The 72,089-nt window shown below is 37.8% G+C and overlaps 1 protein-coding gene across 1 annotated transcript; it reads left to right on the top strand.

Moving 5' to 3' along the window:
- The first annotated feature begins 16,606 nt into the window (after positions 1-16,606).
- Positions 16,607-66,545, top strand: CPNE3 (copine 3). The gene is made up of 16 exons (XM_082750784.1): positions 16,607-16,759; positions 30,166-30,303; positions 30,579-30,758; positions 32,738-32,812; positions 35,126-35,197; positions 40,676-40,759; positions 42,847-42,936; positions 47,167-47,265; positions 49,649-49,735; positions 51,121-51,180; positions 51,658-51,791; positions 57,733-57,787; positions 57,867-57,918; positions 60,321-60,454; positions 61,569-61,805; positions 63,356-66,545. Exons 2-16 carry the CDS (start codon positions 30,172-30,174, stop codon positions 63,464-63,466), a joined length of 1,602 nt encoding a protein of 533 aa, XP_082606910.1. The 5' UTR covers positions 16,607-16,759; positions 30,166-30,171; the 3' UTR covers positions 63,467-66,545.
- The last annotated feature ends 5,544 nt before the right edge of the window (positions 66,546-72,089 follow it).

The raw sequence follows: 72,089 nt of genomic DNA, 5'->3' as shown, positions 1-72,089 counted from the left end.
GGATAGGAATGAGGAAACCAACATAATCCAATTTGCTGAGTGCGTTACTTTCTTGCGTATGAATATTCAAGATATTACACACAACTGTATTCAAAACAAATCAACAGCAAATAGGAAAACTGAATTTGACATAATCACAATTTTAACATTTAATTTTTTGAGTTTATTCATATTTACCAAAGAGAAGCAAGATGGGTTTAGGAGCAGAGGGTTTGGGGATGTGGATCTATGGTGTTGGTACATAAAAGAAAAAGACTAAAGATATCATCAGTAAGTTTCCTGATTCCCTACTTTTTTTAAAGATTTTATTTATTTATTTGACAGAGGGAGAGCGATCACAAGTAGGCAGAGCAGCAGAGAGAGAGAGGAGGAAGCAGGCTCCCTGCTGAGCAGAGAAGATGAGGGCTTAATCCCAAGACCTTGAGATCCCATGACCCGGGCTGAAGGCAGAGGCTTAACCCACTGAGCCACCCAGATGCCCCTGGTTCCCTATTTTTATGGCAGGTATATCACATGTATGAAAAGTTTACGTAGACTATTATAGCTTGAGAAAACTACACATTCATGGTGTTCAACTCCCTTGCTGGTATCATGCTCAACAATATTGTGGCTTTCTCAGAGTGGAGAAAATTCACTGTTGGGCAGCTGACATTTGTATTTCTTACTGTAAATTAATAAAGTGACAGTTTTCCAGTGGAGCTCTGACTAATTTAGTTATGTAAAGCAGCTTTCTGCTCATCTGTGAGAAAATAGATAAAGATCATGTTTCGGAACTAAAAAACCAATTAAAATAATCAGGATTCAGTGACCCCTGAAGATACTAACAACTTGTGAAACTGTCTGAGACAGCTTGAATGTGCCATTTTACTTTGTACCTTCAATACCTGACAATGCCTTTCACATAAAAATTCTCAAAAAATATTTGTTAAACCAAAGAGGCTATCTCTTAGATAAGACTTTTCTTCAACACCAATTATACTAAGTTCAAGTTAGAAGGAATTCCAAGATACAAACTCATCACTAGATGAAAAGGAATGTGTCCCTACCATCTCCCAGTTTTCCTCCTAATTTCTTTCAGCTCCTCTTTCTCTTAAATATTGGAATTCTTCCATGGTAGGTACTTGGCCTTCTTCTAGTCTTACTATAAAGTACTTTTAACATCTACCATGTTCTCATTAACAATCATATGTTAATGTCCCCTGAATCTGGATCTCCAGCTCAGACCTCAGAAGGTAAACACCAGACTTATCCAACTACTATCTATGCTACATGTCAACTTAGTTATCTTGTCGGTCACTATAACTAGACCAAAACATAGCCCAAAACATCTCATCTCCCTCTTTGCCACCCCACCCCAACTGCTTCTATAGACCTATTCCAGTAAAGAGCATCACCATCCATCCTACTGCTCTAGCCAGAAACTTGAGATCTTCCTTGACTCTTTCCTTTGAACTCCCACATCAAAGCTATTTTTTAGGTCCACTAAGCTTACATCTTTAATGTACTTTGCATCCACTTATTTCCATTTCCATGATAACCATTAAAGTTCAAAACACCAGATTTCTCACTATACTATATTAATCATCGCTTATCTGGTCTATAACATCCACTCTAACCCATCCATTCTTGACCCTAGACAAAGTTATTTTTTAACATCATTTTGATCAATTGATTTCCCTGTTTAAAACTTTTTCGTGGTTTCCTGTAACCTTTAGAATAGAAATCAGAAATACTTAACATTGTTTATAAGGTTTTCTGAATCTGGTTCAAGTAAGCAGACTTTAAAATGGCCCGTAATGGGTTTGGTTCAAGACGGCAATGTAGGAGGATCCTGAACATCCATCCTCTCATGGAGACACCAAATTACAGCTACATGCCAAACAATTTCCTCTGAAAGAAACCCCCCAAAAGACAAGCCAAAACATGCATCTTTTTGGAACACACACACACATACACACAAAATCTGGAAAAGAGTACGAATACATGAAGGTTAAATAATGTGCTACTGAACAATGAATGAGTCAACCAGGGAATCAAAGAAGAAATAAAAAAATACATGGGGACAAATGAAAATGAAAACACAACAGTTCAAAATCTTTGGGATGCAGCAAAAGCAATTCTAAGAGGGAAGTTTATAGCAATACAGACCTACCTCAAAAAACAAGAAAAATCTCAAGTAAACAACCTAATCTTACAACTAAAAGAGCTAAAAAAACAAGAAACAACAAAACCCAAATCCAGCAGAAGGAAGGAAATAGTAAACATTAAAGCAGAAATAAATTATGTAGAAACTAAAAAAACAATTGAACAGATCAATGAAACCAGGAGCTGGTTCTCTGAAAGATCAACAAAACTGATAAACTTGTAGATTTGTTGAGAGAGAGCAGGGAGTCAAATAAAATCAGAAACTAAAGAGGAGAAATAACAACTGACATCTCAGAAATACAAAGGGTTATAAGAGAGTATTATGAAAAATCATGCCAACAAACTGGACAACCCAGAAGAAATGCATATAATCTCCCAAAACTGATTGGGATGAAACAGAAAGTCTGAAGACGGATTACCAGCAATGGAACTGAATCACTAATCAAAAAACTCCCCAAATAAGAAGTCCAAGACCAGATGCTTCATTGGTGAATTCTAATCAACATTTAGAAGCATTAATACCTATTCTTCTCTCAAACTTTTCCAAAAAAACGGAAGAGAAAGGAAAGCTTCTAATTCATTCTATGAAGCCAGCATTATTCCCCTGATACCAAACCAGATAAAGACACTACCAAAGAGTACTCCAGGGTAATACCTTTTTAACATAGATGCAAAAATCCTCAACAAAATATTAGCAATCCAGGGGTGCGTGGGTGGCTCAGTCGTTGGGCGTCTGCCTTTGTCTCAGATCATGATCACAGGGTCCTGGGATCGAGCCCCACATTGGGCTCCCTACTGCAGAAGCCTGCTTCTGCTTCTCCCTCTCCCTCTCCCATTCCCCCTGCTTGTGTTCCCTCTCTCATTGTCTCTCTCTGTCAAATAAATAAATAAATTCTTTAAAAAAAAATTTTTTTAATTAGCAATCTAAATCCAAAATACTTTAAAAATAATCATTCACCACAATCAAGTGAAATTCATGCAGGGATGCAAAGGTGATTCAATATTCACAAATCAACCAACATGATAATCACATCAATAAGAGGAAGGATAAAAACTATGATCATTTCAACAGGATGCAGAAAAAAAGCATCTGACAAGTATAACATTCATTCATGATAAAAGCCCTCAACAAAGTAGGTATAGAGGGAACATACCTCAACATAATAAAGGCCATATATTGCACAGCTAATATCATTACTCAATGGAGCAAAATTGAGAGCTTGTCCACTAAGATCAGAAACAAGAAAAGGATGTCCACTCTTACCACATTTATTCAGTATAGTACTGGAAGTCCTAGCCACACCGATCAGAAAAAAGAAAGGAATAAAAGACATCCAAATCAACAAGGAAGAAGTAAAACTTACTCATTGCAAGTAACAGACTACTATATGTAGCAAACCCTAAAGCTGCCAACAAAAAAGCTACCAGAAGTGATATGTGAATTCAGTAAAGTCACAAGATAGAAAATCAATATATAGAAATCTGTTGCTCTTTTACACACTAAAAATGAAGCAGCAGAGAGAGAAAGGAAGAAAACACTCCCATTTACAATTGCACCAAAAATAAATACCTAGAAATAAATTTAACCAATAAGGTAAAAGACCTGTACTCTGAAAAACATAAAACACTGATGAAAGAAACTGAAGAAAACACAAACAAATGGAAAGACATTCCATGCTCATGGACTGAAAGATATATTGTTAAAATGCCCATACTACCACAAGCAAGCTATAGATTTAATGCAATCCCTAACAAAAATATCAATAGTATTCTTCCCAGAACTAGAAAAAAAATCCTAAATTTTTTTTAAGACTTTATTTATTTATCAGAGAGAGAGAGAGCACAAGCAGCGAAAGTAGAAGAGGGAGAAGCAGACTCTCCACTGAGCAGGAAGCCTGGTGTGGGACTTGATCCCAGGGCCTTCAGATCATAACCTGAGCAGAAGGCATTCACTTAACTGACTGAGACACCCATGCGCCCCAAAACAATCCTAAAATTTGAATAGAACCACAAAAGACCCCAGATAGCCAAAGCAATCTTGAAAACAAAATAAAACTGGAGGTATCACAATTCAAGATTTCAAAATTTGTGACAAAGTTGTAGTAAATAAAAGACTATGGTACTGGCAGAAAAAGAGACACATATGTCAATGGAACAGAATAAAGAACCCAAAAATAACCAATACCACAATTACATGGTTAATTAATCTATGACAAAGGAGGCAAGAATAAGCAATGGGAAAAAGACAGTCATCTTCAACAAAATGATACTGGGAAAACTGGAAAGCTACATGCAAAAGAATGAAACCCGACCATTCTTTTACACCATACCGGAAACAAACAAACAAACAAAAAAACCCCAAAAAACAAACAAACAAAAAAAAAACAAAAACAAAAACAAAAAAACCTCAAAATGGACTGAGGACCTAATGTGAGACCTGAAACCATAAAAATCTTAGAGGACAGCACAGGCAGTGATTTCTCTGACATTGGTTGTAACAATGTTTTTCTTGATATGTCTCCTGAAGCAAGGGAAACAAAAGCAAAAATAAACTGTTCGCACTACATCAAAAGAAAAACTTTTGCACAGCAAAGGAAACCACTGACAAAACTAAAAAACAACCTATTGAATGGGAGAAGATATTTTCCAATGACACATCTGATAAAGGATTAGTATCCAAAATATATGAACAAGTTATATAACTCAACACCCAAAAAACAAATAATTCAATTTAAAAACGGACATAAGACATGAAGACACTCCTCCTAAGAAAACATACAAGATGGCCAACATGAAAAGATGCTCAACATCACACAGCATCAGGAAAATGCAAATCAAAAACATAATGAGATACCACTGCACATCTATCAGAATGGCTAAAATAAAAAACACAAGCAGCAACAGGTCTTGGCAAGGATGTGGAGAAAAAGGAACTCTCATGCACTCTTGGTGGGAATGTAAACTGGCACAACCACTGTGAAAAACAGTATGGGTTCCCCCCCCCCATAAATTATTTTTTAGATTTTATTTATTTATTTGTCACAAAGAGAGCACAAGCAGGGGAAGTGGCAGGCAGAGGAAGAGGGAGAAGCAGGCTCCCTGGAGAGCAGGGAGCCAGATGCGGGACTCGATCACAGCATCCTGAGATCATGACTTGAACCGAAGGCAGATGCTTAACCAACTGAACCACCCAAGCGCCCCCCCTCAAAAATTTTTAAATGGAATTACCCTAGGATCCAGCTATGACATTACTGGGTACTTAGCCAAAGAATATGAAAACACTAATTCAAAAGAATAAATGCACATGTATGTTTACTGCAGCATTATTTACAATAGCCAAAATAAGGAAGCAACCCAAGAGCCCATTCATAGACAAACAAATAACGAAGATGCGGTATATAGACACAATGTAGTATTATTTAGCCATAAAAAATATTGAAGTCTTGAAATTTAAAACAACATGAATGGATCTAGAGAGTATAATGGTAAAGCAAAATAAGTCAAAGAAACACAAATACCATATGATTCCACTCATACATGGAATTTAAGAAACAATACAAATGAACAACAACAAAAAAACAGATGGTTTTCCTCAACAGAGGAGAGGTGGCTGGAGGGATGGGTGAAATAGGTGAAGGGGATTAAGGGTACACTTAATCTCGCTAAGCACTTAGTAATACACGAAATTGCTGAATCACTGTATTGTACACCTGAAATGAATATAACACTATATGTTAACTACACTAGAATTAAATTTTTTAAGAATCCACTGAGGGGTGCCTGGGTGGCTCAGCTGTTAAGTGTCTGCCTTCAGCTCAGGTCATGATCCCTGGGTCCTGCGATGGAGCCCCACATCGGGCTCCCTGCCACATGGGAAGCCTGTTTCTTCTACTCCCCCTGCTTGTGTTCCCTCTCACTGTGTCTCTGTCAAATACACAGATAAAATCTTAAAAAAAAAAAAAATCCATTAAAAATACCATACATCACAATCAAGTAGGATTTATTCAAAGGTTCTGCGAGGATGATTCAAAAATCTGCAAGCCAATCAAGGTGACACAAGAAAATGAAGGCCCCAAATCACATGACCATCTCAATAGATACAGAAAAAAAACACCTGACAAAAATTCAATATCTATTCATGATAAAATTCTCAATAAAGTGGATACAGAGGGAACATATCTCAACAAAATAGGGGATAAGCCCTGTATCCTGCATATGGCTCCTGGCTTAGTGGGGAGCCTGTTTCTCTCTCTCCCTCTGCCTGCCACTACTCCCTGCTTATGTGTGCACTCTGTCTAAAGAATAAATAAAAACTTTTTTTAAAAATATGTGGGTATCTCTTTTAAGATTTTATTTATTTATTTAACAGAGAGAGAGACAGAGTGAGAGAGAACACAGGAGCAGGGGGAGTGTGGGAAGCAGGCTTCCTGCTAAGTGGGGAGCCCAATGCGGGGCTGGATCCCAGGATCTTGGGATCATGACCTGAGCTGAAGGCAGATACTTAATGACTGAGCCACCCAGACACCCCAGGAATAAATAAAATCTTTAAATAAATAAATAAGGCAATACATGACAAGTCCACAGGCAGTATCATACTCAGTGGTGAAAAGCAAAAAGTTTTCCTCTAAGGGGTGCCTGGGTGGCTCAGTGGGTTAAAGCCTCTGCCTTCCGCTCAGGTCATGATCCCAGTGTCCTGGGATCGAGTTCCACATCGGGCTCCTTGCTCAGCAGGGAGCCTGCTTCTCCCTCTGCCTCTGCCTGCCTCTCTGTCTGCCTGTGCTCACTCGCTTGCTCTCTGTCTCTGGCAAATAAATAAATAAAATCTTTAAAAAAAAAAAACAAAACAGTCCAATTAAAAAATGGGCAGAGTACCAGAAGAGACATTTTTCCAGAGACATAGAGATAGCCAACAGGTACATGAAAAGGTTCTCATTAGGTAAATGCAAATCAAAACCACAATGAGATGTATCACCTCACACTTGTCAAAAAGACAAGAAATAAAAAGTGTTGGTGAGAATGTAGAAAAGATAAACTCATGTTCACTGTGGGTAAGAATGTAAACTGGTGCAGCCACTATAGAAAACAGCATGGAGGTTAATCAAAAAGCAAAAAAAGAACTACCGTATGGCCCAGTAATTCAACTGGGTGTTTATCCAAAGGAAACAAAAACACTAACTCAAAAAGATATATGCACCCCCACGTTCACTGCAGCATTATTTATAGTTGCCAAGGCATGGAAGCAAAATAAGTGTCCATCTAGGAATGCATAAAACAAATATGAGATATATAGATACACACACACACACACACACAGAGGAATATTTTTCAGCCATAAAAAGAATGAAATCGGGTGCCTGCGTGGCTCAGTGGGTTAAACCTCTGCCTTCGACTCAAGTCATGGTCTCAGGGTCCTGGTATCGAGTTCGGCTCTCTGCTTAGCAGGGGGCCTGCTTCTGTTTCTCTCTCTCTCTGCCTACTTGTGATCTCTCTCTGTCAAGTAAATTAATAAAATAAAATAAAATTTAAAAAAAGAATGAAATCTTGCAATCTGTGACAACATGAAAGGACCCTGAGGGCATTACGCTAAGTGAAATATGTCAGACAAGAAAGACAAATGCAGGGACGCCTGGGTGGCTCAGTTGGTCAAACAGCTGCCTTCGGCTCAGGTCATGATCCCAGCGTCCTGGGATCGAGTCCCACATCGGGCTACTTGCTCAGCAGGGAGCCTGCTTCTCCCTCTGACTCTGCCTTCCACTCTGTCTGCCTGTGCTCTCACTCTCTCTCTCTCTTACAAATAAATAAATAAAATCTTAAAAAAAAAAAAAAAAAAAAAAAAAAAAGAAAGACAAATGCAGTATGAGCTTATGGTGGAATCTAAAACAAAATCCAAACTTATAAACAAAGAACAGATTGATGGCTGCCAGAAGGGGGAGTATAGAAGGGGGCTGGTTAAATGGGTTAAGGTGACCAAGAAGTTTAAACTTCCAGTTATAAAATAAATCCTAGGATGTAATGTATAGGATGGTAAATACAGTTAATAATACTATATGTATTTTTGGAATTTGCTAAGAGAGTAAATCTTTTTTTTTTTTTTTTAAGATTTAATTATTTATTTGACAGAGAGAGATCACAAGTAAGCAGAGAGGCAGGCAGAGAGAGGAGGAAGCAGGCTCCTGAGCAGAGCAGAGAGCCTGATGCGGGGCCCGATCCCAGGACCCTGGGATCATGACTGAGCCGAAGGCAGAGGCATTAACCCACTGAGCCACCCAGGCGCCCCTAGAGAGTAAATCTTAAGTTTTCTTCAAGAGAAAAAAACTTGCAGAGACAGATGTTAACTTTACTTACTGTGGGGATCATCTGGCAATCTGTACAAATGTTGTATCATTGTGTCATACATCTGAAACTTAATGTTACATGTCAATTATATCTCAATTTAAAAATATACAGAAATATTAATTAAAATGGCCCCAAAAGATTCCTGCCTTTTGTCAGGGCCCAGGGTAGGCTACCCCAAAATGTACCACAATGGTATACTGATTATTCCTAATTGAAGCTAGTTGGGAAACTGCTGGTCCAAGGACACTGAGACCGTCCTCTGATCCCCTGAAAAAGGAAATAAATCTCCCATATGAAAAATACCTTCCTGGTACTAAGAAGTAAAAAGTCACCCTTATCATCAGAGATAGGTACATTAAAACCTAGAAAGCAGGGGCGCCTGGGTGGCTCAGTGGGTTAAAGCCTCTGCCTTGGGCTCGGGTCATGATCCCAGGGTCCTGGGATGGAGCCCCGCATCGGGCTCTCTGCTTGGCAGGGAGCCTGCTTCCTCTTCTCTCTCTCTGCCTACTTGTGATCTCTGTCTGTCAAATAAATAAATAAAGTCTTCAAAAAAAAAAAAAAAAACAAAAAAAACCTAGAAAGCAGTAGAAACAAGCCATGTTACAAATCTACTACCTCAACCTAAATTCTGCTTAAAATTCCTTACTGATTAAAGCTCCCAAACATCTGTTTTCTTTATTCTGCCAATTACTCACAAATTTATTAAGTCTAAGATGTATAAACACTGCCTGCCTTGGTCATTTCTTTGGGTCTCAATTTCACTACTGGACCTCCATAATAAAACTTTGGTTTTTGTTCTTTTTGATCCACATCAATGTAATTCCGAAACCAGCTGGAAGAATCCTGGGAAGAAAGATTTCTCCCTTCTGTACTTCTAATATTCACTCCTTTCTGTAATTCCCTTCCCTTAAATGTAGGCTGGACTTACTGGCTCTCTTTAAAGAAACAGAATATGCAAAGTGAGGGGATATTACTTCAAGATTAGGTTATAAAAAAACTGCAACTTCCATCTTTGACACTCATTCTCTCCTGTTTTCTTTGATTGCTTGCCTGCGTGGGGGAAGCTTCTGTGTCTTAAGGCAGCCCTTTCGAGAAGCCTTCCAAGTGAGTACAAAGGCATGCCTACAACTACATGAGTGAGGTTACAGGCATAACTTTCCCTCTACCTCTAAATTGAGCCCTCAAATGAAACCTCAGCAGCTGAACACTGATTCAATCCTTCACTGAGAAACCTTCCGCCAGAGGCACCCAGCTAAGCCTCACCTGGATTTGATAACAAAAGAAACCGTGAGATTATGTTTGCTGTTTTAAACCATTAAGCTGTGCAATAATTTGCTATGCAGTAAAGATAACTAATAAACTGGCACTCGCCTGACTTTTCAGCCTCGGTTTTTATCTGTTTATTCTCCTATTTCAGGTTCCAGTCCTAATTTCTGGTCCTCAAAAATACCACTTTTTCTTACCTCAGGGCCTATATCACGCTACTCTCTCCACTGGAATATTCTTTTCTCCTCATCTTCCATTACTCATTAATCTCCAATCATTCTTTAGAGCTCATCTCTAATTGTTCACACTTTCCCCCTCCCTCCCTTCAAGATCAGGTTAAATATAACTTTGCTTCTCTTTTCCAAACACTTTGCACTAATTACATTTACTCAACTACCTTTCCTTCTAACCTGTAAGATCAATGAGGAAAGGTGTTTCTGTTTTTCATGTTCACTGTATCTCCAGAGCTTAGAACAGAGCCTTATTCATAGTAAGCACTCAGTCAAGTCTGCTGAAAAATAAACGTTCAGAGAAGTGTTTTGTAATACAGATCACATACAGAAAAGGACAGAAAAATTAAATCTCAGCGACTCAGCATTACCTCCCAATCTCAACAAAGTCCTGGAACATATCTCCAACTCAACTTATTAACATTATGCTGAGAGAAAGATTTAGGAAAAAGAAAAAACAAATGAAAAGAGCTCCAAAAACTCACGAAAAACTAGAAAGCTGTAATATGAGTTTCAACTCCCCCAAAGTTCAATTTATTTAGGGAAGAATGGTTTTTGTTTGTTTGTTTTTTAGATTTTATTTATTTATTTGACAGACAGAGATCACAAGTAGGCAGAGAGGGAGGAGGAAGCAGGCTCCCTGCTGAGCAGAGAGCCCCGATGCGGACTGGATCCCTGGGATCAGGACCCCAGCGGGAATGCAGAGGCTTTAACCCACTGAGCCACCCTGGTGCCCCATGGAAGAATGTTTTTTATTGCCTTTGGCTTAGAGTGGAGTTTTATTACTTAAAAATTTTTCTAATATCTCTTGATTTTTTTCTATCCTTTTCTGTCTTCTCTAGTTGTTGTTTTTTTTTTTTTTTAGCACAGTGACTATATGCAATACATGTAGATATCTTACCAGCCATCAAATCCAAGATATTTCTAGCTGTTTGACTTGGATACATCATTTAACCTGACTTCAGTTTCCTCTTCTAAAAAGTGGTTAAAATAACACTTCTCACTGACAGGATGACAATAACCCGACATCCTTTCCATAACATTATGCAGATAAAACAAAAGACTCAAACGAAAAATTTTAAACCTAAATTGTACAAAATCTCTTCTTCTAAGTCGTAGTAATTTTCAAAATCACACCACAAACTTTTCAAAGTCTGGGAGACTAAGAGCCTTAGGCGCTGTAGAGCATCGCCAAAAGTAAACATTTTCACGGCGGTCAAGTTCCACCCCCGCCCCCCGCCAAGTTCTCTGTTTTCACTCAGGCAAGACCAGCAGGATTCCCGGACTGTCGGGGAAGAAGGGGCTGGGGGCCTCATTCCTCCTCCGACCCCAGTTTTCAGAGAAGTAGCCTTGCGAAAGGGAGAGGACCTGTCCGTCGCAGTCACCTGGGGAGCTCCAGGAACACCTGGCCCTGAGTACTACCTTCCTCAGCTCACCACATTCCCCATGGCGATACGGCGCAGCCAGGCTGAACAAGAGAGTGCCGGAGCCCAGCCAGTAGCGAGGGGAGCGGGAGGGCGGCGGGGATACCTCAGAGCCGCGGAGTCGCCTAGTACAGCACAGCCCGCGGCTGCCAGCAACACCCCTCGAGAGCCAAGGTCCTGGAAAGACGCGACGTCCCCAAGGCAGAAAGCGCCAGAGGCGAGCGGCCAGCGCCATGACCTACAACTCGCGGACTGACCCTTCAACCCTTCCGGCCGCTGTGGAGCGCAGCGGAGAGTAATTCTCCCCAGTCCTCCCAGAGAAAACGCGACTTCCCCTTTCCAGGCCGCCTCTTCCGCTAAACGATTTCCGGTCCACAGGTTCACGGGGAGGGGAATACCGGATTGGGTGGGACTTTGTCGCCCTTTCGCGCCTGCGCCCTGAGGACCGTTCCCTTTTACATGCTATCGGGTTTCTGCCCATACTCTGTGGGGCTTGTCATGGCTTTGGAATAGGATTAACACCAGAAGAGAATTGAAAATTCTCTGGTAGACCCGATAATTTAAGTATGCAAGGAAAAAAAAACGATCTATTATTTATAATTTTCTGCTGCCTTCAAAGATAGAGTAATAGGCGGTCCTTTTTGGAAATAAATTCTTGGAAGAATTAAACTGTTCCACATAACGAAGGCGAAGAAGAGATTGACAGTTAGGAGGAGGAGTTCTTGAGGAGATAGAGAAGCCAGAGAAGATAAAGAATGTGAAGCCCAAGCTGGTCTTAGTAGAAAACGATGTGGAGAACAGAGGGAAAAGAAAAAAAAATTAAATGTTCATACAACTTACAGCCCATTGGCAAGTACCTCCCTCAAGGAGCTTAGCTACCTCAGGCGACCTTTGACATTAGCCTAACCTCTAAGACACTATAAAAATCCCTTTGGAAACTTTCTTTATCTATACCTTCCTCCTCCCCCAAGATAAATGTATATATGTTAGCAATCATCCTCAAAACATGGAGCACACTAATATACATCTGAAGGGTCTCATGACTAAGGTTTTATTAGTCAGTATTAAATGACCTTTTCCTAACAGCTAGCCCTTCAAGGTCCTGGAAAATTTGCTTCCAAATTCCTTGGAGACTTACCCTATCCCTAAACACCCCCCAACTTGAAAGTATGTAATCCAGCCTCTCCTTACAACCCCAGAGAGCTTTGTCTGCCCATAGGTCCTGTCCATGTGCTTTAGTAAAACCACCCTTTTTGCACTGAAGTCGTCTCAATAATTCTTTCTTGACTGCTCCCAAACCACAACATTTCACATCAGAAAAGACTAGGGAGAGGAGGCCTCTTGAGAGAAAGTTGATGACCTTGTTTGCTGTGGGATGTGTGGTGCAACCCCTTGGTTTCTCCTCAAAATATTTAGCAAGATTAATACGTCTCGGGCGCCTGGGTGACTCAGTGGATTGGGCCTCTGCCTGCTTCCCCCCCCTCTCTCTGCCTGCTTCTCTGCCTACTTGTGATCTCTCTCTCTCTCTCTGTGTGTCAAATAAATAAATAAATAAATATCTTTAAAAAAAAGATTAATATCTCTCACCAGGGTGGAATATTTTGGGAAGGATCAAAGAGTTTTGAATCTTACTTCAAGACTGATGTGGGTGAAAACATGAGCTGCAAATGGAGTACATACTATCCGGATTACGTGTTTTTTTTTTTTTTTTTATGGGCAATAAGGGAAGATAATCATAGTTTCTTTAGAATTAGATTACATTTATGTATTACCTATGTAGTATTACATAGTACAATAACACATACTTATTTCATTTGTCCTTTCCAACTACCTTGTTAAATAATGGGTATGTCAAATTAATTAACAAAAGAACTATAGCTCAAATAAATTAACCAAGGATACATAGGTAATAGATGTTGTTGGAAGACTAGAAGACTATAATCCATGTCTTTGAACTCCAGGTCCAATGCTTTTATATGATTGCTGCCTCCATGTCTTCCCATTAAATCTCCCACATTTCTTTATGATTGCATTAGTGATATCCTCATTTTCTTTGTTTTTAAAGTATATTTTAAAAAAACATATAGAGTCTCTTCTTAACTTTTTTCTGAACCTTAGTCTTTTTATCCAGAGGGAACCATTTTTACATATTTCTACCGATAGTTACCTCAATATTCCTAAATAATATGTTCATATAACTGGATGCCATGAGAATCCTGAAATTGAGTTTCTGCTATCTTAGCCAGAGTAAATTTTTTCAAATATTTTATTTTTAAGTAATCTCTACACCTAACATGGGGCTCAAACATAAAACCCTGAGATCAAGAGTCACATGCTCTACCTACTGTGCCAGCCAGCCATCCCAACAGAGTGAAATGTTGATGAAATTTTCTATTTTGAAAAAAAAAAATTAGATCCTTAGGAAAATCGCACGAACTCACATTTCTTCACCTAGATTCAGCCATTGTTAACATTTTGTCAAATTTTATTTATCTTCCTTTATATATATTACATGTAACATTTATATTATGTTCCAATTATTATTTTTTGTTGCTGAATCTTTTGAGAGTAGATTATAGATATCATGGTGCTTTGTGCCTAGAAACAAAGATATTCTCTTATTTAGTCCCAGTACAACTATCAAATTCAGGAAATTGAAATTGACCGAATACTATTATTTAATAAATACATTTTGTTTATTGCCCCCAAGCAGTCCTCGATAGCAATCACTTTTTCCCCAAATAAGATCAAATCCTGATTATATGTTTATGTGCTGCATTTAATTGTCATGTTTCTTTAGTTTCTGTAAGTCTGTGATATTTCTCTCTTGACTCCAGGCATACTATTTTTTCTTTTCTACAATGAGCTTCAGACCTCCCTACATGATATTCTCTCTGTCAGGATTCCTTCCCATTACACTGGTCACCCCCCCCCCTTGTTCCCATTCACTCTACTCTTTCTTACTTCGTTAATTTTTATTCATCTTTCTTTTCTTTATTTTATTTTTTCAATGATTTTATTTATTCATTTATTTGAGAAAGAGAGTGTGTGAGAATGGAGGGAGGGGCAAAGGGAGATGGAGAAGGAGACTCCCCACTGAGCAAAGAGCCCCAACATGGGACTCCATCTCAAGACCCTGAGATCATGACCTGAGCTGAAGCCATAGTGAGTACTAAAACTATAAAAATATAAAAAAATGTAAAACCACTCTTATCTCTACTTCTTTCCCTATTTTAGTAGAGCCAAAAGTCAGGAAGTTTAGGTATGGATATGGATATGTATTTTTGAAATTTTGAAACTTTCACCTAAATTTCACCTAAAAATCTGAGGACTTTCACTTAAATGTAAAATCGGAACCAAAAGTAAAACAAATTTGTCTTTATATCGTTCAGTAAAAACAAAATAAAGCAATTCTCTTCCTTTTCCCTACTGTCCTCCAACCACGAAAGTCTTGTTTCTGTCCCTGCAACTGGCTAAGTCTTTTTCTGTCTTTGTCTATCATTCCTCTGATCTCAGATCTTTGAATGACTTGCTCTTTCTTGTTTTTCAGGTTTCAATCAAATATCACTGCCTTAGAGAGACTTTCCCTCATACTCAATCCAAAAAAGTTCCCATTTGAGGCACCTACTTGGCTCAGTCATTAGAGCACGTGACTTTTGATTTGCAGGCTGTGAGTTCGAGCCTCATGGAGGGAATAGAGATTACTTAAAAATAAAATCTTCAAAACAAAACAAAACAAAACAAAAACCTTCCATTATCCCCAATGTCCTCCCTATCACATCACCCTCTATTACTTTCCTCATGGAAAGTATGACTATCTGAAATCATCTCATTTGTTTTTAATAATTTACTTGTTCTTCTAGTATAGAAAATTCTGATGTCACTAGTTAATCACAAGTCTAGAACAATGCTTGGCCTGTAGTAGGCACCCAATAGGTGTTCAATAAATAAATGAATGAATCTTCGCTTGCAATGATATAATTATTTAAAAGTGTTTTTTTGTGTTTTTTGGATTAAAAGTATTTTTTTTTTTTTTTTTTTTACTTAGGAAAGTCCTCATTTGTTTCATTTTCCATAGTCTTCTGCAATTTATCTTTTTAAGATTTTATTTATTTATTTGAGAGAGATTGAGAGTGACAGAAATCAGGAGCAGGGGGGAAAGGGAGAAGCATGTTTCCTGCTGTGGAGCAGGACCCCAGGATCAGGACCAGGAAATTAACCCCAGGATCAGGACCTGATCCAAAGGCACCCAGGACCCCAGGATCAGGACCTGATCCAAAGGCAAACACTTGAGGGACCAAGCTACTCAGGTGCCCCTGTCTTCTGCAGTTACAAAAAATATATCTTTTGCTCATTTTTCTATTTTTTAAAAATATTTTATTTATTTATTTGTCAGAAAGAGAAAATGAGAGTGTGAGCACAAGCAGGGAGAACAGCAGGCAGACGAAGAAGCAGGCTCCCTCCTGAGCAAGGAGACCAAAGCAGGACTTGATCCCAAGACCCTGGGATCATGATCTGAAGGCAGATACTTTCTGAGCCACCCTATTTTTCTATTTTTTTTTAAATCAATTCATACTTTACATACTAATCCTTCCTTTAATATCAGGTTTGTAACAAATATTTTTCTCATGTGTTTGCTGAATGATTTTGTCCCTGTTTTCCTTGGGCAGACGTTCTCAATTTCTAGTAGTCAGATGTAGCAGTATTTTCCATGGTAGTTTGTTTAGTTGTAGGCAACATCAAGTAGCAGTAAAGCAGGATGCTTTGAAATTAGTTTACTTAGAATCTGTGACTTCAGGCGAGTAAACCAATTACTCAGCTATCCTGTTTCAAGTTACTCAATCAGTTTTCTCATTTGCGAAATGGGGTTAATGGCACTAAGTAGGTCACAAAATTGTGAGAATTAAATGAGATTCAGATGCAAAATGACTCGGGTAGTGCGTTCATTGAAAAGTTGTAAATAAGAATGTTTAGGAGTTCGCATTTCTGATTTTTTCCTTGTTTTTCAGATAGTAGTATAAATTTTTCAAATATTTTAATTTGCTTATCCTTCTGAAAAAATTTTTTTGTGCACCAAGCAACTCATTTTTGTGTCTAAAATCAGCTGGGACCTTCCATAAGCAAGCCATCTTCTAAAAGACGTGGAAGCACGGTTCTACTCCCTAGGTGCAGGTAAGAGTCGTACTGGGCGGTCCGAGGCCACAGTGGGCGGAGCTTCGCCTTAGCCACTCCCCGAACCGCCCCGCCCCTCTGCCCATTCGGCCTCGGGTTCCTGTGAATCCTTGCGCCCCGGATACCTAGTGGATTCTGCCTGCCTGATCTCCACCCCTGCCTGATTTACCCCACTGAGAGCCGGATGTGAGTGCGGGCCTCTGTGTGCTTCGGGGCTGGTGTAGCGGGGCCCCAACAACCCACAGATCCCCTGGGGGAGAAAGAGAGCCCGCTCGGGGAGAAACCGGGCCCGCAGACTCCGCGCGGTGGGGCCCACACGGCCCTCGCGCTGGAAGTGCACCCTGGGCTCGGTGCGGCGAGGGATCGGCCGGAGCGCGCAGGGGACCCTCGAGCCTCAGCGTACGAGCCTGGGGAGGCTTGGGGCTGGCGAACGCCTTCCGGAGAAGCCAGAGTTCGGGGCTAAGCTGTGGGCCGCGAGAAGCCTCCTGGGCCTGGCTTTCGTGCACCTGGGCGGGCGGTGTCCAGCTCGCCAGCTTATCCCAGCAGGGAGGGTCGGGCCTGAGGCCCAGGGGAGGTGACACGCTTGGAAAAATCCGCAGCGCCCAGTGGGGCGAGGGGCTAGGTCAGGGCTCCTCGCTTAGAATCAAATGCTCGGAGGAACAGGCACGCTTCGCAGCCCCTGAGGGTTCCAGGAGAAGCAGCTAGGTGGGGCGGGAAGAGGTAACTCTTTGATTTCATAGCGGAGCAGAAGGATGTGAGACAGAGTTTCCTAAGAGCTCCTGTTCCGGCTCTGGCTCCCACATTCTTCTGTCTAGGGCTTTGGACTCACTACAACCAGGGACGTGGAGGAAATGCAGTTGCATTGGTTTTGCAATGCCTCTGGGAGACAGAGGATACAGACCATTAACGTTGCACTTGGTTGATGACCCACAGTTTCTGCTTAATCTTTTTGTGGCTGCCTCAATAAATCAAATAGAGAAACAGAAGGTATACGGGGTTGAATATAGCGATTTTTGGTTAGTGACCCATAAACACTGTACTAGAAAATATTTGTATTTCTTAGTTCATTTAATGGTCACAGACTTAGGTGGTATTGTTACTCTGTTTCACACTCGGGACTCGGATTAAATAATTTACCAAACTACAAAAGTGCTAAACAGTACGACTAGGGCTGGATTTCAGGTCTCCGTATGATTTCAGGGCACAGGCCTAATGGCTTAATGTAAAGAACATTTCTGCTTGGGATAAGACAGTTAGTTAGCTGGGTTTCAAGTGTATGCTTTGACGTTTGTTAGCTGTGTGACCTTGGGCAGGTTACTTAACCTTTTAGGGCCTGTTTCTGCGCTTGTAAAATAGAGATAAAATACATCCTATGTCATACGGATTTTTAAGTGAATTAAATAAAATCGTATTTGTAATACACTTAACAAAACACCTGCCACATATATAGCTACATATACCTTGCTGTTGTCATCAACTTGGGGTCTGCAAACTCCAGTTCTGAGTGCTGCCTGCCAGAGCCAAACAAAACTTATGTGGGCATAGAGCATGGGTAGAGAGAAGCAAGGAAGGATAAGAAAGGAGAACTAAGAACAGATGACATATATGACGGCAATTCTAGTGAGACCAGTAGATTAATCTTTGGTACCCGGGGCCACTTTTTTGCCTTTCTGAGATATTTTTTTAAAGGCAGTTGCTTTTGGCTGATGGTTTGGAAAAATGCATCCCAGTCTGGGCTGAAAATATTCAAATAAAGCAAGTTTTGGGGACTGGACCATGTTGAAACTCCCTGGATGTAAAGGGGAGCTGAATTTCAGCACTCCCCAGAATTTCTGGCACGATGACACGATGAAGTGTGCAGTTGGTTCTCCTTCCTTCAGGATTTCTTCTGTCAGATCTAGCTCCTGGAGAATGGAGAGGGAGAGGAGTTTTCAGGATGGGGGAAACAAAAGGATTCTTTGTCTTTTTAGGGCTGTGTAATGACTGGACACCTCTCCTACTTTCACTTCTAACTGTAAACACTTTATAGACAGTGGTCTTGATTTCCACATAAATTTAAGGCACCCTAAGTTTACACATATTCAGATATTTTTTGTATACTCTTTCCAGTGCTATTACTGTAGTCCTGAATATTTCCTTTGCAGCATCTGTTCAGATAACCAGTTCACACTGTATCCTACCTCCTAGCAATTCTTGGTATAGCTTTTGACATAGTTTTCCTCATCCTCCTTCTCTCTCAGTACTATTGCAGTGCTTTTTTCCCTACAATTGTTAGAGTTTTCTTTTCTTCTTTTTCATTTTTTTTTTTCAGTCAGTGAGTTATTATGTGAGAAGGTATGCCTGTCAGCAAAACTGAGAAATTTAGTGTTGGATATGAAATACAACTCAATGACATTTGACCTTCAAAGATCTGTAATGAGCCACCACTGATCACCAAAAACATAATCTCTGAGGTGGATCTTTTAGTAAGGATCAATGACACCATCTGTTGGTGGTACTCAACAAGTTTGAGGACCCCAGACTTGGACATTCCTTTAATGAACCCACTATTACCTTTACCTTACAGGTTAGCTTCCTTCCTTCCCACCAATGTTTTTCCTTCGTGTTCTTACATACATTATAAGGATCCCTAGGCAGGTTAAAGGCCAACAATTAGGTAGAATATGTGGTTGAAGATTTGTTGAAAGATAAGACTGAGAAGGTGGTTTAAATGAGCCCCTATAAGTATCATATATTTTATTTAACTACATTACTTGAGTGTCTGATGTAATCAAAGCCAGTTGCTATATATACTTTGGTAAGATGATGATAACTACATTTAGGTTGATTATGTTGGCTTACATTTGAAGAGGCTAGTGGAAGAATATTGGGATTCTTTTGAAGAAGCTGTATTCTTTTAGTGTTTAACAGCTTATCAGTGGGCAATCATTGGTTTTCCAATCATATTTTTTAAAAAATTAAAATCAGTATATTACTGGTCAAATTTACCAACATAAGTTAGATGGATAGCATATTAATACAGTTTTGCCATGAAAAGTAGAAGGAAATACTACTCATTTTAGCAAATCATTTTGAAATGTCCTGTTGCCAGGGGATGTATTATTTCTGGTTCCTGTGAAAATTACCAAAGCACAGCATGGTTGCAATACGCATTTTCATCAGGCTACTTCAGGTTTCTGAGCTTTAGCTCCCTGTTCCTCTAACATGGTAGTACACATTAAATTTGATATCTGCAAATGTAAAGCGGAACTTGTGGGTCACATTTTCATCTGTTTAGGGATCAGGATTATTTGAAAAGAAGTGAAAATCAGAACAAGTATTTCCCAATTGTGTTGTCAAGTTAAGGTTATAAAATATCTAGAGTTGTACCCCGCCTTCAGTACTTCTTAGTCCTCCCCTGCTTCGTTTTTTCTTTAGCACTTTAACACCAGGCATACTGTATATTTTACTAACTTATCTTTTTAAAACATTTTTAGTGATATATTTTATTTAACCAAATGTATTTAAAAATCATTTCAATATGTGATTAATCTAAAAAGTTATTGAGAGTTCTCACATTTTTTTTTTCATTTCAGTCTTTGAAATCATGTTCCATCATGTCAGAGGCACCACATTTCAAATGCTCAGTAGCCTCATGTCACTAGTGGCTACCATACTGGTCAACTAAGGGCTAGAACTTGACTCATGTCCAGACCATCTACATGATTCTAACATGTAAGGACTGAAGCTCTATACTTCTAACACTCTGAGGCTCGAGGGTGACTTTCTAGAATGCTGTGATTCAGATAGTAACTAATGCTGTAGGACCCTTGGGTCAAATGGCCTGATTCCAATGTTCTAAGAGTCTGTGATTCCAACATTTCAGAGTCTTTGACTTAAGGATCAGCAAATTCCAGCCTGTGGGCCAAATCAAGGCCATGGCTTGTTTTTGTAAATAAAGTTTTATTGGAATACAGCTATGCCTGTTCAGTCTGTGGCCACTTTCATTCTACCAGGGCAGATTGAGTAGTTGTGACAGAGACCATGAGTGACCTCTTGACCAGCCAAAACTACAATATTTACTTTTTGTTCCTTTACTGAAAAAGTTTACTGGCCCTTGATGTAGAGATGCAAAGACTCTAAGATGGGTAGTGGTTTTACAGATGTTTATTTGACCGTTACACTTTATAACCACACATATGTTACATAAACTCTTTCTGTGAATCAAATATCACATAACATATGTTGTTCAGAAGAGATTGGTTTCCCCATTTTAGTTATTCACTATTTCAGGCTTATATAATTCCATTAGGTTGATTATTTACCTTTTTTTTTTTTTTTTTTTGAGAAGTAGTTCCACGCCTAACATGGGGCTTGAACTCATGACCCTGAGGTCAAGAGTCCCGTGCTTTACTGACTGATCCAGCCAGGTGTCCCTCCCCCACCCTCTTTTACTTATCTTTTTTATTGTCTTTCTCCCTATAGTGTAACCTCAGGAGGGCAGGTTACTTGTTTTGTTCATTGTTCTCCCAACACCTCAGAACATGACCTGATCCACAGTAGATACTCTATATAAATATGCGTTGAGTGATTGAATAGTATTATTAAACTGTTCATGTTTGGGAAATAGAAAGAGGGTTGCCAGAACGTTAAAACCAGTTGACATTTATGTGCCAAGTAACCATAAACGGAATATTCTTGAAATCAGGAAATATATAAACATTTCAACAGTCCTTGCTCAACATTCAAAACTTTATTATTTTTTAAAAATATTTTATTTTTAGGTAATTTCTGTAACTAAGGTGGGGCTTGAACTTACAACCTCAAGATCAAGAGTCCCATGCTCTACCAACTAAGCCTGCCAGGTGCCGCTGTTCAATGTTTAAACTTAAATCTTAAGAATGAAGTAGTGGTAGTTGTTCCAGCTTTAAACTGAAAGAATTATTTTATGTCATTGTTCACCATAAACTGGAAAGAAGCACAAAATGACAAAATGTGAAATGCCTGTCTTGCCCAGTTAAATATTGTATGGCCCAGCGAGGAAGAGAAGGAAGGGAGCTGAGTTTTAGGAAGCGTGCTTTTAGAGTTGGGCATAGTTGGATTGTAGGGACAGGTGAGAAGTTCTGATGGCTGGCCCAACATCTAGGAGATTCCAGAAGGTGGGGAGTTCTTAAATAGCAAGGGACATCAATCTCAGCAGGTCGATGTGCCTTTTTATAGTATCCAAACTGCCAGCAGCTTTACTGAGCCCTTAGAATTTTAACATGTTCAACGGAGCATCCTGGAATTTCTGCTAGGTGATATAGCTCTGATTTTTATCAATGCCATTTTTGGTAAAAGATGATTCACTTTGTAGATACTTACTTTGTAGCTAATTTTGCCAAGATGCATGCTTCCTAAAGTGAGGCAACATTGTGATGTTGCAACTGCTTCTAACTTTTATTAACAGTGCATATACTATGAACTTTTCTTTAGATAAGCTTGACAATATAATCAGTGACATTTCTAAAGTGTGTATAAAGCAGCCGTTGGGATTAGTAAAGCAGTCTAACCAGAAAATGCATGTGAAATAAACTCTATAGCCTGCTATGAGTCATAGAACAGATCAGTATAATCTTAGGAATTTTCTAGAGAAATCAAGGAAGGGGCCTTAATTAATTGCTCACTTTGTAACAGTAAGGACAGGGTAAAACTGCACATGCTTTCTGTGTTTAAAGTAAGAGTAAGGGACACCTGGGTGGCTCAGTTGGTTAAGCATCTGCTTTCTGCTCAGGTCATGATCCCAGGGTCCTGGGATTGAGTCCTGCACTTGCTCAGCGGGAGCCTGCTTTCCCTTTGCCTGCTGCTCCCCCTGCTTGTGCGCTCTCTCCCTCTCTGACATATAAATAAAATCTTTTTAAAAAAAATAATAAAATAAGAGTAATACAAAAATATATCTTTTCCCAATTCTGCATGTTCAGATATCAGCAATAGCATTGCTATCCAGATTTTATTCAGGATTATTCAAGAATCTGGAAATTCATTTTAAAAATGGTGGTCAAATGCTGGTTCCTTCTGCTGCTGTAATACGAGCTGGGAGTTTAATAATGTGAGATTGCATAGATGGTAGTAAAACTCACTTCCTCATTATGCTGCATGTACCTAATAGATTGGGGCTGGTGTTTTGTTTTGGTATACTATACTTTTTCAAGTTATCCAGGGGTAGAGAATTTAAGAATTTCAAGCAAAGGTACCTAATTGGTGGGCAAGTATCTAAATATATATTTTTTCAGGTATAGCTTTTTTGGTGGTGGGAGATGGAAGCTGAATTTGGGAAATGTTATTTTTTTCCTTACATTTCTCTTTTTGGTTCTTATAAATTTTCTGCTATTTTCTACTTTTTAAATTTTTCTACTCTTTTAGTACCGCTTCCTAAACAAGTTTATATTCACTGTAATTAGTCATGGAATAGTAACTAGAAGAGGCTTTAAAGTTACTTAAAGTGATTGACTCAACTCTTAGAATTGACAGTTGAAAAACCAGAGTCCTAGAGCAGTTATAGCCCTTGGGGCACATGTGGTAGGGCTGATGGAGAACTATACTCCCATTTTTTCGCACTCCTGGTCCAGTGACCCTTCCTGTTGGTCCCTTTTTAACATTTAAAAAGAAAACTTGTTGGGGCACCTGGGTGGCTCAGTGGGTTAAAGCCTCTGCCTTCGGCTCAGGTCATGATCCCAGGGTCCTGGGATCGAGCCCCGCATCAGGCTCTCTGATGAGTGCAGAGCCTGCTTCTCTCTCTCTCTCTCTCTGCCTGCTTCTCTGCCTATTTGTGTTCTCTGTCAAATAAATAAATAAAATCTTTAAAAAAAAAAATAAAAAGAAAACTTGCCCTTTTCACTGTTTAGGTGCTTTAATGCTTGGCGTAATTTTAATTCTGTATCCCCATGGCTAGTATTCCATTGCAGGTGTTTTTAAAAAATGTGGGCATCTCTTTCTTCCTTCCTTCCTTCCTTCCTTCCTTCCTTCCTTCCTTCCTTCCTTCCTTCCTTCCTTTCTTTCTTCCTTCCTTTTTTCCTTCCTTCCTTTCTTTCTTCCTTTCTTTCAGATTTTATTTATTTTCTGACAGAGAGAGAGAGTGAGAGAGCACAAGGAGGGGGAGCGGCAGCAGGAGTGGCAGAGGGAGAAGAGGCAGGCTCCCTGCTCAGGAAGCTAGATGCAGGGCTAAATCCCAGGACCCCCAAGACAGACACAGACACTTAACCACCTGAGCCACCCACGTGTCCCTGGGCATCACTTTCTTTCTTTCTTTCTTTTTTTAATTTATTTGACAGATCACAAGTAGGCAGAGAGGCAGGCAGGCTCCCTGCTGAGCAGAGAGCCCGCTGCGGGGCTCCATCCCAGGAACCTGGGATCATGACCTGAGCTGAAGGCAGAGGCTTTAACCCACTGAGCCACCCAGGCGCCCCTGGGCATCACTTTCTTAATAAATGAAGGGCAGGCTCACTGTACATTCCTTTAATGTAAGTTTTTCTCTGGCTATTAAGTGTGGTATATTCCTGAGAATTAAGGTTGCTGCCTTCAAGAAAGCACGGAGATTCTGTGTCCCCCATGTAGATCTGTGTTTGTAGAGACTCGAGCAAGAAGAAAATGCTTTCTTAGCCCTAAGTAATTCACAGTGTAATGTGCTGTCTTGAGGAGGAACTGCTGTGATGTAAATGCACACCATTCCAGTTCTTCCATTGTTTGGCCATTACTGTTTGTTTATTCTGGTTATTTTTGTTTAAGAAAGATAATCATAATTGTAGCCTAAAAATTAATGTTCTAATTTTGTAAGATCGTATTCGTTAATTTGTGTCAGGCTGAATATTTACATTTGATATACTAACTAGAAAGCTATAGGGAAATTAATTAGAGAATATTGCTGTTAGACTAAGTAATGATTAATTACAGGCCTTAGTGCTCTCAGGGCATTCTGGCATGATAGGAAACAAATCTGGGTTCTTGTTATGGCCCTGCTACTTGTTAGCTTGTTTTTCTTGGGCAAGTAATTTAAATGTTTGGGCAAATTATTCTTATTTTTCTAATAGACACGATGTGTTGCTTTAAAAGTTAACAATTATTATTATGAATATTATTAACATTCTGGGACAATCCAGATATTATAGCCTTAGCTCTGGTGTATTGATCTCTTGCTGTATAGTACTTATTCCTTGTCTTGCCCAATTTACTAGGGTTTTTTGGTTTGGTTTTTTTTTTTTTTTTTTTTTTTTTGTAAAGTTCAGAAGATAATATATTATTTGGAAGCATTTTGATAATTTTGTAGAAAACAAAAACCAGAAATTATCCAGCCACGTGTATTTACTAACTCTTTACATTTTCCCCTCTCCCACTCTCTATTTTTAAGTGAAAAAAATGATCCAGTAGCAAGTGGCAAGTGGCAAGAATATAAATTATTTTATAATGGATTGTAGTTTTAATCCTCAGTAAAAATAGAAATCTATAGATTTCTTCTCCAGCTCTGAGGGCACTTTGATTGCTTCCTCTCTGCACCACACTGTTTTATATTGTTTGTGTTATTTCTGTGTATATGTGGATAGCTAGATATTTTGCTTTTGCTTTGCATTCTTTCCCCACCCCATGCCAGAACACACTGAAGATACTCAGTAAATAATTGTTGAATGAATGGAACTCCCCAATAGAATTATAATGAGTTCCAAGGTCTTCTGTTGCTGTATCAGGTCCCCACTGTCCTTAGCATGATAATGGGTACACAATAATCTCTCTCTTTTTTAAAAGATTTTCCTATTTATTTGACAGAGAGAAGCACAGTGAGAGAGAGGGAGCACAAGGGGGAGGATATGGGAGAGGGAGAAGCAGGCCTTCCACTGAGTAGGGAGCCCAACAACGGCAATGGGGCTTGACCTGAGCCACCCAGGTGTTCCACACAGTAACCTCTTAATATAAACACTTGTTGGTTTGACTGAGACCTCCAAGTAGTGGCGGCTTTTAAACTGACTGCCATATTACCCTTCCCCCACTTTTTTAGGGAGGTTGAGGAGGACACTTTTACTGTTCTGAGCCACACAATTTGAGAAACACTGCATGGGGTGTGTCCTGCTGATGTTGCTGGGCCCCATTCCAGCTGCCCCAAGGTTACCCTGCTGGCTTTCAGTGGAGGTCATGCAGGATGCAGTATGGATAGCAGTTAGTGAATCATGGTATTAGAACCAGAAGGAACCTTTGAGAACTTTGTAATGTTGCCAGCCTCCTCATTTAGTAGCTAAAGAGTGAAATTTCCTAGAGACATTTGTGGCTGGGCACTGACTTCTTCCTCCCAATTGTTCTACAACAAATAATGAGTCACTGACACACTGGCTCTGTCCCCCCTCCCCCATGCACCAACCGGAGGTAGCTCAGGTAAGCAAACTCTTCTGAGAGGATTTAGGAAAATTAGCACTTATCTATAAGAAAGGCTGCCTGCCTGGCAAATTAATTTTGTGTAAATCCCAGGCATTCTTTTATTATTTTTCTAAGAAGTTCTTTATAAACAAGGATGAGAAAGTTTCATTATGTCTTACTATTGAATAACAAGCCATTGATGGCTAGCCTATTAGTTAAAGTATTTGAATAGTTTATAAAATAATAATTGCAACAATTCATAGAATATCTAAAATGTGAGTGCCCTATAAACCTACAGTTGTCAGGTAATTTTTTTATCCCCATTTATAGATGCGGAAACTGAGGTTCTGACAGACAATTTGGTAAAGCTGACACACCCAAATAAATGATGGGAAGGAAATTTGAAGCAAGCCTTACTGACTCCAAAGTCACTGGTATTTCAGCCATGAAAACCCTGTGTCAAACATCAGACAGCATGCTTCAGGATGCAGAGGAAGCAGTAAAAAACAGGTCCTTGTCCTCAGCACACAGATAGAGTGTGGGCCATGCATACAAGTAACAATAGTGGTAAGAAAATAGCATCAGTACCATAACTGCCCTACAGGGGAATCAGCAACAGCTTGATGGAGAAAATGTCATTTGAAATGGATCTTGACAAGTTTAGATGACAGGCTGGGGGCAGATGTAGACAGAGCCATGAATTCCAGGTGTACCTAATTGGACTAGGGTAGACTCTGGATAGCCAGTAATGATTTTTTTAAAATTTATTATTTTTTAAAAGATTTTATTTATTTATTTATTTATTTGAGAGAGAGAGAGAGCACAAGCGGGGTGGGCAGGGGTGGAGAGGCACAGAAAGAGTGGGAGAAGGAGACTCCTTGCTGAGCAGGGAGCCTAATGCAGGGCTTGATCCTAGACCCCAAGATCACGACCTGAGTGAAAGGCAGATGCTTAACCACTGAGCCACCCAGGCATCAGATTTTTTTTTTTTTTTTTAAATCAGAAGTGATAAAATCATGATATGAATGGAAAGAGGATGGCAGTGGGAGTGCCTGTCTGGAGACCGTTAAGTGGGCAGGTAGAGCTACAGAAGACCTGAAGAGGGGCACCTGGGTGGCTCAGTGGGTTAAAACCTCTGCCTTCGGCTCAGGTCATGATCCCGGGGTTCTGGGATCGAGCCCCACATTGGGGCTGCCGATCTCTGCCTGCCTCTCTGCCTACTTGTGATCTCTGTCTGTCAAATAAATAAAATCTTAAAAAAAAAAAAAAAAAAAAGACCTGAAGAAGTTGTGACCATAGGCATAGGGAAGGTTCTGCACCTCCATAGTTGAGAGAGATTTGAAATTGTTCTAGGCAGAATCTGCTTTACTGAGTAGACCTAAGGAGTACCTCTAAGGAAAGATGGGAAAAGAGAAAGCACATAAGACCTAAGAATTTTCAGCTAGACCTCAGAAATTTCAGGCATAGGAGTGACCATATGCTTTAAATTTCATACATCCAGCCCAAATTCAATTATTAGGTCTTATTTTTAATTCCTTTGAACTGTCTGTGTTATAACGTTGACTCAGGAAAATTAGGGTTACCGGGAGAATGGCTGATAGGGTTAGTATTTCCAGATGTTATTTGCATTTTTGAAACTAGACAATTCTTCAGTGAGTAATCTGTGTTGTAAGAAGCTATTGTCCACTCCTGGAGGAGGTTCTTTCTGTCTTTTCTATCATCCTGCATTTTGGGTAGTAAGACACATAGAATCACTCTTTAGTTGTAGACACACATTCCTCTGCCTGGTCACTTATCCCAGCCAAATCTCCTATTCTCCATACTCAAAGGGTACAAAACATTTGCCTTATTTTCCTCCATCATAAAAGAATGCCCTATTGCTTTTTTAAAAAATTGTGTATCATGTGCTGGTTGATGACACTGAAAGGAACTGAGAAACGCATCATCAGGGATATTACTTTTAACAAGGTTCCAGACCTAATTGTTTATGTAATTTCTTCCATTTGTCATTCAGCCCTAATGAATTTCTAGAAAAAAATGAGGCTGCATTCAGAGTCATTTTCATCGGGGAATGCTGTTAATAGAGGAAATTTGTGTCCTAACAGCAATAGTAATGCAATATCAACGATTTACTAAATAATCAGGTGTGTCTGGCATATTGTTTTTGTGGCTCTTGTATAATCATTGTTAGGGGGGAAAAATGTTCCTCTGATGTATCTTTTTGCTATGAGGCTGACTTTACACATAGATACAATACATTTTCTGTTGAATTCTCTCCATTTTTGGAATTTGAGGGCTTTCTGTTTGCTGGTAGACAATTCTTTACATGTTCTTCAGGAGCTTTAGAAATCCTTACTCATTCTAAATCTGTCCACAGGGTACTGCATTATCCTGGGTATAGATGACATACAATTTATAAGACTTAAACTACCTTAAGAAAAAAATTATACAACTAAACATTTATTCCATAGATTCTATGTTAGATATGAAAGCAAGATTCACAGCACATTCCCGATTTGTAAGTTTACTTACGTATCTCCATTTTCACTATGAGAAAATCTAAGCTCAAAAAGTAATTTACTTGAGGTCACACAGGTCTCACCAGATGCAGGATTTCACCCAAGTATTACTCTAAATGTACTCCAGATTTGATCTTGTTCCTATACTGTAGTTATCTGTTACTATTGCAGCAGGAATTCAAATGACTTGATGTAGTTTGGAATCATTAGAGAAATCATCATGGAGTAGACTAGTCTAAAAAAAAAAAGAAAAGAAAAGAAACATGGGATATATGGGAGAAGATCAAGTAGTCCTAAAATAATATAATAGTAATAAACAACTTTGGAACACTTACCATGTACTAGGCACTATTTAAATATATTCACTCATTTAATCCTTGCAACAACTGTATGAGAAATATTATTTTCATTTTGCAGATGAGGAAAACGAGGGGTTATAAGGAGGTTGAGACTCTCACCTGAGGTGACACATTAAGTCAGTGTGGGATCCAAATGAGAACTCATCTGTCTGATTCCAGAGCTTATCATACAGGGTGATGAAGAGGAAGGAGCAAAGACCTGAGCTGAGGTTGAGAGTCGGACCCTTAGCTAACTGAGCCACCTAGGTGCCCTGACACAAGTTACATTTAAAAATAAACCATTTCGGGCGCCTGGGTGGTTCAGTGGGTTAAGCCGCTGCCTTCGGCTCAGGTCATGATCTCAGGGTTCTGGGATTGAGTCCCGCATTGGGCTCTTTGCTCAGCAGGGAGCCTGTTTCCTCCTCTCTCTCTCTCTGCCTGCCTCTGCCTACTTGTGATCTCTCTCTGTCAAATAAATAAATAAAATCTTTAAAAAAAAATAATAAACCATTTCATTCTATTATCCTCAATGTGAGAACTTTCAGTTGTACCTCCTAACCACCCCTCCACCCCAGTGAGCCACCCACTTCAGCCTAGCTCTCAGGACACCAAACTTGACCCTCTTCTTGTCCAGCTTGGTTTCCCCCAACATGGATGCTTACTTCTGTGACACGTGACGATGAGGTGTCCTCACTGTGCCTTCTAATGTCTTGATTCTTTTCTACTCTGTGCTGTCTCTCTCTTCACCTAATGGAATCCTTCAAAGCCCAGGGAATGTCAGTGTGACCCACACTCTTGGCACTGTCAGTTATTCTCGGTCTGCTTCAGTGACTTCTTTATATCTTTGGCACATATTGTCAGCACTGTATATTTTGGCACTTAATAATTTTGACAATGTAAGATGACAAAATAAAGAAATCTGAATTTAGATTTAGATTTAGTTTTACAAAATACCTGGGTTGGGTATTTAGTAGGCAAATTGGGAATTTGTGAATTTTGTTCCTTATTAAGGAATATTTCTGCCTTTTTTTTTTTTTTTAAGATTTTATTTATTTATTTGACAGAGACACAGCAAGAGAGGGAACACAAATGGGGATGGTGGTGGGAGAGGGAGAAGCAGGCTTCCCTCTGAGCAGAGTGCCCCATGTGGGGTTCAATCCCAGGACCCTGAGATCATGACCTGAGCACCGAAGGCAGAGGCTTAACCCACAGAGACACCCTGGTGCCCCACATATTAACAGTCTTATTCCAGCGAGTTTACTCCGGGATCCTATTTTGACAGCTTTTCCTAAGAATTCAGCTGTTTCATTGGGAATGCATGGACTTATTATTAAAGGCACCATTTCATTAGCATCCTGTTTCTTTGGTTTTCTCACAGTTCAAGATGGCTGCCCAATGTGTTACGAAGGTGGAGCTGAATGTTTCCTGTGACAATCTTTTGGATATGGATGTAGGGTCAAAGTCGGACCCTTTATGTGTGTTATTTTTAAATACGAGTGGTCAACAGTGGTATGAGGTAATGTTAAATACTGTAGGTGAAAAGGATTCTGAATTGCTCTTTTGATAATGTGAAGTGCTTATTACAACTGTTAAAAATAATGAAAACAGCTCATATGTTAATGCAGTTTTTTGGGGGCAGGTTTGTCCTTGATGGTGGAATTTTTCATCTACATATGGAAACTTTCTTTAGCTATCTGTTATGCTTATATTTAGTTACCTATAGTACATAAAGATGCTAAAATGTAAGTGCATTTTAATCTGACGAAACTTTTTGTTTTGGGGTGAGTATAGGTTGATCGCACAGAAAGGATTAAGAATTGCTTGAATCCCACATTTTCCAAGACATTTGTTATTGATTACTACTTTGAAGTGGTTCAAAAATTGAAATTTGGGATTTATGATATTGACAACAAAACCATCCAGCTGAATGATGATGACTTCTTAGGAGAATTTGAATGTACCCTTGGACAAGTGAGTATAATTAGCTACTGCAATATATTGTGTCTAAATTTTAACCAGAGAATTGGGCGTTTTTATAAGTGTTCATTAGTTTAATTTTTAGAGTTGAGACGTATGTAATCACTTTACAGACATGTTTCAAATATTAGTATGTTTGGTTTGAACATTATAAAATTTATCTTATTTTTCATAAGGGCAGGGACTATGTGTTTTTGGCAAAACCCATTAATTCTTTTGAGTTGGGGTGTTTCGTTTAACATTGCAGTAAATAATACCATTGCTCTAGCTGCTTTGTGTACTATTGGTTTTTCTTTAAAAAAAAATTTTTTTTAAAGATTTTATTTATTTACTTTTTTGAGAAAGAGGGTATCAGAAGGGGCAGATGGGGAGGGAGAGGGACAAGCAGATTTTGCACTGAGCACATGAGATTCTGAGATCATGGCCTGAGGTTAAACCGAGTCAGAGGCTTAACAGACTGAGCCACCCAAGCACCCCTACAATTTTGTTCTTATGCTTAAGTCATAAATGTTTTCAAAGTAATAGCACTGTCCCTTTACCTGGCCTGATCTTCTTCAACCTTAGGTGTACTAGTGTAAGCCTTCCTCTCCAATAAGCCTCCTCTGATCCCCTTGAGTAGTTTGGCACGCCACCCTTTGCTCACCCCAGTACTCTCTACTGCTTCTACCTGATCATCAACCATCCATCCATAATTACTTAATTATCTGCCTTTCCTATGTGACAGATTTGATCAGGGTAGAGGTGTGCCTGTAGGCTCACCGTTTTGTTTCTTTCTCAGAGTCTGAGTTCTAAAGAGAAATCAGGGCGCCTGAGTGGCCTAGTGGGTTGTAAAACTCTTAATTTCAGCTCAGGTTGTGATCTCAGGGTCTTGATATCCCGCTCAGCAGGGAATCTGCTTGTCCCTCTCTGTGTGCTTACCCTCCCCTTGTCCCCGCCCTGCCACAGGCTCCTCTCTCAAATAAATAAATAAATAAACAAAATCTTAAAAAAAAAAAAAAAAAAAAAGAAGAGAGATCTTGACTATTTGTAATAGAGCTGGGAAGGCCTCAGGAGGGAAGACTCATTGTTTTTCAGTGGGTGACATTATTGCCTAGATTTGTTTATTTTTCCATGTATTGTTTGGGGATCTTGGTATTTCCTATGTCTCAAGGACAATATGAAACTGAAGTTGATCAGTTTTCTAAAACTTTGATGAAGAGTGTCAAAGAGAAAATTAAAGTATTGATTTTTTCGGAAAAAAAACACATTGTAGCTAAATTTTAATGAATTTGATAGATGCATCTATTTGAGAGTACCTACGTCTACTATATTATTTTATTATTTTTTTAAGTTTTTTTTTTTTTTTTTATTTGACAGACAGAGATCACAAGTAGGCAGAGGCAGGCAGAGAGAGAGAGAGGAGAAAGCAGTCTCCCTGCAGAGCAGAGAGCCCGATGTGGGGCTCAATCCCAGGACCCTGGGATCATGACCTGAGCCGAAGGCAGAGGCTTTTAGCCCACTGAGCCACCCAAGCACCTCTACTATATTATTTTAATCAAAAATGATATTTTGTGGGGGTTATATATTCAAGTTATGCATCAGTTGAAAAGTTGAATCTCATTTATTGAGTGTTCTGAGGCCCACCTCTCATCTATAGGGTTTTCAGCTCAGTGATTAGTACATATGAAGAGAACCCATTCCTCTTTTTCCATTACAGGGAGGAAGTTAAACTTTGAAGTAATTGATAAAGAAACTAGTGGTTGGGGAGATCGTATCTGCCAGGACTGGCTCCTTGGAAATCTTTTCCAGTTGGTTTTAAATATGTAGATGTGTTTTATAATCTCTAAATCTTTAAGGCATGGACTTAATGTTTCCATTTCTAATGACTTAAGTTGACTTAACTTTATACTCAACTTTTTTTTTGAAATCATTCAGTTTAAAAATTCACATACTGAAGTGAAATAGCTCTTTGTATCACTTTCCAATTTTAACAGATTGTTTCCAGTAAGAAGCTAACTCGACCCCTGGTGCTTAAAAATGGCAGACCTGCAGGGAAAGGGAGCATTACGGTAACAATAAGATATTTGTCTTTTGCCTGAAAAGATTTAACATGATAGTGATGAAGTCCCAGAACCTTAAGTCAGGTTCGGTGTGGTGAGGAGGTTCGGAGCCGACGACTAAAGAAAGAATTCTTAAGACGTCATTGGTGCAAAATGGTGGTTTATTAAAGCACGGGGACAGAACCCGTGGGCAGGAAGAGCTGCTGCCCCGGGTTGTGAAGGTGGGCATGTTATATACCCCACGGTTGGGGGGAGGTGGTGAAGGAATGGGGGATTTCGACAGAGTTCTCACATGCTAGGGAGGGTCTACAAGGTGCCGGGGGGGGGGGGGGGGAGTCTTTGCCATTATGGCTTGATTAATGTCGTCTTTAGGTCAAGCACTTACATCAAGATAATGGGGGATTCTTGGTGGGGCATTATGATCTGGCTATCATTTACATTCCTTTCTACCCCAGTCTCCTCCAGTTTATGGTGGGAGGGGGACATTAGGGCTTCAGGAACCAAGAGTTATTCGCCTCTGGAAATTTGTGCTATTGATAAGGTAACCTCCCTGTTTAGGTCTCTAGGACATCTTGTAGGGCAAGGGAGATTCCTGTTCTGCAGGATTGTGATCCCTGCAAGTTAACTATTTATTGTTTTATGGCAGTCAGGGGTGCCTGAGGAATGCTACACATATGGAGGGGAGCGGGTGAAGAGGGGGTGCAAGGCGCCAGCTTTTGCTTTGTCCTCAGCCAGCCTCCTGCTCCCTCATCAATAGGACATGTTGAAACTGTACATATCAGACAAATACTCTATAGCCATGCTTTATCATTTCATCCTGAATGTTGTCCTTCATCCTTACTTGCCTTACAGTGATCAAAAATGGGAAATACGTTGGGTCAAAAAGAAGGAGAAAATGCAGTATGGGAATTCCTTCTTTGAGTCTTTTAAGTTGCTCATGGAATCAGATGTAGGTTGGTGATGCTTGTCTCTCCCTCATGGAAGTATAAATCTCCAAGTTAGAGAGAAATGACTCAATCATCTGAATGGATTAATTTGACCCTCTACAAAGTTCCCCCAATAGGACAGAAACTGTATAATGGATTTAATTCCAAATGGATCTTATATTATGCCATGACCATTGAACCTCTCGACCCCCTTTTTTTAAAGTTTTTATTTCATTATTTAAGTAGCCTCTGTACCCAGCATGGGGCTTGAACTCATGATGCTGAGATCAAGAGTCACATGCTCTTCTGACTGAGCCAGTCAGGCACCTGAGCCTCTCAACTCTTAACCATCTTTTCTGTGCTCGTGCTCTCCTGCCCATCCTCCCACTCAGATTTTTCCGTTGCTAATTACTGGTCCTAGGCAAATGAATATATACTTTATACTGTTTTATATTTCAAATTACATAATGCCACACTTTAAATAAGTATCTTTAAATAACAGGATAAAATAATTACCTTCTAGAGTTTCTGTCCAGGTTATCACTGCCTGGAGCAATATTTTCTAACTTTAGCTCTGAGAATGGAGGGCTGGCTCCCACCTGTTTGAGGGTTGTTGTCATTATGAGGGCATTTCCCTAAGCAGCTGTTTTGCCCTAGTTTAAATCTCCTGAGGCATAAGAATTTTAAGTGTCTTTGGGATGTTGACTTTTGTGAGACAGAACATTACAGTAGTTAGCTCTATTGCTCTTGGGGTTATGATAGCCTTGAATTTGTTTTTAACTAGAATAAGTTTTTCAATGACATTGGATGAAAAACCTTGATCTGATACTTCAACTTAAAGTGTCTTCTAGGTATGATTTGCTCACACTTTAGATAGGGTCATGCAGTTTTTCAGCGTTTTGATTTTTCTTCTACTTTTTAAAAATTTTATTTATTTATTTGAGAGAGAGGGAGAGAGCAAGCACAAGTGGGGTGGTGTGGGCAGAAGGGAAGACAGAGAAGCAGAGTCTGCGAGTGGGGAGCCTGACATGGGGCTTGATCCCAGGACTCTGAGATCATGACATAAGCTAAAGGCAGATGCTTAACCTACTGAGCCACCCAGGCGCCCCAGGGGCTTTGATTTTTCACTGGAATGGGGAAGATCTAGTTTGGGCAACAGCATTTGAAAAATAAGTTGTGTAATACAGATTTGGCATATTTGGGGAAAATATTTTATACACATTAAAGAAATAATGATCAATCTTTCTGAATGGTACTTTTTCTTATAAAAGATATAAAAATTCATTTATATTAGTAGAGATTTTATCTATTATCAGATAACAGAATAAATCAGTACTTCTAAGTTTATCAGAATCTCTAAAACATATTGTCTCTCACTTACCATATCTCCTCATAGATTTCAGCTGAAGAAATAAAGGATAACAGAGTGGTATTGTTTGAAATCGAGGCAAGAAAACTGGACAATAAGGTGGGTAGTTGATGCACATTTCTACAAGGATATCATGTTTTGCCTCACATTGATTCCTTTTTGAAAAAAAAATGATGCAATTAGTATTATGAACTCTATCATCTGAGCATCACTTAGAGTATTTAGTTACTTCTAGATTCTGCTTTCCTATGTATGTTTAAGCAGAAGCCATTTTCTTTTACCTCTTTCTTCTAGGTGTTATCAAAGGGCTTGTCTAGCTTAAAAGAAGAGTTATTAAAAGCATTAAGGTTATTGTAAAAGTCATTTGAGACAGTGTTGTTGGATTACCTTAAGGAAAGAAATAGAAATTCCATGCTCTATTGGATTTTTCTCTTTGTTTCCAAAAGTCAATGTTTATTTTTAATGAAGAATGAGTGCAGTACATAATAACACAACAATTTAGTATATAGCATGAATTAGAATAATTCTTCGAGTGATTTTTTAAAAATTTTTTAAAAAGATTTTATTTATTTATTTGACAGACAGAGATCACAAGCAGGCAGAGAGAGAGAGGAGGAAGCAGGCCCCCTGCTGAGTAGAGAGCTCAATCCCAGGACCCTGGGATCATGACCTGAGCTGAAGGCAGAGGCTTTAACCCACTGAGCCACCCAGGTGCCCCTCTTCGAGTGATTTTATACTGAATCACATAAACCAATCAATTTAAAAAAAATCATTTTTATTTGCCTTACAATTTAGTTTGCAAACATCTTAGACTAGTAGCCAGGGACAACTTTCATTTTGGAAAAATTTAAATAGAACAGTCTTTAAAAACCCTGCATGTCCCCATCATCCATCTTCAACACTTATAACTCATGGCCAGTTTTGTTTCCTATCTACCTTCTCTCCTCTCAGACATCATGTCATTTCATCCCTATAAATATTCTGGAGTATCTCCAAAGATTCTTTTAACAGTATAGTTGGTTGGTATGTTTCCAGTCTTTTTTCTTTTTTTAAAGATTTTATTTATTTGACAGAGATCACAAGTAGGCAGAGAAAGGAAGGCAGAGAGAGAGAGAAGGGAATCAGGCTCCCTGCTGAGCAGAGAACCTGATGTGGGGCTCGATCCCAGGACCCTGAGATCATGACCTGAGCTGAAAGCAAAGGCTTAACCCACTGAGTCACTCAGGGCCCAGTCTCCAGTCTTTTTTAATCCATAAAATTCCCCCTTTCTTTTACTTTCTTCCTACATCTCTCTTTCCTTTATTCCCTCTCATTTTCTTCCTTCATCCCATCCATCCATCTGTCCATCATGGAACTTACTCAATAAAGAAATGGACTCCTCTGTCCTATAGAAGTTGTAACACTGCTTATAACTGATTAAATGCTTATGGTGTCATTTAACATGTTCTTCTCTCCACCTTTATTTCTTGGTTTCTGTAAGCTGGTAACTGAATCTAGAGGAATGATCTGATGGTATTTTGAGTTGTCAGTAGGGCAGCTTTATAGGTGGTGACATGTGATTTCATCAGGAGGCTCCCATTGTTGAGTCCTGTCTTTTTGGGACATCTGAACATTGATGGTAATTATACTGCCTAGATATATTATTTTATTAAGAGCCTGTTAAATAGTGAGATTCTCATGCTATCATTGATTCTTCATTTATTAATGAGGATACTTCTATAGAGAAAAGTATTCTTACCCATGTTACGTATTTATTTATTCTGAAATACGATTGTACAGGAAGCAAATTTAAATGTTTGATTTTTTTCCCTCATATATACCATTTCACAGATTAAGTTGGTTCCCTATCATCCTCTAAATGTGACAATGAGGGTTTTGTCTTTGTTTTGTTTGTTGTTTTTTATTTTTAGTATTGCTATGAACTCTTTACCAGTGAACTCCTATAGATGCTTAAATTATCTTAACTTTGGCCTGTGAAAACCTCTTGAAGTTTGTTCCTGAAATCAGTTGGCACATCTCCAGGAGTCTTTGGATAGCTTCCTTGCTGTGTGGCATGACAAGATGTTCCAGGCTTATTTTTATCTAATTTCCGCCCCAGACTGCAGATTAAAAAGAGCCTGATTATATTTTAGTGGAAATTGTTATTTAGAGACCAGTCTGGTACTAGGGGTGCTTATTGTCAATTATTGCTACTTACTGTTTCTAAGGCTTTTTAGTAGACAATTAGAGGAAAGACTGTTTTGTTTTTTAAAGAAAAACTAAATCATAAATTTATACAAATATTTCCAGTTCAGATATAGAATTACAGGGCCTTACTTCTTTAATTCTATATTTGTGCCTACCTTCTCTTATGCTGAAAATCTCAGTTCCTAAGGATGTTAACATAATTGCTTCTGTTTGCCTTTTATAATATCTAATACTTTCAGAATAAAAATATCCATATTATAATTAACAATATTTTTACTAAAAACAGATTGAGCTTTTTTTGAAATTCTTTTTTATTTTTAACTTTATTTGTTCATTTATGTTATCTCTACACTCAGTGTGGAGTTTGAACTCACTACCCTGAAATCAAGAGTCATGTGCTCTGCTGACTGAGCAAACTAGGCACTCCTCTTTGAAATTCTTTTTGTCTTTAGAGTTATATATTCTATGTGGACTGTATATTCAAATTCTTGTGTTTTAAAGAAATCTTTTAGTTATTGTTCTGTCACAATGACACATTTGAATTTTGCTTTTGATATTTAGGGATTGTTTTCAATTTTTAAAAATTTAACTTTGTTTTATAATTATATAAGAGATTTGTATGGTTCCAAAGCCAAATCTATAAAACAAGATATTTTCAAGTAATTTAGCTTCTTTCCCTGTCTGCTATGTTTTTTCTTCCTTTGTTCCTGTAGTAATAATGTTTTAAAATTTATATTTCATGGTTTAATTTTTCAATTTCCTAAAAGAAAACTAAGGCTTTTTTGTGTGTGTATGTGTTTGTATGCCTCTGTATATATACATATATGTATATATGTATGTATATGGATATGTTTATGTAAATAGATATGTATGTGTGTGTATTTATGTATTTATATTTATATCCTCTACCCTCAGCCCTTGGGTAGCTGTAGCATACTACATACATATACCATTTTTTCTTTTAGTGAGGTAGAGAGAGTGAGAGCATGTGTATGTGTGCACATGTGAGTTGGGGATGGGGAGTAGACAGGGTAGGTGCAGAAGATTCTTTTTTTTTTTTTTAAGATTTTATTTATTTATTTGACAGAAATCACAAGTAGGCAGATTGGCAGGCAGGGGGTGGCGGGGGAGCAACTCCCCACAGAGCAGAGAGCCCGACTAGGGGCTCAATCCCAAGACTCTGAGATCATGACCTGAGCCGAAGGCAGAGGCTTAACCCACTAAGCCACCCAGGCGCCCCGGTGCAGAAGAGTCTAAGGAGAATCTTAGACAGGCTCCACTCAATGGGGATACTGACTTGGAGCTCCATCTCACAACTCTGACATCATGACCTGAGCCGAAGGCGACAGTCTGTCACTTAACCAATTAAGCCACCCACGTTCCCCCATACTTGTGCATTCAGACACACATATGAATATATATTCTCTAGATATGCATATATACACTTTTCTCCACCTTGCTTTTTTTCACTTAACATGTTCTGGAAATCTGAGTCAGGAACTGTTAATTCTTACTTTCGTTCTACTACTGACATCTCAATGAACTTTCAAAGGTTTGTTGTCTGACTTTCAAAATGGTAATAATGATATTCTGCCTTTCTCTTTGGTTTATTTCTAAGGTAGGTCAGACAAGGTACATTAATGTGTTTTTAGAAAGTTAACTTCTCTGTGTATAGTGCTGCTATTAATTTTATTAAATGGTTTACAGAGAGGCTAATTACATTGATTCTTAAGATTCTTATTAGATAAGGTTAAATTTTAAAAGTTCTGGGGTGCTTGGATGGCTCTGTCAGTTAAGTGTCTGCCTTTGGCTCAGGTCATAATCTCAGGGTCCTGGGATCAAGCCCTGAGATGGGCTCTCTGCTTAGTGGGGAGTCGGCTTCTCCCTCTCCTGAGCTGTCTCTCCCTCTCAAATAAATAAATAAAATCTTAGGTCTGGATAACCTTTGTTTGTGTGTGTGTGTATATGTATCTATATTTATATCTATATTTTAAAAGTTTACTTACTTAAGTAACCTTCCACACCCAAATGGGGCTCAAACTCATGATTTAAGAACAAGAGTCACATCTTCTTCTGACTAAGCCAACCAGTACCCCCTGTGTTTATATATATTTTTAAATATTTTATTTATTTATTTTTGAGAGAGAGCATGAGAAGGGCGAAGGACACAGGGAGAAGGAGAAGCAGACTTCCTGCTGAGTAGGGAACCTGACATGGGGCTCAGTCTCAAGATCCTGAGATCATGAGTCAGACCCTTAACCAACTGAGCCTCCCAGGTCCTTCCTGTCCCCCCACCCAGCCCTGTGTTTATATTTTTGACTGTACCATATATATTACTTGCTTGACATTGAACTGCTGAGGAAGGAAATAATATTTTCTTAGTTCTGAATTTAATACTGAGTTTAATTTAGGACTCAAATCTTCAATTCAGGGACATAGCTGCATATATTACTGTAGAATTAACAGGTGTCCTTTCATTTTAACAAATAATAAGTTGTATATTCTAAAGAGTATGGCAATGCTAATATAAAGGCAAACAAAAATGAGAAAACAAAATAATTTATAATCTTACTTGAGTTTGACCTCTGAAAGTGATTTGGTCAGTCTTCCAGAATTTTATCTCTGTGTATGTGTGTGTATGTGTATTTGTGTGTGTGTATGTGTGTGTTTGTATTGAGGCTAGTGATAAGGGTATTTTTGAGCACTCACTGTGCTTCAGCATTATACAGGGGTTCTGTGGTGAATTACAGAGGGAAAAGATGATGTATGTTGTACCATTGGAATAATTCCATTATGCACTTCACATATTTACTTCTGCTCCCTTCTGTGTGTAAAGAAATGTGTGGAATTGGTGGAAGAGTATTGGAAATAGAAGAATAAGATATAAAGTCAAGACTCAGATCCATGAATTTACTAGATGTATGATCTTGCCAAAGTCATTTAACCCTTGTGAATCCATTTTATTGCTGATAACTGCTGTCCCTCATGGTGTCAGTATGGCTAATGTTTGGGATGTCATTTATATAAAACTATTCAGTGCTATGTGAATGAATACTCTTACTAATGAAAACAAGCCCTGAACATATCTTACTGATTATGGGTCTTATTATTCACCATATTTTAAAGCCATGTTCTCATGTTTTTTTTGAGAAGTGAAGGTGTGAGACACAGGATTATGAGCATTTATCACAAATGCCTTAGTAGTTCTCCTTGTAGGCATCAACAGGTTGCTAAGTTCGTGAGAAAGACTGGGATTTGTATTTATTACTGTACTGTACTGTATATATCTATACTGTGGAGTTAGACTTCAGGTACTGCTAACATGTAACATGTATAAAGTGAAGTTTCACATGGTTTCAGTGGAGAATAATTGACTTTTTTAAAATGTAGGATCTATTTGGAAAGTCAGATCCATACCTGGAATTCCACAAGCAGACATCTGATGGAAACTGGCTCATGGTTCATCGAACAGAGGTGAATATCTGAATTTGAAAAAGTAGAGTTGAGGTTTCTATTGGAATTGTAGTAATCTAAATTTTAAAAAATTATGTATTTTAAAAATATCAATCTGAGTTCAGACATCTAAACAGGGATACAAGATCAACATACTCATTTCTTTTCTTTTTCTTTTTTTTTTTTTTTCATGTGGAGGTACTACCATGCTGAACTGTCAGTAAAATTTTTGTCTTAAAAAATTTAAGACCCTGTAAAAAGCACTAAAATGTATACCTGTGTATCCTTCACTTTGATTTGCCACCTGGTCATATCTGCATGTGTGTTCTTCCTCATTCACTCACTCACTTTCACACACAGACACACATATACATATACACAGACATGCACACATATAATTCCCATTCACAGAACCATTTGAATGCAGGCTACAGACATCACCTTATTACCACAGCAGGCTTTTATTGAGAAGAAGCGCATTCTCCTATACATTCACACCTGGAAGTTTAGGACTCAAAATTTAAAATTTATAACATCAGTGTATCATATAACTTTGAGTTTCTGCAGTTGATTAATACACACACACACACACACACACACACGCACGCACGGAGGTATATATATATATCTACATATATACCTCCACATATTTTTGTCTAGGATTGATTAAAGGTTCACATTTTGCATTTCACATTTTGCATTTGGTTCTTATGTTCCCAGTATATAAGATTCTTCTCCGTATCTGTCTTAGGTCTTAATGCCTTTGAATCTCCTGAATAATCAAGACCAGTGTGTCCAACATTCTAAGTCATCTGTTTCCTTACAGTTATATCCAAATCAAACAAATCGATCCGGAACATTATTTATGTATACCTTGCTCTGTATCATCAGAGGACTCATGGTCTCAAGCTGTCCAGTATTGATGTTGCCAACCTTGTCTACTTGATTAAGCTAGTGACCACCAGATCTTGCCATGATAAAGTCCCATTTTTTCCCTTTTGTAATTAATAAGTGATCTGTGGTGTGACACTTTGAGAATGCATGATTAAACTGTTCTTTTGCATATCATCCATCTACTGATGATCCATACCTAAGGATGGGTTATATTAGGGGTTTATATTAGGGGTTATAAAATAGTGATTTTTTTCTAAAATTTTCATCCCTTTACATATACTAGCAGATACACCTCTTTCATCTCTCCTCTCTCTTCCTTTTTTATTTTTGGTATCATTGTAGACTCATGACTGTTATAACACGGTATATTCATTATATTATAATTCATTACTGTCATTTTAGCTGTTCCAATTAATCCAGATTTGACCAGGGAGAGTGATGTTGAAATGCGTTTGGGTTCCTTTAACATAACCCCATTAGTCTTTAAGCATTCTTTTATTTATTTGTTTATTTATTTATTTAATTATTTGTTTTTTAAAGTAATCTCTACACCAAATCTGGGGCTTGAATTCACCACCCCGAGATCAAGAGTCTTATGTTCCTCTGACTGAGCCAGCCAGGTGCCCTGCATTCTCTTACTTTGCATTAAACTATTTTCTCAGGTCACATTATGCTCACTCTCTCCCAGGTCTGGAATGAGCCCTTTCTCTTGGAACCCTATTCCTTTAATGAGAGTAGTCTTAGATGTACTCATTGCTACTGAGATGTCATTTCGCTTATGCCTTTTCAAAGGACATAGCTGGGAAACATGTGTATTTGTATATATGTTTATTATGTATATGTATATTTACAAAAATTTTAAATCATGAATTTAGACTATTTCTTCAATTCAAGCCCAACCCAGCATAGTTCTTTCTAATCCTTGCTTATTCCAAATTTGAATCTTCTGTGTCCTGCAATGAAAACCCTGGTTTCCCACAAAATCAATAATCTTTCTACGCGTACATCGTAATGGGTGAAATATATTTTTTAAGTAGTTTCTCTTTTTTTCTCAGAATGTATCTATCATGTTTTTCTTCTAACACTTGTATAATATTGTCCTAGATAGTTTTTCATTGAAAAAATTGACTGGGTGAAAAGGTGGAGAATGATTAGTGAGAGTGTAGCAAGAACTGAATGTTTTTCTAACTAGTCTTTGTATCTTCATTTTATAGGTTATTAAAAATAACTTGAATCCTGTTTGGAGGCCTTTTAAAATATCTCTTAACTCCCTGTGCTATGGAGATATGGACAAAACGATCAAGGTAATTTAAAGTTATATGTATATATATAAATTTATATTATGTATATATTTTTATATTATATATTATATATAATTTTTATTTTTAAATATATAATTATAATTATATAATTTATATTATATATATTTTATATATATATATATGTTATGTATACACACACAGTAGTTGATTAGATAGTATTTAATAGAAGTAAGTGATCTAATAGATACCTGTAAGGATTATATTTTATTTATATTTAGGAATATTAAAATAGAAATGTCTCTGATAAATAAATTGAAGGGTAGATACGTTTGACTGATCTGTTGGCCTAAGGCTTAATCAAAAATTGTGATTTTCATTTTACTCTTTATTTAAAAAAAATAAAATGTCCAATTTAAATCTTTCTTCCTTTTAATAAGATTCCTTTTTTCTGTAAATAGGAAACTTTAACTGCCTTCTTTGCCTTTGGCATGTCCCTTTCAAATAGAAGCAGATGTTACTTTGACTAAAAACCCAGAGCTTCCCTTCTGCCATTAGCGGCAGAGGAGAATAGTGGTGGCATTTCCCATTGCTTATTTTCAGAGCAAGATATTCATTGAAAACTTCTAGATGGCTTTACTATAAAGTACTAGAAAAGCAGAGTGAGACCAGGAAGTATCAGGCATCTAAGAATTTTTTTAATGTTTTAATTTATAGCCATTTATTAGAAAATATTTATTATTTTTAAGACACATTTAAGACACATTATCCTGGAGTCTCATAAGAGTCCAGATAGAAGCCTCTTCTTGTGTTTAGTTGTCAGCAAACCAAAGTGGAGTTTGTTGTTTTTGTTTTAGTTTTTTTTCCTTTGGTAATAAATATGGTAAAAACAGGAAAAGTGATGACACGGAGCATAAGATTTCGTCTCAGGCTATAGTCCAAGTCATGATTTAGGCCTTCAACCAGATAAGGGATCTTGGGCAGGTCATCTAACTTCTTCACTTACCCAATAGAGAAAATAATGTCTATATTACAAAAAAGGGAAGGATTAAATTAATGAAAGTGTAAGTTTTCTAAACCATTATAAAGCACAGATGCTGTTACATTAAAATGACTTAATTCCTTAGATCCCCAAAAATTTGTCCTCAGAGAACTTGGCAGAGAACTTTAAAAATCAATATAAGTAGAATTTATTTGTTATTTCAAATAACAGTGAAAATTTAGGTAAAAAATAAATAGTAGAACAGTAGTTTTAAAAATTACTTTCTATAATTATACTACCTCTCTAACTTTTGCTTTTCACATTAAAAATAATAAGCTAAAACTTTATTAGACCTGAGAAACAGGGAAAGGCTGGGGAAAAGAAATGCCTAAACCATAACTGATTGCTTGCAATAATATGTTATCAATGAAACAATGTTTTTTAAACTTTTTTTTCACACAGTGGCATGCTTACAGGGCTATTTTATTATAGTAAGTAAACTGATTTTCTGAGTTTTCTCTGATGAATGTCTTCTGTTCTTAAAACTTCCTCAGTTTGTGTTAACTTTACACAATTTGGTTTCCCATATCATGACTGTCTTTACATTCTTTAGTGCTGTATTTCTTTGCAATATTATGAAATCATCCATCTGTGAGTCTCTTGGTGTTTGGAAATCGTTTAGAGGTGTGGTAAAGGGTTTTAGAGCAGAGGATGGAGTCAGAATCATCCATAGTTTCTTTGCTGCTGTGTGAATGTGCCAGTGTTATCACTCCAGCATGTATTATTATTCTCATGAGATCAAGTGAATAAAAGAAATAATCCTGCATGCTGCCCTCCTGCCTAAAATGGGAATGCCTTAGTGAATGTAGTATTTTGTGGTGCGTGCATTCTCTTACATATATACATAGGTGCATATGTATATATGCATGTATTTCAATGTCACAAGCACTGCTAATACTGTATCAGTATTTGAAACAGCCAGTAGTACTCGTTTTTGAATTTTTGAGAAGAGAAATTAAAAGATACAAATCATTACATCATTTATCTGAAATTATATCTGAACATAGGCCTGCATTATAAATGTCACATCTTTCTTTAGCACCAAATATTTGCCTTCAATGGGGAAACAGTGAATTTTTCCTGTATCGTTTTCCTATATAATTTTCCTATGTAGGTATTATAGTGAGCTCTCAGAAATTCCAGCTTACAAATCTTTTTACATTCCCTGAAGTCTCAGGCTTATGAAGAGTTTTAGGTGTTCATATACTTTCTTTAAAAATAAAATTGAAAAAAAAAATTGGCCTTATCAAGGCTTGATCTTAACATAGATAGAAGTTGGAGTTTCCTGAATGCAAATCTAAAATGCAAAGTTCTGGGGCACCTGGCTGGCTCAGTCAGTAGAGCATGCTACTCTTGATCCCAGAGTGGTGAGTTCAAGCCCCACATGGGGTATAGAGCTTACTTAGGAAAAAAAAAATCAAGTTCTACTTTCCATATATAAAAAAAAAATCTATTAAAAAGTAAAATCATGGTAATACTAAGATTGCTTTTGTCTTTATCTTAATTTTACTTTCTCTGGAAAAAAATTAGTAAGACCATTCATTTTCTTTTCCCCTCACAGTTTAAATAAAGAGTCAGATAAAGGGACTTCGGTTTAAAAATTACATATCTGATATTTGTAAGGCAAGAATCAAACTCTCATAATTGGTAAGAGACCAAACTGTTTACAACAAATAAAAATCCTTTACAGTTAATCAAAATTGCAATTCTATTTTTTTTAAGAGTTTATTTATTTATTTGTCAGAGAGAGAGATGAGCGAGAGCAAGCACAGGCAGACAGAGAGGCAGGCTGAGGCAGAGGGAGAATCAGGCTCCCTGCCGAGCAAGGAGCCGAATGTGGGACTTAATCCCAGAACGCTGGGATCATGACCTGAGCTGAAAGCAGCCGCTTAACCAACTGAGCCACCCAGGCGTCCCAAGAATTGCAATTCTAGACCTTGTCTTTATTGATTGATTTATAGTCTCCCTGGAATAATAATCAAAATATTAGTAAGGAAGGAAACACTTCCTGTTATAATAGGCAGACAGTTCACTTTTCATAGAACTGAGAAGAAAATAATTCACTTTTCTGGGTAAACACATAAATCCTAAGCATTTTAACTTGGTAATTAATAAAACTTTGTAAAGGATACTCTCTTGGCAAGTACTCTCAGTTACAGGCTTTTATTTTAAATCTCTAGAAAAATTCAGAAGTGTCCTTAGCACAGCTTCATATTACCTATGTCGGTTACCAAATAAAACATATCATCTTCTAACACTATTTAATTCCTCTGCCTACTTCACAAGCCTGTGTAGATAATGTGTGCAGTGTACATAATAAATGCAGAAATGAGATAATCTGTTCTGAAATTACAAAGCACTATAGAAAATCGGTTATTCCATGATCACAATGAACACCTCTGTTTGCTAGCAGTTCACACTATCTTAATATTCTCATTGCAATGAGTAATCAGGTATTCTTGTGAATATTTACCCTCTGGTTATGCTGTCAGCTTGGCACAAAGCTGCATGCACATCAGGTACTCTGAGTTCTCTTCCGTCTGCTTTAAGAAAGAACATGCATTTGGTGAGAGCCGTAGAATTCATCCTGTTTTACATGGAAGTAAGAGTTAACATGACCCAGTCTAGATACTTCCTCAGTGGTTAACGTACTCTTTTCCTTGAATTCTCTTTTTCATTCTAAGAATTGTGATTTTCAGAAGGATGCAAATCTGACTTCATCATGTCTAACTCTGAATACAACCCTAGCCTTACCAGATTGCAGCTAATGAAATATATTTGCCATATTTCTAAATCACCTAGGATTTAATTATACGAGTTTTAGTTGTCTAGGATACTGACTTCCTTTCCTCCTGCAGTTGATGGCTTTAGTCACTGTGTAGTGATAACTAAGTGAAGAAGTGGATGTGAAAGAAGGTGTAATTCCATTTTGATTTTATCAGCTCTTATAAAGGGCATGGTAGGTGAACTGGAAACTGTTTAATGTGGAATTTAGACAGTATCTGTATTTTTCATCTGCCTATGATCTATCCTAGATCCCCATTGCAAGAATAGCTGGGGTTTGAAAGTGGTTCACTAACTTCCTCCAGGAAGTTAGTTCCTATTTCTCCTATTAAACATTTTCACTTTTTTACATCAATAGGACACTTCTTGGTAAGTCCCGTTTATTGCAGGCAATCCTTTTAAACAAAATGAGGTTGATTTTTATTCATGTTTGTTATACTTAATTCTAGGTAGAGTGTTATGATTATGATAATGATGGGTCACATGATCTCATTGGAACATTTCAAACCACCATGACAAAACTGAAAGAAGCCTCCAGAAATTCACCTGTAAGTTGCATCTGGTTACTTGAATGTATTTTACTGTTTGACCATGTATTTATTATTTCATTTTTTTCCTTGGTATGGCAAACTGTTTGCCATGTTTTTGCTGTGTTCTAAAATGTTCTGAAATCTGTGGATTTTATTTGTGTAGTAATTGGATGATCCAAGATCCATACTTGGGAGTATAAGTTTATATTTATAGTTAGAGGTTTGGTTTCCTTTAGCTTCAGACAATATATTTGGTTTGATTGAAAATCCCTAGTTTTATTTATTTATTTTTAAAGATTTTATTTATTTGACAGAGGTCAGAAGTAGGCAAAGAGGCAGGTAGACAAAGAGGGGAAACAGGCTCCCTGCTGAGCAGAGAGCCTGATGCAGGGCTCGGTCCCAGGACCCTGAGATCATGACCTGAGCCAAAGGCAGAGGCTTAACCCACTGAGCCACCCAGGTGCCCCTGTAAATACCTATTCAAATAATCTTTTTTTAAAAGCAGAACTAATGGAAAATGCTAAAAGTCTGAACAGTTCAAATAAAACAAGCTACCTAAAAGAACTAAAGAGGAGTGGTCTGGATTGTTGTTTTAGTAATTTCACTTTGTCTCTATCTTGCAGAATCAGTAAATGACCTAATTTTAGAAAATAATGAACAACTAACTCTATAATACTTTATGGGTCATGTAAAGTTTTTCTAAATCTAGCTATCTTGATCCTTCCCTTCTCCACGACAGAATGAAGCTTTTAATATTGCTGCAATGACAACGTCTACCGCTCTTGTTTTTCAAAGGCAGAGCCATATCTTATCATCTGTGTTTTCAGTGCCTAGAATAGTACCTGCCACTTGGTAGACATTCTGTCAAAGTGGGAATAAATAAAATGAAGTAACACAGTTTTTAACCAATGAGAATTCTCTTTAGGGCTTCCCCACATCTCAAATATTCAACAGTTAATAATCATGATGACTGAGAAGTCTGGCAGGATCCTGAACTGTGAAAGAATTTATTTAACATAATTTTGTTTTTTATTGTTGTATCTACTGTACCTTTTAATATTTGATTCCTAGAAAATTAGCAATGACTCTGTCTAAAGTATATAAGTTACTTTCTATTCACCAGAAAATGTGACTCATCAAGTGTTCATTGAGTTGATCAAGATAGAGAAAATTTGAAGGTATAATTTGGAGGTGATTATACCCTGGATATGAAACAAAATTAATGAAAATTAATTGAAATGAAAAATTAATGAAATGAAACAATTAAGAATAACACAAAGTATGTAACTAAATTTTATAGGGTTGTAGAAGTTTATAGAGATGCTTACAGAGATGAATGGAGATGGAAAACTGGAATAGGAGTTGATGTTATAGAGGAGGGCAGCTTGAGCCAAGCCTTATGGATGGATAGGTGGCTAGAAGGTGGAAAAAGAAGATCCTTCTGTTTGGGGAAAGGAGCTACACCAGAAAGAAGATGTAAGGTATTAGTTCTATCCCTAAAAGTATCCCCAGGGGAAAAAGATGATCTTTGCATATTTTACCATACAGTTAGGCTCCATATATTTCTGTTTTCTGATGATAGGTTTTTTTCCCTTCTTTTTCTAAGCAGCATATTTTTCTTCTTTCTGAAAATAATGGGTCAAAGTAATAGTTTATTTCCCTTATTTTAAAAAATAAAGAATGTTAATTGAAGCATGTGCAAGGAAATCATCTATAGAGGCAAAATTTATACTAAGGAACCATTTTATATTTATTTATTTTTTCCCTTAGGAACCATTTTAAAAGGTATACAATCTTGGGAATGCCTTTTACAAATTTCAGTTAAAAATATTTCACATATTTTATTATGTAATTATTTCAAAATTGTATTTTGCAGCAGACCTATATCAGCAGATGGTTCAATTCCAAGCGAAAAAAAGCCATTCATTTAAATTCACATTGGCATTTTAAAAAACATTTTATTTATTTATTTCAGAGAGACAGAGAGCGCACGTGTGGGGGCACACACATGCAAGAATGAACAGGGGGGAGGGCCAGAGGGAGAAGCAGGCTCCATCTCAGAACCCTGGGATCATAACCTGAGCGGAAGGCAGACCCTTAACTGACTGAGCCACGCAGGCGCCCCAACTTTGGCATTTTTTTTTAAAGATTTTATTTATTTATTTGTTAGAGAGAGAGAGAGAGCGAGTGAGCACAGGCAGACAGAGTGGTAGGCAGAGGCAGAGGAAGAAGCAGGCTCCCCGCCAAGCAAGGAGCCCGATGTGGGACTCGATCCCAGGATGCTGGAATCACGACCTGAGCCGAAGGCAGCCGCTTAACCAACTGAGCCACCCAGGCGTCCCAACATTAGCATTTTTTATATCACTAGTAAGAACTAATATTTTGTCTTTTCTTCCTACAGGTGGAATTTGAATGCATAAATGAAAAAAAGAGGCAAAAGAAGAAAAGCTACAAGAATTCAGGTGTTATCAGTGTGAAACAGTGTGAGGTTAGTTGATGTTTACCATTTATAGTATAATGAGATCACATTTCAAGTTCTTTTTTCAATATGGTGTATATTAAACCAGACAAAGAGTATTAAAATTTTTCTTTATCTTAGGAAATGTGAATTGAATTTTGGGCAATTGAAAATCATATGATCATCTGGACACCCTTAGGGAAAAGAAGAGAGTAGGAAATAATATAGAAATCTTTCAAATAACTTTGTTTCTAAGGTTTGATAACTTTTTGGCAAAAGGCAAAGAATATTGAAGGGTTTTTTTTCCTTATTTAATTTTTTTTTAAAGATTTTATTTATTTGACAGAGATCACAAGCAGGCAGAGAGAGAGAGAGCAGGAAGCAGGCTCCCTGCTGAGCTGAGAGAGCCCGATGTGGGGCTCGATCCCATGACCCTGAGATCATGACCTGAGCCGAAGGCAGAGGCTTTAACCCGCTGAGCCACCCAGGCACCCCTTTTTTCATTATTATTAGGAAATGTGAAATATCACGGTATTTTTCCAGGGTATTAGTAGAAATGATCTAACCCAGTGCATCTATCCTGGTCATAATTTCAAGTTGAGATATTATAAATAGAGCGAAAAATTCACGAGATTTCTTGCAATAAACAAATGGTTTTTTTGTTTTTTTTTTTTTTTTAAGTCTTGATTATTATCAAGCTCTCAACATATTAGACTCATTACTAGTTTCTTAAAACTTGAAGTGAGTGTATTTCATCTTTGGCCATTAATATTCTAATCTTAGATGCATCTGGGTGGTTCATTTGGTTCAGTGTTGGACTCTCGATTTTAGCTCAGGTCATGATATCAGGGTCGTGAGATTGAGCCCCAATTTGGGTTCCCGTTTCAGCAGGGAGTCTGCTTCTCTCTGTCTGTCCCTAATACCCCCAACACCCCCTCCCGCTCATGCTCTCTATCTTTTTCTCTAAAATAAATAAATCTTAAAAAAAAAATCTAATCTTAACATTGCCTTAATTATCTCAAAGTAAGATCTTACAGATTTATGACAAGCAGGGACAGGGATACTTAAACTCAAATACCAGTGTGGATTCCATCTGCTCATATCATGGTTCTGTTCAGTTTCTAAACTGTTAAAAATATATGCCAGAAAGCTCTTTGTATCTCTTATATAGTAAGAGATTTTTTAAATTAAAGATATATTTATTTATTTTTATGGGGGGTGGTGGGACAGAAGGAAAGGAAAAGAGAATCCCAAGCAGACGCTTCGCTGAGTGCAGAGCCTGTTGTGGAGCTAGATCCCATGACCCAGATATCATGACCTGAGCCAAAACCAAGCATTGGATGCTCGATTAATTCAGCCCCCCAGGAACTCCAGTAAGAGATTTTTGATTTTGAGAGTTTGCTCTTTGTTTTTAGATGACAGTGGAGTGCACATTCCTTGACTATATCATGGGAGGATGTCAGCTGAATTTTACTGTAAGTAACACTGACTTGCTCAAAGTAGGCTGAAACATGTTACTTCTTCCTACAGTTTTGCACTGTTCTTTTATTTTCTTGTAAAACCGACTTTGGAATTTACCCAAGCCTTTTAGTATGGTCTCCTCAGACAGGTTGTCTAAGTTCATCAGGAAGCCTTCAACTTTGTTGATAAGATCTGTTCCTTCTGATGTAATTTAAATTACAGAAAGCGTTAGTGAAACAACCTACAAAATAAGCCCTATGTCTAAACTCCTGGGTATAACAATTCATGGATTTGAGTTATCTGGAAAAAATATGAATAGCAGGTTGTTTCAGGCTGAAGCTTTAATTGTTTAATTGTCTGTGGAAATACTGGTAGGCCCAGGCATTTGTTAGGAGATGGCAGTAGCAGGCTCTGGGACGAATGTCTGTCTGTCTCCTGGACATTGAACATACGGCTTCTCCTTAGTAAGGGCTGTGATTGTTATTTGGCAGGTGGGAGTGGACTTCACTGGCTCTAATGGTGACCCAAGGTCTCCTGACTCCCTTCATTACATTAGCCCCAATGGTGTTAATGAGTATTTGACTGCTATCTGGTCTGTGGGACTGGTCATTCAAGATTATGATACGTGAGTATGACTAAAATACTTGTTTTCATAGCTCTCCAGAAAGGGCAGTTTCTTTTTCATCTGCTAGTACTTTGATATAATTGGTGGTGATAGGGCTGCTGGCGTTGACTGGGGGTAGGAAAGGGGGTGTGGTGGGAATAACTTTCTCCCTAAAATCTTTTGTGTTCTCTTTTCTAGTTTTCTCTTTGTGACAGTCTTAGGGTTTACTTTTGACCTCTTCTCTCTAGCTGTGATCAGTTATAATGTACTATATATAGCTTATTTATTTAACAGCTGACTGGAGTCAACTGTTTCCTTGGGGTTTATTTATTAAGGATAAGTTATCTGTGTAATTGAAGTCCAGATGACATATTTTGTAAACATTTATAGACACTGTTTATTAACATGTCTATTTTTTGGCAGTCACTGTCAAATTATTTTCCTTTTTCTTTTTTTTAGTTTTATTTATCTGAGAGAGAGACAGCATGCAAGTGGGGGAAAGGGGCAGAAGGAGAGGGAGAGAATCCTAAGCAGACGCCCTGCTGAGTGCAGAGCACCACTTGGGACTGTATCTCATGACCCTGAGATCATGACCTGAACCAAAACCAAGAGTTGGATGCTTAACTAACTAAGCCACCCAGGAGCCCCTCAAATTATTTTCTTAATGGCAACTTTGAACAAGTGCCAAAAGAAAACTTGACCTGATTGCTCTAAAAATTTGAATAGATTCTCAATGTATAGATTTTTGAATAGATTGAATAGGCCCTCTTGAAGGTTTACCAAACAATAGAAAAGAAAGTCCCCCTTAATAGTTTTTTGTTCTGGATCTCTTAGGGCACTGTATAAATTTTCACTTACCTTCACCTATTATTTTATGATTAAAGCCCTTACATATATTGGATGGAGCTTTTCATTAATCTGCTATGATATTTAAAGAAGTAAATTTTCAGGCAAATGCAAACAAATCTAAAGCAAAAGTGACAATTCTGATATCAGCCTAGTAGAATTTAAGACAAAAGTCATTAAATATAATAAAAAAACTATTTTATAGAAAACTTCATTACATAATCCAAAATAAAAATATAACCATGGACATGTTTGTTAAGAGTATCAAAGTATTTCAACTGAAAGTAGTTAGAAGTACAATAAAAATTTTAAGGTAACATAATTATAGTGGTGGTTATATAAAAAATAAAAAGTTTACGGAGTTCCTTTATCAGACTGCCACCTAGAAGTTAATAACAAAAGGATAACTAAAATAAAATTTACCATATGGAAATAAAAAAAATCTTAACAAGTTCTTAGATCAAAGAGGAAACTGAGGGCACCTGGGTCGTTCAGTTGGTTGAGCGACTGCCTTCCCGTCAGGTCATGATCCTGGAGTCCGGGGATCGAGTCCTAAGGGCTCCCTGCTCAGCAGCGGCTCTGCTTCTCCCTCTGACTTTACCCCTCTCATGCACGCTCTCTCTCATTTTCTCTCTCTCAAATAAATAAAATCTTTAAAAACAAAAACAAAGAGGAAACTGAAGTATAAAAACAGACTATCCTAGAAATAGGGGCACCAAGAAGACTATACATAGTCCTATCTTTTTTTTAATATTTTTTCCAAAGACTTTATTTATTTACTTGACAGAGAGAAGCAGCCAGAGAGGGAACACAAGCAGGGGGAATGGGAGAGAGAGAAAAAGGCTTCCCACTGAGCAGGAAGCCCGATGTGGGGCTTGATCCCAGGAACCTGGGATCACGACCTGAGCTGAAGGCAGACGCTTAATGACTGAGCCACCCAGGAGCACCCCCCGCTTTTTTTTTTTAATTTAAGTTTTAGGTAGTTAACATACAGTGTGGTCCTGTCTTTATAGAGGAAAATTTCTGGCTTTACATGATTTTATTTTTAAACAAGAAAAATTGAATATAAATGAACTAGGTTTTCAATGAAATAAAATTAAAGAATAGGAGAAAAAATAAAGATATAACAATAATAGCAGATTCTCTATAAATTAGCTATGACATGTCAAGCACAATTTAATATTGTTTCTACATGATACTTACCTAATCCTCTTACTTTGCTGTGACCTAGGTACTATTATCATCCATTATCATCTACAGTGTACAGATGAGAAAACTGAGGCATAAGAGGTTAACTTGTCCAAAGTCACTCAACGGTAACGGGCAGAGATAGAATTGAGCCTGGGCTGTCTGCTCCAGAGACATGCTTTCCAAACTGTATATTATGTACTGTGATGTATTTCTTCTAAGCACTGAAAGTAAAGACTTGGAAAGTTAAAAACAAAACAAAACAAAACAAAAAATACCCCTCACTAAATGAATAAATTAAATGAAGAGATGATTCTTTGCAAGTTCAACAAAACTAAGGCAAATCTGCCTATGCTGACCCCCAAGAAAGAGAAAACGTGCATAGAATATTAATGAGACAGAGAGTATAAGCATAAATTCAAGAAAAAAACATTAAATATTAGAAGTTAATACTATATAAAACTTTGTTATTACATTGGAAAATCTGGATTAAAGGATTTTACGGGGATGGGGGAGGGGGAGAAAAGCTTTAAATTACCAAAGTTGATTTAAAGAGCCTGAGTAGACCTGGAATCATGGAAGGAATGGGATAGTTGGTCACAGAGCCACTCCTCACAAGGGCACAAGGCCAAGACAATTTCATACATAAATTCTAGCAAACCTGTAAGGAATGAATTTAAACCTAAAATAATCAAGTAAGAAAAATATTAGAAAGTAGAGAGAGTTCAGAAAGGTAGTCAGATATAACGTAAAATTTAAAAACCAGCAATTTCTCACTAGCCAACTCAAGAGATTATAGCAGATACAAGATCACAATTCATAATGCAATAAAAAATAAGAATGAATTCAGTACAAGGTCTAGGATCTTTAGTGAGGGAAAACTACAAAGTTGTACTAAAGGACAAAGAAGTAAACTTGTTTAAATGGAGAGATACACTGTGATTCTAGATAGCAGACGTCATAATGATGTAAGAGATAAAATTTCTCCCAGAATTAATCAGTTCTAATCAAAATTGCAGTCGAACCATGCTAAAATGATTTTTTAAAACTTCCTGGAGGGAAAAATGATTCACAATAGCCAAGAAATTTTTTAGGGGAAAAAAAAAAATGAGGGGAGTTTGTTTTAGCAGATATTTAAACTCATTTTAGGGGGCACCTGGGTGGCTCAGTCGGTTAAGCGCCTGCCTTCGGCTCAGGTCATGATCCCAGAGTCCTGGGATTGTATCCCGAATTGGGCTCCTTGCTCAGAGGGGAGCCTGCTTCTCCCTCTGCCTACTCTTCTCCCTGCTTGTGCTCTCTCTCTCTCAGTCTGACAAATAAATAAGATCTTTAAAGAAACCCTCATGTTAAAGCTATATTATTAATATTACAGAACTAGTACATGACCAGTGGAACAAAGGTAGAAGTCTTGAAATAGATCCTAGTGTGTATGTGAACTTAGTATGTGACAGAGATGATGTTCTAGGGGAAAGGAGTTGTCACAGCTGCTAAACTAGACAAGAATGAATTTAGATTCCTAACTCATACTGGTATATGTTAAGGTACCTTTTTTTTTTTTTTTTAAAGATTTTATGTTTAAGTAATCTCTACACCCAACATGCGGTTCCAGCTCACAACTCGGAGATCAAGAGTCACATGTTCTACCAACTGAGCTAGCCAGGTGCCCCTGTTAGGATACTATTTGGTATAAACAAACTGCTAGAGTGGACACCCCCAAAACAAAGTGCATTCACCCAAACAGAAGTTTATTTCCCTTTCATGTTGCGAGTCTAGCGATAGTATAGGATCGATAGGGCAGTTCTACCATTGTTAAGTCCTAGATTCTACCCCTGGGTCCAAGGCAGCTGCTGTGCTTCTAATCTTGTCTAGTCAGTGGGAGGAGGAGATGGGCAACTGGGAGTGAGTACAGGTGACTTCCCTCCTGGGGCATCCTGATTCAGAAGTAACTGATGACCACTTCTACTCATATTTTCTTTTCTTTTTTTTTAAAGACTTTATTTATTTATTTGACAGAGAGATCACAAGTAGGCAGAGAGGCAGGCAGAGAGAGAGGAAGGGAAGCAGGACCCTGCTGAGCAGAGAGCCCGATATGGGACTCGATCCCAGGACCCTGAGATCATGACCTGAGCCGAAGGCAGCGGCTTAACCCACTGAGCCACCCAGCTGCCCCTACTCATATTTTCTTAACTAGAATCTATCCACCACCTGGCCACATGCAGCCCAGAGAAGCTGCAGCAGAGCTAGTGTGGTCTCTAGCACAGGTGTTCCATTATTAAGAAGGGAGAGAATGGATACAGATAGAGAGTGGCAGTTTCTGTTTCATATCCTACCCCATAAGACTTTCTGGGTGAATTAGAAGTTTAATATCAAAATCAAACCTTGGACATTCTAGGAATAAATATGTGTGAATTGTTTATAATTTTGCAGTGAGGAAGGCTAAGCAAGACAGCAGAGGCAGAAATCATGAAAGAAATTTTATTTGTTCACATTAATATTGAAAACTATAAAAGGAAGTATATTTTAAACAAAGTTAAAGGCAGACTACAAACTGGGAAAAATACTCCTGATGTGTCTGACTAAGGTTCTATCCTCAACACAAAAAGAACCATTCATTAAAACCTAATTTAAAAGGAGTATCCTAGCTGGGACGACTGAGTGGCTCAGTTGGTGAAGTGCCTGCCTTCGGCTCGGGTCATGATCCCAGGATTCTGGGATCATGTCACATCAGGATCCTTGCTCAGCAGGGATCCTGCTTCTCCCTCTGCCTGCTACTCCCCCTGCTTGTGTTTTCTCTCTGTGACACATAAATAAATAAAATCTTAAAAAAATATATCCTTTTGGGACGCCTGGTTGGTTCAGTCAGTCAGGCATCTGCCTTTGGCTCAGGTCATGATCCTAGGGTCCTGGGATTCAGTCCCACATTGGGATCCTTGCTCAGCAGGGAGGCTGCTTCTCCCTCAGCTTGCTTGTCCTCCTGCTTGTGTGCTCTCTCTCTCTCCGATGAGTAAATTAAAATATATATTCATATGTATTTTACTGAGTGAATATACCATAATGAACATAATGAGCATACTAATTTTTCTGCTAGGAGATATAAATATATATATATATATATATCTCCTCAGGTACCTCCTCAGTGGCAGGTAAGAGGAAATCTTATTTTAAGTATTTGCCTCCCACAAAAGCATATATATATATATATATATATATATATATATATGAGATAATATACATTTATATCCTAGCAGAAAGATTAATGTGTTCATAACAGTGTTTTGTGATAGCAAAACTAATAAAGATTAGTTGGGGGAGAATATCCATAAAGTGGTGGAATACATGGCAGCCATTCACATGATGTTATATATTCAGGTGCATAATCCCTTATCCCTAAACAATTGGGACCAAATATTCATACATTTTGCTACAAAAAATGTGAGAATTTTATATGTGGCATTTGCACCATGTTTCTGTGGCCAAATGTATGAATATTCATAATCAGTGGCATGAATAAAAGCTATAAATAACCTCGTGTCAGTTGATGTCAGGTTTTGCTGCCAAATGTATTTGCTATAAGTCAATGAACTTGTGGTTTTCAGAGCTTTATGGATTTATCTACATATTTATTCAGCAAAATGATATATAGTATTTAAGTAGAAAATAGCATGTTATAAAATGAATACAAACTCCATTTTTATAAATATATAGAGAGAAACATTTTTCTCCTTCAATGCACAGAAAAATACTTAGAATGATTGTTGCCAGATGTTAACATTGGTTCTTTCTGGTGGTTACTGTGGGTTTAATCTTTATATTTTCCTAAGATTTTGAATTAAAAAATTAAAAAACTATTGGTTTTATTAAGAGTAAAGATAAAATTTTCTATTTTGAAAAAAATAATCTTTTAGTTTTTTACAAATTTTCTTTTTAGTGATAAAATGTTTCCAGCTTTTGGTTTTGGAGCTCAGATACCTCCTCAGTGGCAGGTAAGAGGAAATCTTATGTTAAGTATTTGCCTCCCACAAAAGCAAAACAGGTTTTATCAATCCTTTCCTCTTTTGGCAGGTTTCACATGAATTTCCAATGAACTTTAATCCATCCAATCCTTATTGCAATGGTAAGCTAAAAAACAGGAAGATTTTATACTGAATACCTTAATAGTTTGTTACTTGTTTTTTTCTTACTTGTCTTTTTGTTACTTGTCTTGTTCCTTGTCTTTTTTCTTCAAACTTGTTACTAGTTTGTTACTTGTGATTTACTTAAATTCCCTACCTAGTTTTCTTTTTGTGACTCTTTCTCTCTCTCCCTGACCAATAAATAAAATCTTAAAAAAAACCCAAACAAACCCTAATACAAATTATTCCAACAAAATGTTCCTTTAATGCAAGGAAGGATTTTGGCATAACTTAATTTTAGTGGAGGAACTGAAGGCAATTGATATTTGTGAAGAAATTTAATTAATAGTTTGTATCTTCAGATTGAAAAGCAAGCTGAGATGATAAAAATGAAAGAGTATTATTGCTCTGGGTACCCAAATTTTCTGCAGTACATATCATTGTGGTAAGATCCTACTGCTGGCCTATGTTAATACTATTTTTGTTAGTACTGGACTGACTTCTTCCTAAGTTCAAAGTGACTTAGAGGAGTGAATTAGAACTCTTAAATGTTAAGAGAGTTGGTCTTATGAAAGTTTTAAGTCAAGTATCTACTTCTTTTCCTTCTTGATCTCTGCTCTGTTGGGGATCTTTTAAGCAACAGACCTGTTTTGGTTTGCATTAAAAATCTTTTTTTTTTCTGTAATGTTTATTTTTTATTTTTTAAAAGATTTTATTTATTTGACAGACAGAGATCACAAGCAGGCAGAGCAGCAGGCAGAGAGAGAGGGGAAGCAGGCTCCCTGCTGAGCAGAGAGCCCGATGTGGGGCTCTATCCCAGGACCCTGGGATCATGATCCGAGCCGAAGGCAGAGGCTTAACCCACTGAGCCACCCAGGTGCCCCTACATTAAAAATCTTTTTAGGCAGATTTCCTTGATGATCTCAACAAGTATGGGGGAAATTCTTGAGGATTTCTAGTATCTTACCTGCATCCTGGACACTCTGACATAAGGGCTGGATTCCACAGGCGTGTATGTTGCATTTAAGCTTCACTAGCAGTGCTTTTACCAGGAATGCCACTAAGTTGTGCTGTTGTAATAACAATCTAACCCTCAGTGATTTATAATAGCAATGGTTTCTATTTCTATTTCTGTTTATAATAGCAATAGTTTATTTTATAAAGCATGTGTTAGCTTTATTATAAAACTTATTTTCATTCTAGATTTAAATGACCCAAAAGATAGTTACAATTTTATGTATGTAATATTTTACCAACCTCTAAAAATGTTTATCAGAAATGAGAGAATTGAGAGAAAGAGTCTGCCCCCAAATAGAAATAAACTAGTTTATTTATATATAAACTATTTATTTATATATCTCTTTACATGTAGCTAGTCTGCTCTATGTTTCTTCTTACTCTGGGACTCAGGACTGTATCTGGGATGTGTTACTCCCTTTGCGGAGGGAAAGAGCCAGATCGCTGGTGAAAACAGGCAGTGGCTCTTAAAACGTCTACTTAGACATGAATGGCATGTCCATTTACATGCTTGGTTAAAGCTAGTTAAATGGCCCTGCCCAATCTTCACTATACAGCATCCCAGCAGGCCCAGGAAGTACAGCATAAACAAACAAACACATTGGTATTTCTGCAGCAAAATGTAATACATAACCTCGAAATGAATTTTTATGACTATACAATTTCCCATATCATGCTTAACATTTAAGTTATTGACTACTAACTCTTTTTTTTTTTTTTTTTTTAAGATTTATCAATTTATTTGACAGATCACAAGCAGGCAGAGAGAGAAGGGAAGCAGGCTCCCCGCTGAGCAGAGAGCCCCATGTGGGGCTCTATCCCAGGACCTGGGATCATGACCTGAGCCAAAGGCAGAGGCTTTAATCCACTGAGCCACCCAGGCGCCCCGACTACTAACTCTTGACTACAATTAGCAGTTAGGTTTATAACCATCCAACTTTGCAGAATCTTTGGCCTTATGTGCAAAAGTTTTTCCATTTATTCAATACGTTTTTCTTAACCTCTTGTTGTCAGTTGTGAGATGCAGCAACTTTTTCATGATTCTTTTCCCATTAAAGTCTTATTCCTAAAATACAAAAATTATGCAATATAACAATCCCACTGTAGATTAATGAATAATTTGGCTGAGATGAAAATAAATCTCTTTTATTGGAGGACGGTAATGTTTATAGGTTTTTGCAATGGAACATAGCTATGAAGTTTTATAATACATGGTTTAAGAGGAACTTTTGAATATAGTTTTTAACTAAAGCAATAGATATTTACACACACACACACACACACACACACACACTCACACATATAAAATTAAATTAGCCAGTATGGTAAACAATGAACAATTAAATTGTGTTTGAGAATTTTTAATTCTGCTTTTTTTTTTGCTTAGGAATCCAAGGCATTGTAGAGGCATATCGGGCCTGCCTTCCTCAGATAAAACTCTATGGACCAACTAATTTTTCTCCAATCATAAACCATGTGGCTAGGTTTGCTGCTGCAGCCACCCAACAACAGACAGCTTCTGTAAGTGCTATAGTACCAGGGGACAAGGAGAATTTGGATTGGTAGTTGCTTCTGGTGCCTTTTTTCCATTTATTTGGCCCATTGATATACAAAGAATGAAGTAATAACATATGGCTATCCTTGGTTTGGGAGTAACAACTGTTGTTATATTAGTGATCATTAAGTACAAGACAACAAAAAAATAACTCTTATACTCGTGAATCTTTTCTCTGCCATTTAAATTAATTTTTGTAAATAGGTTTTACTAAAAAGAAATTACTAAAATCTGCCTTTTCAAAGGTAGACTTAACAAATTAACAAATTGAGAAAATTTATAATTTCAGTTGCTGATGAAAAATCACTAACTGTATTCAAAGGGTTTGGATTAGATAACCATTATCTGTTGGACCTGGATACCAAATCTCTCTTAGCTTCATAACTTTTTATATCTAAAAGTAGGGTAGAGATAACTACCTCATATGACTGCTTAAGTGTGAACTAAGATAATTCCTATAAAGTGCACAGTGCCTGGGGCAGAGTAAACACCCAGCTTGTGTTAGCTTTATTATAAAACTTATTTCCATTCTAGATTTAAATGACCCAAAAGGTGGAGTTACAATTTTATGTAATATTTACCAACCTCTAAAAATGTTTATCAGAAATGAGAGAATTGAGAGAAAGATTCCGCTCCCAGACCTATTTGTTTTTTTTTTTTAATGCACTTTAGTTTGATAAACAATTCTACTTCCATACTTGACCTTTTAGAAACAGAGTTACCACTTACTCCTTGATCAGTACTTTAACATATTTAATACTTATGTTAACATATTTATTCCTATGCTCATTAAAAGTTTAATCTTTGACATTTAGATGTCTTACTTCTTTATATTTATGCTAACCCTATTTTGTGGTCTGTTTCATTTTTAATAAACCCATAATTTTTGTATGAATACATTTCCTTGTCATTAGAGAATGTTAGAATATTTTATGTAGCTGGTATCCTGGGTAGAGACTGGCAAGGAAAATGAGCAAGAAAGAGACTTGAATGACTCATCAAGCTGGAGACGTTTTTAACCATTGCTTTTATTGTTTGGGAGCTCAACCCGCTCAGTGGATATAATTTTCTTTCTGGCAGCAATATTATGTGCTCTTAATCATTACTGATGGTGTGATAACAGACCTTGATGAGACCAGACAAGCTATAGTTAATGCTGCCAAGCTGCCTATGTCCATCATCATTGTCGGAGTAGGAGGTGCTGACTTCAGTGCCATGGAGTTTCTGGATGGTGATGGTGGAAGTCTCCGCTCCCCATCAGGCGAGGTAGCCATCCGAGATATCGTCCAGTTTGTGCCTTTCAGACAATTCCAGAACGTGAGTACCACTCCTCCTTATTCTTCATGCACAGTAAGGAGTTTGAACACAGACCTTCACCAGTCCATCACCACGTAGTGAAGTAGGTGTCTGGGGTTAGAGGATGTATGGAGTTTGGGTTTAAAGAGCCCTGATTTGATTTTGCAGTTTTGCTTTAAGTTGTATACTTGCACGCCTCTTGCCGTCTATATGATGAATTGTTATATAAGTGGTGTTGCTGCAAATGTTTTAAAATGTATTTTATCTTTACCTATGTATGTAACAACAGAAAAACCCTATACAAGTATATGATGAATTTGCCAGACTGGAAGTTAATCTGATGAAAATCTCTCAGGACTTTGTTTTACCCAGTTCACTCCAGTGGTAACATCTTGTAAAACTACAGCACGGAATCTATGACCAGGGTATACACATTGATAAACAATGAAGGTCCATCCTCTCAAGACTCCTCAAGTTGCCCTTTTATAGCCATACCCACTTCTCTTGCACCTCCACCCCCCTGTAACCCCTGCCAACCACTAATCTGTTCTCCACTTCCATAATTTTGTCATTTCAAAAATGTTATAGAAATGTTAGGATTGGCTTTTTTCTTTTTCCCCCACTCAGCAAGATTTTCTGCAGGGTTGTTTCTGCATATGTTCCTTTTAGTTGCTGAGGAATATTCACGGTGTAGGTATTAACCATTCATCCACTGAAGGACATCTTTAATTGTTTTCAGTTTCTGTCTGTTATATGCAAAGCTGCTATAAACATTCATATACAGGTTTTTGTGTGGGCATAACTTTTTATTTCTCTATTATACCCAAAAGTGCAGTTTCTGGGTCGTATGATTATTGCCTGTTTAATTATTAAAGAAAATGTTGAACTTTTCCAGAATGGTTATGCTTTTTTACGTTCCCAGGAGCCAGTGTATGAGTGTGGGGGAAGGTGATTAAAAGTGTTAATGTTAGGGATCCTTGTGATGATGAAACAGTTCTATATCTTGATTGTGGTGATGGTTATACAGATCTATCCAGGTGATAAACTTATATAGAATACTACATCCACACATGCAAATAAGTGCATGTAAAATAAAACTGGTAAAATCTGAATAAGGCCCATGAACTGTACCATTGTCAGTGTTTTTGGTTTTGATATTCTGCTATAGTTATAAAAGATACTACCTTTGAAAGGTAGTATCTTCACTGGGTGAATATTGTTTTTGCAACTTCCTATGAATCTGTAATTATTTCAAAATAAAAAGTTAAATTAATACCAGGTGAATAAAAAAACCCACCTTTAAAGTTAAATAAAAAAGTAATTATCAAATGCCAAAATGCTGGCACCAAAAAAGGACTTGATAAATATTACTGGGTAATATAGCATTCCTAAGTAACATTGGTTACTTAGCTCATTCTGTGTTTCACAGACTGTTCCTAAGACAGGATATAAGCCTAGGAATTGGGAATTACTGCTTTTTACTGACAGGTGAGGTATTCCTAGTCTGTTATCAAAATGCCAGTAAGAATTTGGTTACTAATAAAGTCACTCTGATTTTGTTTTTTTATAAGGCTCCGAAAGAAGCGCTTGCTCAGTGTGTCTTGGCAGAGATCCCCCAGCAGGTGGTGGGCTACTTCAACACATATAAACTCCTTCCTCCCAAGAACCCAGCTAAGAAATGAAAAGAGCTATGGCTGCCTGAGCAGAATTCTTTTGTGCTATGTGGAGCAATGGATTCTTCTCCCACCCCGAATCATGAATCTATTATTTTACATGCTTTTCATCGCCAGCATTTATGATGTAAAAAGCATTCTTCTTATACTTTTTTTTTTGGAGGAAAGTGCTAAGTTAATCTTCGCTCAATAATGCAGTGATTGCTAGTGACTTGCAGTGACACTGTGGGGATTAGAAACTCGTTTGAGAAAAGTTGATTTGGTGGTTGTGGTTGTTTACTTTCATATGGTGAAAATACGGTTTCTGAATGTTTGTCAATAGAAAGAATGAAAATTGCTGGGTTGTGATTTGCAGATTGGTGTACTTTGTTCTAGGCAATATATGTTTCACAAACCAACATAACCATACCTGATGATAAGAACTTCTTAAATTAGATGATACTGAATTTGTTCCTATAACTGTATTCAGTGCTTTTCCATGGGATAGAACTACATTCACTTTGCCTGAATTTTGCTGCAGTTTTGACAATGCATTTTACAAAACAGTATGCATTCACCTTAGGACTTCTTAAAAAATACTGGATGAGAAGGGAAGGCATATATCCAATTCTTAAAATGTACAATCAACAAATAAAAAGAACCTCATGTAAGTAAGCCATTTTTATTTGCCTTCCTAGATTTTTTATTTTCGTTGTAGAATACTGTAAACATAGTCAGATTTGACCTTTTCATTTACTGTATGTGACATTCAGAATTTTATATCTGTGTAGATGATAGGTTAGCCTAGATTAAACATTATTAGAGTATTTTAATTGGAGTTTATTAAAATGGTTAGGACTGCTTTATCCAGGAAAGCTATGAGGACCAAATATATAATGGAAAATTCAGAATTCCATTTCCTAATGAAATACTTATTAAAAAAAGACAATTTTTATATTTTCCTTGCTAAGCTTTCACACATTGATTTGTACATTTGTGCAGATTCATTTAGACATTTTCTCCCTTTTATTAGTAACATTTTTAGTCTGATTTTTAAACTCATGATAGTGGTTTTATATTAATCAAAATCAAATTTTGCTTTTTAATTATGTTATTTCCCAAGCCCAAAATGTATGTATTAAGCCTAAAAACCTGTCATAACTTAAAAAAAAAAATTCCCCACTGCTACGTTAGGATAGAGTGGACTTTACATCCTTTTTTTTTTTTTCTTTTTAGAGCAGAATTTTTTTCCTGATTTTTACCCTTTAGAACATATTACTTAGCAAACATGACATTTTCAGAATAGATTTAGTAACATTTTATTAAAGGACCTATGTGCCAAGTACTATGCATATTCGTAGGTTGGCCAATCATCTCTAACAATTTAATGTTAAAATTTATGTGTTTATCCTCTGTCCTTAAGTGGATGCACCAGTGCCTTGCTGACATGCCTTTCAGTCTTATTGAAAACTTGTACCACAGCTCGTACAGCTTGTTCTCTGAAATGTCTGAAGGAGATGAGCTCTCAGCCATGAAGAATTTTGGCTTCTCAGAAACAGCTTGTTGCCAAGGTCAGGCCAAAGAGGAGACCTGCTTGTTGTTGTGATTGTCTAGCTCATGTGAGCAGTTCCTCCTTTCCCACTTAGCTAGCTTGCCTCTGCATATGTGCTATTAGCTGAAGGTACCTAATGAGTAGTCTGTTACCCTGTGACATATCTCAGTTGACAAGTCACTTTAACATTAGTTAAGTCAGAAGAAAACTGATCATTCTTCCAGAATTTTAGAGCCTTTTTGTCTCATATGTCCTGATTTCAATTCTCTTTGTGTGCTGGGGAATAGCATATATATATTGCTGTGGTTTTCAGGATTTTTTTTTTTTTTTAACAAATTGAAGCCTTAAAATATATATATACACACACACATTCTCATTGTACAGTAAAACAGAGAAGTAGAGCTTCTCTAGGTCCAGAGCAGGTCCAGAGCCCTACTCTTGGGGCCTCCTTCTCAGTCTACTTAACTAGCTCCTGGTTGTAGCCAAGTCACTCCGAAACCACTGGTCAGGAGCATTCGTTGTTTTCATGAGCCAAATAACCTCCAAATACTTCTGCCACCACTGTCAAATGGATTTGGTCTTCATAATTTTGTATTCTGGTCTTAACAAGAATTATTCCAATTTTAATTTTATTTTTCATTCTCATTTTTAAATTATTTTTTTACTCATTCTTGATCAGGTTCATTAGTAGATGTTATTATTCATAAGAACTGTGATTCCAGCAAATGAGAATAATTGACTCCTTTTTTTGCAGTTCTGAATGAAAGCATTTAAGGTTCTAAATTACCATTTTGTAAAATTCTTACAATCTCACCAATTCACCTCATCACATGCTGATTTAGTATTGTTTTATGTAAAAATAGTCCTTTTCCCTATTGTGCCACCATTCATTCAAGTGTCATTAGTTCTTAAAATGCATTAAAAGAATAACCAAGTTGATTTTCATATCTTATATAAACACCTGTATTACAAACACATATTGGGGTAACAGTGACCTGGACAGACATAATATTTTTCAAATATGCCTTTACTGAGAAAATAACATACCAATTAGTATGGCCATGTCATCTTGTGCTTCAAACTGAAATTTTTAAGATCATAACATTTCAAAGTCAGATCAGGGATTTACAACTGTTTTTTTGGTAGTGCCTTAGGCAGCCTTTCCAGAGTAAATTCTGGGCCCCATTGCTGTTTATGCTTTATTTGACATACTTTGTCTTTTTCATTTTACGAATCTCCAGGAAAACCATCTCCAATAAATTTTCCCTAGTCTCTTTATGTGAGTGGTTGGTAGTCATGGGAGTGACACATAAGGGAGACCAGAAGTTTGGTTGGGATTGCAAGAGACTATTTTGTGCTTTAATGATGTCATACTTAATAATAAGTATATAAGTTACTAATATATGAGTTGATGTTAAATATATCTTCCATTTGAATTCTCGCTGGATAAAATTATTTCTTGATGTGATACAGTAGTGCCTTGTTTTCATTTATTCTTTCTCTAAATGTTATCAAAACCAGTAGAAAAATTAGAAATAAAGTGAATATAGTATTTTAGGTGGCCTGTATTCTCTTTTATTGAACTGAACATTTGGGTTTTTTAAAAAAAATTATTTTATGGGATTTATTCATTTAAAAGATACTGAATGTATTCAAGATACATTTCTTTTTTACTTGTTAAAAAAAGATTTTATTTATTTATTTTTCAGAGAGAGAGAGAGAGCACAAGCAGGTGAATAGTAGGCAGAGGGAGAAGCAGTCTCCCCACTAAGCGAGGTGCCCAATACGTGACTCGATCCCAGGACCCTAGGATCATGACCTGAGCCGAAGGCAGATGCTTAACCAACCAAGCCATCCAGGCATCCCTGAAGATAGATTTCTGGGTGCAGTAAGGGAAAGGTTCTCAGCTTATAGCTGGGTAGCCTGAAAAATATGGCACTCACAATCAGTTGTGTTAAGCAGGACAGCAGAACAGTATACCTACCTTACTTTTTTGTTTGTTTTTTAAATTGCGTCTGTGATATTGCAGTCATTGGACAAGGCCTTGGGGATACAATGGTAACTTAAGTAGCCACAGCTGCTGCCTTCGTAGAAATAATGGACTGGGGGGAGAGAAAACATTAAATGAGTAATTACAGAGACATGAGATCAGTGTATAATGTAAAATATTGTAGCAGGAGACTTGACCCATCTAGTGGGCAAGAGCACTTTTCTGAGCATGTGATGTGCCATGTATGCTAAGACCTCAAAGTTAGCTGAGTGAAGAGGGTTAAAAGCATTTAGAAGGTGTTAGGTCAACAGCAAGTACAAAATTGAATATTTTAGGAACGGAAAGAACTTAAAGTTGCTGGAATATGAAGTGTGGGAGGAAAAGTGGTAGAAGAGAGGAGAGATGAAATGGAGTGATTGGTAGAGTTTACAACCTGCAGGACCTCTGGGGCATGTAAGGGAGTTCAGGCTTAGGCTAAAGGTAATGGGATGCCACTGAATCAACTTAAACAAAAGAACGATATAATCAGGTTTTATGTTCTTGAAAAACTGGAGAGCCTTGCATGTTAGGTCAGACGGATGCCTGTTGCCAAACTTAGGCCTGGCCACAGAGGCTTTGCCTTGGTGAGGCCCTGATGAGACAGTTAGTGGTGGTCACCTTATGGTAGAGACTCAGCTGTTTGGTCACATACTTGTAAAGTGTCTGATTCTAGGTCAGTTTCTGAATTCTCTGCTTTTCCTGCCACAACCCTGTCTCCACATCAAATCATCCGTTAGGCCCATATCTTATCAACTCCTTAGTAGTTCAGAGGCTGGCTTTTACCTCATGGTGATGTAGATGTCTAGGATTGTCAGATCCTTTCTTGTAAGAAGACCATGACATTTATCATTTGTCACCAAGATGGCCATGTGAGGACTGGCTACATTCCCCAGAAAACTCACAATAGGTTGTAGTGTCCTTGGAGAATTTTACTCTGGCTTGGCTTTTGATTCTCTCCTCCTGAAGAAGAAGTGACCAGTGAGGGAAGCTTGGATGGCTCAGCTGGTTAAGCATCTGCCTTTGGCCCAGGTCATGATCCCTGGGTCCTGGGATCAAGTCCTGTGTTGGGCTCTCTGCTCAATAGGGAGCTTGCTTTTGCCTGCTGCTCCCCTTGCTCTGTGCACACTCTCTGTCAAATAAATAAATAGACATATTAAAAAAAAAAAAAAAAGAAGTGATCAGTGAGAGAAATACCATTATAAGCAGAATTTTTACTTCTTACCATAGGGAAAGGGAGGCCTTGATATCTTTGGCCTTTTCACAAGCAGACTGGGCACAACAGGTTTTGTAACAGCACCTGTCTTCTAGGACTAGACTCAGAAGAATATCAGGAATTGGGGAGCCCTAGAGAGTTCTTAGAAGAGTGAGTAGGAAATACTTTGACTTTTTCAACCAGTCCTTCCATCCAGTAAGAAGTATGACTTGTTTTTGAGCATATATTTATTGAGTAGCTTAGTACTGGCAATCAATAAGCAACATCAAGATGAGTAAAATTTCTTAGTCACTTCAAAGAGCTTATGATCTAATATGGAAAAGGAGACAGTATGTGATGCTAAAGTAAAAGAAGAATAAGCAAGGTGAGGTGGCCCCTTGTGCTTCAAGTAAGACTGTTTCTTATGCCTTTAGGCATCCGTCGTCAAGACTACAGAGGAGACTTCTGGCTGGCCAGATGCTCCTCCCTCCCCTCCTCCCAGCACTTGTTTCTCTCTCCTGCTGTCCTACGACTGTTAGGACTGATCCTGCCAGTCCTCACAAGAAGCTCAGATCATAAATTCCTCACTCCAGCCCATCTCGGGCTCCTCTGTACAATCCACATCTGTACAACCCAATACCCTGCAACTGCTCAAACTCTGCTGCTCTGCCCTTAGGAACGGCCATTCATTAGCATAATCCCTTCTATCAGTGCTTTTTCTGAACAATCCCTTCGTGTTTTTACTCTAATTAAAACCTATTGCTCTTAAAGAACCTAACTTCCTCTGCAGTCTTCTCAAGTAGTTATTTTCTCTTCCTGACCTAGTTGGGTTTGGAGGCAGGGTTAAGTGTCCTCCTTGGCCCTTCCTTCTGCATTAGATAACCCCTCCCTCCTCTTTAAAACCTCCAGCTTTGAATCTCTTACCATTAGTTTAGATCACTTTCTATTCGTTTGTGATAATCTTGTCCTCCACTTTACCTCAGTCCTCACTCTAGACTTTATTATTACCCACAACAAACCCTTTCCTAATTTCAAGTATCCCATTTTCCATTAACAACCCACTTTACAGCTCATTCCCTGTAGTACCACAACTTCAACAAATCATTCTCCAGCACTACCTTCAAGTTACTAATCCTACCGACTTTTCAAAGGCTCCTGCTCCTTTTCTAGACTTTTTTTTTTAAGACTTTATTTATTTTTGAAAGATAGAGAGAGAACCCAAGTAGGCAGAGTGGCAGGCAGAGGGAGAGGGAGAAGCAGGCTTCCTACTAAGCAAGGATCCTGATGCGGGACTTGATCCTAGGATCCTGGGATCATGACCTGAGATGAAGGCAGACACTTAACTGACTGAGCCACCCAGGTGCCCCTCTAGACTTCTCTTCTACTGATCTTTGCCTTGGCCACTCTGTTCCAAGCATTTGGGCTTTCTTGCTCTTAAATGAATGTGCCTGACATATCCCTGGTTCAGGTCTTTTGCACCTGCTGTTGCCCCTTCCTGAAGAACTCTCCCCAGTCACTTGTGAGCTTTGCTCCCTCACCTTCCTTCAGGTTTTCATTCAGTTATACCCGGTAAGGTGTTTGCTGATCACTTCGTTTAAAATTATATCTCTTTCTCCAGTACCATCTATCCTCGTCTCTGCTTAGGTTTGTCATTTTGTTTCTTGTCCTCTTCACCCACTATCATGTCAGTTCCAAGAATCAGGGTTTTGTTTGTTTGTTATTTTGTTCATTGCTGCATCATGAGCCTGGAGGAGAACTTGGCATTTAGTAGACATGGGGGAAAAAAAATGAATGAATAAGGTATGTGTTAGAGTATATGCAAGGATGGAAATTAGTTTATATGAGAAAATGTTGAAGTTTAGAGTGGGGAGATTTTCTTCTCATTGTGGGGAGCAGCTAGAACACTGGGGAGATCTTGGAGGGTTTCACAGGTGGCTCAGTATTTCATCTGATATTTGAATGTTACTTGGGGTTTTCTAATGTAAAGAAAGCAAATGAAACTGCAAACAAAGAAATTGACATTGTCTATGGCTTGAAGTCAGAAAACAGTGTGGTTTGCAAACATTGTTGGTACCGGGAGAAGAATATGTGTCATAACTCTTCTATTTCGTAACAGAATCTCTTCACCCACTTTTACAAATGGGATGTCAAATTCCAGTTCTGTTAATTTTTCATATTCCTGTTTTAGTGAAATCTGTGGTTGGTCCCTTTCTGAAGTGCAAGTTAAGTCTGAAACTTTCCTCTCAGATTTAGAATATAAATATGGTCCTTACATGGCAGCCTTTACTATCATTTTGCCCCATGAAAATTTTTTAAAAAAATATCTTCTTTATCTATTTGACACAGAGAGAGACAGTGAGAGAGGGGACACAAGCAGGGGGAGTGGGAGTGGGAGAAACAGGCTTCCCATAGAGCAAGGAGCCAGATGTGAGGCTCAATCCCAGTATCCTGGGATCATGACCTGAGCTGAAGGGAGACGCTAAACAACTGAACCACCCAGGCACCCAACGACTGAGTCATCCAGGGGCCCCATGCCCCATGAAATTTTGAGAAATATACTTGTTTATTTGAAAAACTCCTTCTTCAGGTGGATGCTACTTTTATCAAGTTAGGCCATGATCTTTACATTTGAAAAACAATTTATCTTTGTCCTTGGGTTCTGCCATACTGTGGTATGGTCCTGGGCACAGAATTTTGTTTCCGTGTTCTGTATAGTGGGGCCTTGCTGTAGTAATCTTGGGATGACAAGGGATTTCAAGTCTAAGATTCTGGCGTAAACAACAGAGCTTGATTTATTTAAAGCTGGATGCGAGAAACCGCATCACAAGCCTGGTTAATAACCCTTAGCATGCACCGTGTGCTGAATTTCATATTACTGAAGAGTTCCCAGCAGATAGGGTCCTCATATATTTGTATCAGAATCATTGTGTGCAGTAGGCAGAGACGACCAGGACTACACAGGGACAGTAAGAGGGGCTGTGACCTTTCAGGTAGGCCTCCCTTGCTTCATCTGAGGGAGTTAATGTCTAGAAATGTCAGGTTGTATTGCTTAACGGTGCACATTTATTTGACCTTTGCACTGTCATTTCTAGTCACAAAAGTTATAGTAGGAAAAATACAGCCAGTCATAAAAACTCATGGAGGAAAACATCAAATTTTACTACAGTGTATGGGTAAGGTACTTAAAATGTGAATTTCAAGTACCTTTGCTTTGATTAGATATAATAAATTCCAGAATAGGATAATGATTAATATCTTCCAGAGATTTAAAAAAATTCCTCAGGAAGGTAAAAGAATTATTATAAGTACAGAATAGGTCCAAATTGCAGAAAGTACAGATTCTTTCTTCTCTCATTGCTGTTCCATGTAGCAATTTATCATCTGATGCATAACTGAAATGAAACAGTTTGTTATATATTATTTTAGGGTTATTTATGAGCAGTGTTTCACCAAAGATGGTTCCTAGAATATGAGTAGGGGTACAAATTATTTCTTTTCTGTGGGTGACTTAGGGTTCTGGGCTCATTCTAATACAACATTTGATATAGTTACACACTTTAGCAGTAATTTCTAGTTCAAAGTTCTCTCTCTCTCTCTTTTTTAAGTAGGTTCCATGCCCAACATGGAGCTCAAATTTACAACCCTGAAATTAAAAGTCATATGCTCTGCTGCCTGAGCCAGCCAAGTACCCCAAAGGTCTTTTAGATAAAGAAAGGTTTAGTTTATTTTTGACATGGTCTGTGTGTAGGATTACAGATTTAGTGAATAAAAATACAGGCATTGAATTAAATTTGAGTTTTAGATACATAATGATTTTTTTTGTATAAATAGGTCCTACATATGGTATGGGACATACCTATACTAAAACAATACTCACTGA

This window comes from Mustela nivalis, assembly GCF_964662115.1.
Source record: "Mustela nivalis genome assembly, contig: HAP1_SCAFFOLD_1853, whole genome shotgun sequence".
In the NCBI taxonomy this organism is placed as follows: Eukaryota; Metazoa; Chordata; class Mammalia; order Carnivora; family Mustelidae; genus Mustela; species Mustela nivalis.
Note: the sequence above shows the minus strand (reverse complement) of the source record. Positions and strands in the feature narration are given on the sequence as shown.

What these genes read in the sequence shown, in the direction of transcription:
- CPNE3 (XM_082750784.1), top strand. Translation starts at nt 30,172, where the DNA reads ATGGCTGCCCAATGTGTTACGAAGGTGGAGCTGAATGTTTCCTGTGAC. An exon ending in CAAGAAAACTGGACAATAAG is followed by an intron (nt 35,198 to 40,675) that starts GTGGGTAGTTGA and finishes TTTAAAATGTAG; the next exon opens with GATCTATTTGGAAAGTCAGA. An exon ending in TCATGGTTCATCGAACAGAG is followed by an intron (nt 40,760 to 42,846) that starts GTGAATATCTGA and finishes TTCATTTTATAG; the next exon opens with GTTATTAAAAATAACTTGAA.